This window comes from Pinus tabuliformis, chromosome 5_1 (assembly GCF_031772625.1).
Source record: "Pinus tabuliformis cultivar Carrire ecotype Pingquan chromosome 5_1, CPIR1, whole genome shotgun sequence".
Taxonomy (NCBI): Eukaryota; Viridiplantae; Streptophyta; class Pinopsida; order Pinales; family Pinaceae; genus Pinus; species Pinus tabuliformis.
Window position 1 is genome coordinate 388,013,506 of NC_142305.1, and position 72,089 is coordinate 388,085,594.

The 72,089-nt window shown below is 37.0% G+C and overlaps 2 protein-coding genes and 1 long non-coding RNA gene across 7 annotated transcripts; 2 read left to right on the forward strand and 1 right to left on the reverse strand.

The window, feature by feature from the left end:
• The first annotated feature begins 45,210 nt into the window (after positions 1 to 45,210).
• LOC149165076 (uncharacterized) lies at positions 45,211 to 49,048 on the forward strand. Of its 4 annotated transcripts, none has more exons than XM_089432236.1 (3): positions 45,211 to 45,753; positions 47,961 to 48,241; positions 48,433 to 49,048. In XM_089432236.1, exon 3 carries the CDS (start codon positions 48,542 to 48,544, stop codon positions 49,013 to 49,015), a length of 474 nt encoding a protein of 157 aa, XP_089288362.1. In that variant the 5' UTR covers positions 45,211 to 45,753; positions 47,961 to 48,241; positions 48,433 to 48,541; the 3' UTR covers positions 49,016 to 49,048. The 4 variants fall into 4 exon arrangements, with proteins under 4 accessions (XP_089288362.1, XP_089288363.1, XP_089288364.1 ...); XM_089432237.1 differs by having other exon boundaries at positions 48,045 to 48,241; XM_089432238.1 differs by having other exon boundaries at positions 48,187 to 48,241.
• A 427-nt stretch (positions 49,049 to 49,475) lies between these two features.
• On the forward strand, positions 49,476 to 54,745 carry LOC149165077 (uncharacterized). Of its 2 annotated transcripts, XR_016260299.1 has the most exons (3): positions 49,476 to 49,501; positions 53,506 to 53,584; positions 53,739 to 54,745. It is a non-coding gene; the product is annotated as an uncharacterized LOC149165077 (long non-coding RNA). The 2 variants fall into 2 exon arrangements; XR_016260298.1 differs by lacking the exon at positions 49,476 to 49,501 and having other exon boundaries at positions 53,161 to 53,584.
• Positions 54,746 to 65,531: 10,786 nt separating this feature from the next.
• Positions 65,532 to 67,090, reverse strand: LOC149165078 (uncharacterized). The gene is made up of 2 exons (XM_089429698.1): positions 66,400 to 67,090; positions 65,532 to 65,914 (listed from the first exon to the last, which is right to left on the reverse strand). Exons 1-2 carry the CDS (start codon positions 67,088 to 67,090, stop codon positions 65,532 to 65,534), a joined length of 1,074 nt encoding a protein of 357 aa, XP_089285824.1.
• Positions 67,091 to 72,089: the final 4,999 nt, after the last annotated feature.

Here is a 72,089-nt window from a genome sequence, read left to right on the forward strand (position 1 = left end):
TCTATGAGAATCCTTTGAGCCCTTACTTCCCCTTTCATAAACCTTGCAATTTCTTGAGCATGTTCTTTTGGTGGTTTGGTGATTAAGCCTTTAACATGTTCCATGACCTCATTCTTAATGAGATTCAGATTTGTACTCTTATTCCATGCAAGAAAGTTTGAAGCCCCAACCAAATTGATGCTTTCCTTGCAATAATAAATTTTGAAAGATTCATATGTAGACATAAATATACTTACTTGTGAAGATGATTCTTCCACTTGGTACTTCCTTGAATTTTATGATGATATAGATAATAGAGAACTTCTCCTTGATGAAGATAGTTCTCTTCAAGAGTGATCCTTGACTCCACAAAGAGGGATATCACTTTAGATCCTTTTGTGGTGATTTCCTTGATGATGACAATTGTTGATTACTTCTTGATGATGTCTTGATGATTCTTGGATGATCTTCTTCAAGGATAAGGATTTTATTTTGATATGAAATCTTTCTTTCAATGAGAGGGATATGGCCTTAGATCTTTTGATGATGATGACAATGTCCTTGATCTTGTTTCTCTTGGATTAGTAGACTTCAAGTTACTTTGATTTTTATATATCTTCAACTTGAGTAGGGATTTTGTGGTATTTATATGATGTATTGAGGATCCCACAACTTCTTCTGGTGTAGACTTCTTCTTTGATCTAGGGTTTTGACACTTCTTTGTAGATATTGACTTCAAGATGATCTTCTATATTTGCTTTGATGCCCTTCCTCAAGATTTTGTCCTTGAATGCTTGAGTATCCCTTGATGATATGCCCTTTCTTTGATTTTGTCACCTTAGCTCTGATACCATGTTGAGGAATCTAAGGCATTAGGATTAGGATATTTCTCTTTTATGATACCTTCTTGTGAATTCTTTTTATTTCTTTAGATTTGGATATTTTCTTTTCTTAGATTATTATAGTGTTCTTCATCAAAAAACTACCAAAGAATGAATAATAAAGAGACAAGACGCAGAATGTAAGCGAGCAGCCAGGGCCAAAACCTCTCTAACTTGAGAGGAAAAATCAAAATGAATTATTTTTCTTATAGAGACTTCAATTGATGAATACCAACACCAAGACCCTTGACACAACATTCTCTCCAAGGTCAAGTCACAAGCCTTCTTTCTTCTTCCTTGAGTCAATGATGGTCAACTTAGTTGATTAACTTTTTACCTCAGTTTCCCTTTAGACTTCGGCTTCTTAGTTCAAACTCGAAACCCTCAAACTCTATAGAATCTCTAGTTGCAGCAAGTGTGAGAAATATATGGTGATTTGATCCCTCGATCTTCTTCGCTTGGACAAAATGGCTTTCTCCTTTAATTTGGCTTAATAAAATACGTGTTCTTCTTCCTTGATTCATTCTTGTGAGACATTTGTACCAACTCAGATTCATTTAGCAATAGAAAATACTTCTCTTCTTCTCACGTCTGGGAGGAATTCACCAAAACAGATCCAAGATATTTCAGCTACTCTTTCTCCTTTCTTCATTGAATTATAGGCTACTTTTTCACACTTCTTGATATATTTCAGATCCTTGATTAATGCGATACAAGTGAGGCTGAGTCTTCTATTTATAGTAGTTTTTCCATGAATAATAGGTTGACTTACCCTTGATGACTAGACCTACATGCTTGACAAAAATGATCTTCATCTCTTTTGAAGGCCAACGTGACGTAGAACTTGTGACAAGGTCTTGGAGGGTTTGTAACACAATTAAATTTATTTTTTATAATGTATAACATGCCCAAATGGGTCTTCAATCTTTGACATTGACTCATTAGAATTTATGACATGATGACCAACCCTAAAGGCTCACACTGGGAGCCTTAACTATAAAATAAAATCACTTGAGCATGAAACCCATGACTCAAGAATTACAAAATAATTTTATTTTCTTCTTTACATCAATTACATAAAATCATAATTACACATGTAATTATGAAGACCGAACCTAGTTACATTTTTCAACACATCCAAGCCCCAAAATAAAAATTTCAAAGGAAAAGGAAAGGAAAAGAAGACAATTATAACAAAGAAAGAGGAAGGAAGCCCTCTTGCGCTCATTGCAAGAAAGATGGGCATGATGTGGAGCATTGCTAGAAGCTACATCCATAATTAAAGCCTAAGAATTTTGGTGGAAAAGGGAAGCAAAAGACAATTGTTATAGCAAAACAAGACCTAGGTCTTGATTACTGCAATGAGATGCAGATCACAACTATTGGGGTACAAGGTAAAAGTTCCTTTCATGCTAGTTCAAGTGCTGAAATTAAAGCTCATGATGATGAAATAAAAAGAAGTGAATTGTTTTATATAAGACTTATATCTAAGCACACAGAAATAGATACATTTTTTATTTGGGTTCTCAAGTTAATTTGATCTCAAAATCAATTGTTAAGAAGTTAGGTTTGGAAATGGGACCTCATCTGAAACCCTATCCTCTTAGTTGGGTTTGCAACAATGAAAAACTCAATGTCACTGAGTAGTGTAGGTTAGATTTGTTATTACTTCAAAGTCTATAGATGAGGATGATTTAGATATTCCCGCTTGAAATTTGTGGCATAGTCTTGGGAAGCCCATACTTATATGATAGGAAGGTAGTATTTTTAGACATGAGAATAATTACCATCTCAACGAATATGGGGTGGAATATATTTCAAAAGCTCACAGCATGAAAGTTAATTCAACCCTTGTCAGTGCAGGACAGATGGAGAGACTCATCAACTCCAACAAGAAGTGTATGCTCATGGTTGTGAGGGAAAAATATGTTGAGGCATATGATGCTTTCAAAGGTTGTAGTCCTTCTCATACTAAAAAAAAAATTGACATTATTTCTAATTATGATGAGACTTCTAATTTGGTGGATTGCCTCTCAAGAGGGAAATTCAACATGAGAACCATCTTTAATAAGATGTCATTCTTCCAAATGAGGGCATGTGCAGGATGTTAGTTTTGTAAATGGAGGAAATGAAGATGCAGGTGCACGACTTGTTGGGCCAAGTAGTCATCAAACCTATCTCATCCTCATATGGTTATCCAATTGTGTTGGTGCCAAAGAAAGTTGGAAAATAGAGAATGTGTATGGATTATCGGACTCTCAATAATGAAAAACTGATATCATGTCCCTCGTATAGATGATTTTCTTGATCAACTAAAGAGTGCTATTTATTTCAACAAGTTGTGTTTCCAGTGGTTACCATTAGATTAGGATTGCAAAGTTTTATGTATGGAAAACTGCTTTCAATACCAAGCATGGACTATTTGAGTGGTTGGTAATTCCATTTGGGCTTTGCAATGGCCCAACTACATTCATGCATGCAATGAATGATGTATTTCAACCATTCTTAGATGAGTTTGTGCGTGTATACTTAGACGATATTCTTGTATTTAAAAAAACATGGGATGATCATGTAAAACATGTCAAGCAAGTACTGGATACTTTGCAAAAGGAGAAATTGTATGTAAAGTTTTCCACTTATTAATTTTGAAAAACCTCTTTGGTGTATTTGGGTCATATTGTTATAGGAGGTTAATTGAATATTGATCCTTCTAAATTTGATATAATTGTAGAATGTCCTAAACCTACAAATGTGATAGAAGTGAGAAGCTTCTTAGGACCAGTTCAGTACTGGAGAAGATTCATAGCTAACTTCTTAGTCATTTCATCTCCTTTAGATGCCCTAACCAATGTAAAGTAGGTCTTTCATCGGTGAGGAAAGCAATAGAATTATTTTGACACCTTGAAGGAAAACATTAGCATAATGGCCGTATTAGCCTTGCCAAACCTTCAATAGTCATTCAAGATCGAGACAGATGCCAATGGATATGCCATGGGTGCAATATTGATGCAACATTGTAAGCATGTTTTCTACCACTCTGAGACTTTTTCTCAAGTTGTTGTTAACTATCCTGCGTATCACAAAGATTTGTATGACTTGGTTCAAAGTTTCAAGGAATGGAATAATTACTTGATAGGTAAGGAAACTATAATACATACAGACCAGCAACCTTACAGTACCTATAGTGAAAAACCAAGTTACAACAACCTCATCAGTTTAGGTGGATCAAATTCCTTCAACAGATCCATTTGGTAATCAAATAAAAGAAGGTTACAAGTGGAAAATATGCTCTCTAGATCTCTTATTTCTTCATCTATTGTTTTGAAGAATGCTTATTTATCTCATGATAGATATGTTGAACAATATGCTACTGATGAATATTTTAAAGGTGTTTATAAGAGACTAACCCATGGATCATAGGTGGAGAACGATCATTTGCAAGACAAGTTTCTCTACCATCTTGGAAAGTTATGTATTACTGCAAGTGAAAGAGTCCATGTGATTTGAGAAGCTCACACTTCACTTTTTTCTGGTCAGTTTGGGGTAGGAAAAACCCTGGCTCATTTGGAAAGGTTTTGATATTGGCCTCAGATGAAAGAAATTGTAAATAATTATGTAAATGGGTGTGTGATGTGCTCTATTTGTAAGCTCACTAATAGAAAAGTTGGGGTTGTACACACCACTCCTTGTTCCTTCTCATCCTTAGGAGAGTATCTCCATCGATTTTGTAGGGGTGTTATATTTGTCAAAAAGGGATCGTGATTACTTGTATGTAGTAGTGGATAGGTTTAGCAAGATGTGTATCTTAATGCCATGTAAAAAGAGAAATATTGTTGAACAAACTACTCAACTTTTCTTTCATCATGTATGGGTCCATTTTGGATTGCCCACATCCATTCTCTCGAATGGAGATTCTTGACTCCTTGGAGAGTTTTGGACAATATTTTGGAGAATTATGGATACCAAGCTAAAGAGGAGTACGACTTCCATCCACAGATTGAAGAACAAACAAAGGTCGTCAACATAACATTGGTTTATTTATTCTGAGGGTATTGCAGCAAGCATCCTAAGGTATGGGATGAACAAATACATTATGTTAAACATGCATACAACAGGGCTTTGCACTCTTCTACTCAAAGTTCACCATTTGAGACATGCTTTAGGTACTTGCCAAAGTCACCCTTAGAATTGTTATTTGGGAAAGATGAGGATTCCAATGAATGAAGTGATGAAGAAAGAGCTAGAAATCTCATTCATAGGATCCAAAGGATACATCAAACAGTGCAATAACATTGGAGAAGCGCCACACATAGTATAAGGCCTGACATGAAAAGCACAAGGTTGATCATAAGTTCCAAGTTGGAGATAGAGTATGGATTCACATCAAGAAGGACAAGTTGAAGTGAGAAGGAAAAAAATTGAAACCAATTAGATATGGTCCATTCACCATCTTAGAAAAGATTGGGACAAATGCTTATCACATTTATCTTCTAGCTTATATGCAAATGTATTCTGTAGTCAATGTAGAGAACTTGAAACTTTATGAACCTGCCATGATCATGGATCCAAATGAGAGTGGTCCAGTTCCATCAATTGATGATTTTTCTATAGAATATTGGTAAAAGTTTCCTAAAGGAATCATTCTAGATAGAAGAACCGGGACTTCACGATGGGGAGATGTGGAGTACCTTTGAGTGCGTTTCAAAGGAATGCATCCCTGCAAGGCATGATGGATCAAAAGTGAGAAAGTGAGGCAGCAATTACCTCATGTACCTTTTGATTAATAAGGCTTTTGGAGGCCCAAAATCATCTCAGTGGAGAGGATCGATCTAGGAGGATCCACAAAATGATTAAAATTTAAAGTCCTCAAATCTCACAAAAACTATCACCAATCTGTATATCTCATCAAGACAATTATAATGGCATGAATGACACTTCAATATGAGTCGACATGACAAAGTTATGCTCATCTGATGTTTTTGGCAAACAATAAAATTTTTAGCAGTGACATTCCCACACGACATCACTAGAAGGCACCATGTGGCACCACCCAGAGAGTGCCATATGGCACAACTAAAGGCATTAGAAGAAATTTCAGCCTAAAAGTGGCCTCCTAAGGAAAAATAATAAAATAATAGTTAAAATAATAAAATAAGAGTTATGAATTTTGGAGGGAAAAGAAGAAAACTACTTTTTGTTACTTGTATTTTTGGATTATCTCCTTATCGGTTTACCCAAATTTCAAGTGTAGACACTCATTAGATGCATAATTAAATTCCACATCAATCAAGTACAACTTATGCATACTTTTGAGAAGACCTGCATTGATAAAAAGATTGAAGATACATTACAAAAGCATGTTCACCATGCCTTTTGGATGTATATTCAGTTTTTATCAATGTGGGTCCTCTCAAAAGTATGCATAATGGGTACTCGTTGGATGTGGAATTTAATTTTGCATCCAACAAGGGTCTACACTTGAAATTTGGGTAAACCTATAAGGAGATAAGCTAAAAATACAAGTAAAAAATGTAGTTTTCTTCTTTTCCCTCTAAAATATTTACGTGTACCTCTTTTTAAATTTAAAGGATTTTGATTGGTTTACATATTATGTCATGGAAATTAAGTGAAAATTTTATGGCCACTTTTAGGCTGAAATTTCCTCTAATGGTGCCACGTGTCACCCATAGAATGACCACATTGCATCATATTGGATGAATGACATGGTAGGACCACGTTGACTGGGCATACAAATGGGACAATGGGATGTGGCCAAATGGCCCAATCCAATGGCACCACGTGGCACCTAGATGGAAGAAAAATGGAACCCAAACAACCCACGATGGATATGTCACATGGAAATGGATAGTTTTCGGGATATGGCCAAATTTGGCAAGAGTCAACTAACCATGTTAGACATTGGCATTTGTTATAAACAATATATATATCAAACGAAAGTGGTTGGGGTCCACAGATTTGAACTCGGTACCCCCTCCAATGAACATACCCAAATATCACATGCCAACGACCTATACATTGGTAGATCTACTAGACCAAAGTTATATAGGCCCTTACCCATTAGATCGATGACCAGTCCATGGAGGAGAGAGAAGAAGGGTTGGGTGTATTAAATTTAAACACACAAGCTGAGAGGGGTTTTGTTCCCAAGTGGGCACAAAAATAGAGGAAAAACATTATGTGTTTTTTTGGGTATATTTTAGGGAATATTCATGGAATATTATAAAATGTTGTGGCACCTTGAAGATTCCTTGAGGGGTGCAGAGGTGAAAGTGATAGAACCGTATGAAGTTTATAGTAATTTTTCATGAAATTTGAGACAAATCCATTGGTGTAGTCAGAATTGGGATACAAGAAATGGACTTTTGGGTCATTCATAGATGTGAGGTACTCCCATGTATTTTTCCATGTAATTGGTATTATTTTGTTGAGATAATATATAGGCATCCCCACTTTTAAGTTGGGCTTGGAGACATAGCTCACATATTGTGGGTGAACTTCGTTAACAAATCTTGGTGCCTTGCCTATGTTGCCTTCTTTTTATGTTGTTTCTTCATAGATGTTGCATTTATGGTATTTTCATGCTCTTTAAGGAATTATATTTAACATCACTAAAGGAAATATCTTGGATCATCCCATCTCTCTCTCCCTCTCTCCACCTTTCCCTCCCTCCCTTTATCTCTCTTTGTTGAATTTTGTGCAACTAAGCGAGAAATTTCCCTAGAAAAACACTTTGTGAGTTAACTCCTTTCATCCTTGAAGCAAATTATTTCTCAAGTGAAAAATATTTTTACAAGTGCAAAACTTATTTCAAAATTATTTTATAAAGGTATTTTGACATGTGCAAAATAAAATCACTTGAGTGATCTAATTCGACATGTGCAAAAATGGATCACTCTAGGAGCTTCGAAAAACCTAATTTGAGTTAGGGATTTTGTCTTAAAGATTCCTATATATTGAAGAGAAACCTTCATTGGCAACACATTGAGTTATCCCTCTCTTTCCTGGTGATCTAGCTCTCGCATTGGTGATCAAGCCCTCGCATCAGTAATTTATCTCTCTTATTGCTAGCAGATCTATTGTAGAATTGCATATCTCTAATTATCAGTGGCAGATATCTTATCATCATTGGAATATATCTTATTATAAATGGCATATCTCTGGTTATCAATGGCAAATCTATTATCATCATTGGCAAATATCTTATTATCAGTGGCATATCTCTGATTATCCATGACATATCTCTTATCATTGGCATATCCCTTATTATCAGTGGCAAATCTCTTATCATCATTGGCATGTCTATTATTATCAGTGGCAAACCTTTGATTATCAATGGAATATCTCTTGTCATCACTGGTGATCTCTTTTGCATTGGTGATAAATCCTTTGCATAAGTATTTTATCTCTCTCAATGTTAGCAGATTTATTGGAAGCCTACTATTTCGTTTCATCATTGGCAGATCTAGTGGAGATTTCACTCTCGCATTTCTAGAGATTTCTTTCTTGCATTATTGTTTGGTAGATTTCATATTATTGGAAATATCTCTATCTTGTATTATCATTGGTGGTAGATCTCCCTTGTATCAGTTTTTGCAGATCTCCTATTCACACTTGTAATCTTTGTTGAAGGATTGAAGTCTCTGTTATTCTACATTTGTGATCAGATCTCACACTTTAGAATATTTGTCTTAGTTTGAAAAGGGGTAATGTTGTTGTCATTGGGAAGAGAGTTTTGTACTCTTCTTATGTATATCTGTTGAACATGTGATGAAGATCTAATAGAAGAATATTCTTAAAGGGTTTTCCCCCACAATGGGGTTTTTCCCTGGTCTTGGACCAAATTTGTTGTCTTATTATTCATTGATTGTCTTCTATATGGCTATTGGTCACTATCTACACTTAAAAGTTGAAGATTTAAGATAATTAATTTAAAATTTACAAAATTTAACATGGTATCGGACTTGTGGTGAAGATAAGCTCAAGAACAGTAAGCTGAAGGAAATTATCTTCTGAGTGACCTTATTTGCTGCTCAAAATACAACAGTAGGTCAGTTCATATAGATACACCCTTCTTCAAGGACAACACGGAATTGATAGGGGCTTCAAATTACACTACTTGGAATCTCAGGCTAGACATAAACTTGGATGGAGAATATGTTCTAGAGTATGTTCAAGGAGGCGTACCCCAGCCTCCTGAGAATTCCCCTATTACTGCTAAAGCAAGATACAAGGAAGGTGAGATCAAAGGCCACAAAATTATTATTGATTCTTTGAAAGATTATCTTCTTACATGTATCTCCAAACTACAGACATATAAGGAAATGTATGACAATACTGTTGGCATGTTTGAAGTCCAAAATCTAAATCACGTCCTTGAATTGAAGAAACAACTCAAAGATATCAAATTGAATAAAGGAGAATCTATTCAGTCTTATTTTTAAGTATTAGTAAACTCAAGGACCAAATTTTGTCTGATTGCGAGCCCTTGTCTGATAGGGAATTGGTACACCCAACCCTTGATGGAATTCCTGGAGTTTGGGAAGTATTCATTACTACTATCATCAATAAAAATGTTCTCCCAACTTTTTATGAATTGATCGGAACATGCAAGCAGGAAGAATCAAGGATGATTTCAAGAGGGAAAATTCAAAGACATGAAGAGGGAGAACCATCTGCCTTCAATGCACAAGCAAAGAAGAAGAAAGGAAAGAGAAAATCATCTAAGCCAAAGTCCAAGCCCAACTTTTTCAAGAAGAGCATGAGGAGTGTTGAAAGCTTTAAGTGTCACAAGCATGGGAATTATGCTCAAGATTATGCAAAAATAGGATCCTCTTATTATCAAAGAACTATCAACAACTACAATAATGAGTCTCCTGATTGAAAAAGGAGGTATTACAGAGGAAGAATTTATGAAGGAAGAAGCAATGTTCGCAGTGATTGTGATCAAGAGCCCCGTCCTCAAAAGAGATATAGAAATACAAGGTTTGAAAATAATGTTGTTGCTTATCAATCTGAGTACTTTCTGATTTCAACTTTGTCTAGAGCTTCTCCTCCATGTTCTTTAGATAGTTGGTTAGCGAATAATCATGCCTCTACGCACTTCTCTGGTTATAAAGAAGTCCTCTCTAATTTGGTTGAGAGGGAGACTCGTTTAAACATTATCCTTGGAGATAACACTACATACCTTGTAAGAGGGTTTGGTTTAGTTTCTTTTCATTTTGATATTAGAGAAACTATTCACCTTAAGGATGTTTTATATGTACGTAGTCTAAAGAAAAATCTTGTATGTATATCTACCCTAGAAGATAAAGAAATGAAGGTAGCCTTTATAAAAGGAAAGGTCTTAACCTGGCCAGAGAAAACAAACATGAAAAATTCTTTTACTCTTCGATCGAGAGTCGAAGGGCTTTACAAGATCAATGGGAGACCTATTAAAGTTATGGCTCAAGAATGAAATTTCAATCTGAATGATTTATGGTACCGCTAATTTACTCATCTTTATTATAAGGCACTGCCCAAAGTAAAGAAGATGATTTATGGAATGCCAGAAATCCAATCAAAACCTGTTGGTGTTTTCCCTAATTATGAAAGTGGAAAGAAAACGAGAGGGACTTTCCCCTCCAGCAGTACCAAAACTGATGACATCCTGCATCTAATTCATTCAGAATTGTGTGGAGCTATGCCAATAACATCCATAGGTGGATATTTGTATTATATCACCTTTGTGGATGGTTTCTTTAGAAAAACGTGGATATACTTTCTAAAGAGCAAAGATGAGGTCTTTTATATGTTTAAAAAATTCAAATCATTGATTGAAAACCAAAATGGAAAGAAAATCAAAGTCTTCAGATCAGATAATGGAGGAGAATTCATTGACTTTTGCAGAGAAGTTGGTATCAAGAAAGAGACCATTATACCATATAATCCTAAAGAAAATAGTGTGGCTGAAAGAAAGAATAGAACTATCATGGAGGTTGCTCGTGCCATGCTACATGATCAGAATGTGCCAAGGTTCCTATAGGGAGAATCTTCCAACACTATCGTATATGTACATAACAGTACTCCTCATCGAGAATTATATGACAAGACTCTTGAAGAAGTATTCATGGAAAATAAACCTGATGTCAATCATTTAAGGATCTTTCGTTGTCTTGTTTATTTTCATGTAACAGAAGAAAAGAGGAACAAGCTTGAGGCTTTAGTAAAGAAAGGTATGTTTGTGGACTATTGTGAAATTTTTAAAGCATTTAGAATTTATATACCTAGTCAAAGAACAATAGACTTCAACATAGATGTAACATTTGATGAAGATGTAACTCTTGAAAAAGTAGGAATTAGTCCTCCTTCTATCTATTCTAAAGAAACAAATGATGATGTTGATCCCTCTACTCATGAAACTGATTATGAGGACCTAGATGAACCTGTTGAGCCTATGGATCCATTAGATACTCCTCCATATAGGAAAAGGCCTCTATGGCTTCATGATATTCTAAAGGATGCTAAAAGATATATTGCTCCCAGGGGCACTTTTAGAGAAAGCAAGAAGCCCATTCGATATCAAAACTATGTTGTTGCTATGAGTTATATCATACAAAGTGAACCTCAATCATTTGAAGAAGCAATAAAGTACCAAGTATGGAAGAATGCCATGACAAAGTACTGTGAATCCATTATGAAAAATGATGTATGGGAAGTTGTTCCTAGACCTTAGGGAAAATCAGTTGTGACTTCAAATTGGTTGTTCAAAATAAAACATGGCATGGATGGAAGTATTGAAAAATATAAAGAAAGATTTGTGGCTCGAGGATTCTCTCCAAATGAGGGAATTGATTATGAAGACATATTTATCATGTTTCTCGCTATACCACCATTCACTCTATTATTTCTTTAGTTGCTATTCAAGGGTGGAATCTCCATTAGATGGATGTCAAGACAACCTTTCTCCATGGTGCTCTTCAGGAGGAAGTATACGTTGAACAACCTCAAGGATTTAAGGTACATGACAGAAGAACCCATGTATGCAGATTGAGAAAGCACTCTATGGCTTAAAGAAAGCCCCCAACTCTTGGTATTCTCACATTGACAAATACTTGGTAAAATTGGGATTCATGAGGAGGAGTGTTAATCAAAACCTCTACTTCAAATTTGTACAAGGTATGCCTTTGATTTTGGTATTATATGTTGATGATTTGTTTTTGAAAGGTAATGAACCTCTGATGATTCAGCGTAAGAGGGATATTGCCTCTAAATTTGAAATGAAATGCCTTGGGATGATGTACTTCTTTTTAGGCCTAGAGGTGTAGCAGAGACCTGATGAAATTATTCTCTCCCAAGGGAAGTATGTTGTAAAGTTATTGGAAAGGTTTGGAATGGTAGAGTGCAAATCCATGAGCACTCCCATGGAGATGAACTTCGAGAAACCTTATGGTGATGAAGATGGACTTGATTTATCTGATCCATCTGAGTATTGTTAATTGATTGGAGCATTGATGTTCCTAGTGAATACTCGTCTTGATATTTGTTATGTTGTAAGCACCTTGAGTCAATTCATGACCAAGCCTTTACATAATCAATGGGTTGCTACTAAAAACGTGCTTAGATATATACATGGGACAATTAACTTTGGTCTTTGATATATTGCTAGAATTATAAAGTTGCATGGTTATATGGATGTTGATTTGCTAAGAAATATTATTGATGGAAAAATAACTTTAGGATGTTGTTTCATTTTGGGATCCGTCATGATCTCTTGGATGAGCAGAAAATAGAAATCAATCTCTCTTAGTTTTGTTGAAGCTGAGTATATTGTTTCTAGCTTACCTAATTGTGAAGTTTTATAGTTAAGAAAACTCTTTGAGAGTTATTTGAGCAAGTCCTGGCTACTACAATGATATTTTGTGATATTATGAGTGGGATCTAATTGTCTAAGAATCTCTTATTTCACGACAAATCCAAGCACATTGAAATCAGATATCATTTCATTCGAGATATGGTACAGAGAGGAGCAGTGAGACTCCACCATATTCAGATTGATGATAAAATTGATGATATACTTACCAAAGCATTGTCGAAGAAGAAATTTCTAGTCTTCAGAGATATGCTTGGGTTGAGGGATGTACCCCTTCCAGGTCTAGGACATGGTTGATCAAGAACACTGAGATGTGTGCTCTTCCCCCCTGGTTGAGCTCCCAGGGATGAGAAATTGAGCTAGTGAGCTTCTGGGGATGAGGGACCTCCAATCAATAGTATGCCCCAATCATGCATCTTGTTTCCTACCCATCTAGCCAATGGGTGTTGGCTACTTGAGATCAGATTGTGATCCTTACCAGTCATGGTAAGTATTTTCTCGCTCAAGTTTGAAGATGCTAGTGTTCTTGAATTATTATGGATTCTTAGCCTATGTGCTGACCTATTATGGATTCTTAGCCTCATTGGTTGAGCAATGGTTTCTTAGTCTTAATGATTGAGTGGTATTCATTTTGGGTGGTAGCATGAGTCTCCCCAATGGTATTTGTTCCAGGTTGTAGCATGTTGCTCCCTAATGTCAGGTGGAAGCATCTGGCTCCCTAATGATATTTAGGCCAGGTTGGAGCTTGAGACTCCTCGGTAATGGTTTCTTAGACTTTATTTGGCTAAGCTTAGATTTAGGGTGGTAGCTGAGGCTTCCTTGCCATGAGTATTCTTCTTTAGATTCGATAATGTTCAACATGAGCCATGATGATTTGACAAGTACAACAATTTTGACACTATTGATGGAAATTCCTCCCTAGTTGAGAGGGAATGTTGAATTTTGTCCAACTAAGGGAGAAATTTCCCTAGAAAAACACCCTATGAGTTAACTCCTTTCAGGCTTGAAGCAAATTATTTCTCAAGTGAACATTATTTTTATAAGTGAAAAAATTATTTCAAAATTGTTTTGTAAAGGTATTTTGACATGTGAAAAATAAAATCACTAAAGTGATGTAATTCAACATGTGCAAAAATGGATCACTCTAGGAGCTTCCAAAAACCTAATTCAAGTTAGGGATTTTGTCTTAAACATTCCTATATGTTGAAGAGAAGCCTTCATTTGCAACACATCAAGTTCTCTATCTCTTGCTTTGGTGATGTAGCTCTCGCATTGGTGGTCAAGCCCTCGCATCAGTAATTAATCTCTCTTATTGTTAGCATATCTATTGTAGATTTGCAGATCTGTGATTATCAACGACATATCTTTTATCATCATTGGAAGATCTCTTATTAAAGGTGGTATATCTCTGATTATCAGTGGAAAATATATTATCATCATTGGAAGATATCTTATTATCAGTGGTCGATCTCTAATTATCAGTGGCATATCTCTTATCATTATTGGAAGATCTCTTATTATCAGTGGCAAATATTTGATTATCATTGGCAAATATCTTATCATCATTGGTAGATCTCTTATTATCAGTGGCATACCACTGATTATCAGTGGTAGATCTTTTTTCATCACTGGTGATCTCTTTCACATTGGTGATAAATCCTTGCATCAGTATTTTATCTCTCTCACTGTTAGCAGATTTATTGGAAGCCTGTTATTTTGTTTCATCATTGGCAGATCTAGTGGAGATTTCACTCTCGTATTTCTGGAGATTTATTTCTTGCATTATTGTTTGGAAGATTTCATATTATTGGCAAGATATTTATATTGTATTATCATTAGTGGAAGATCTTTGTTGTATCATTTTTTGCAGATCTCCTATTCGCACTTGTAATATTTGTTGAAGGATTAGAGGATCTATTATTCTACATTTGTGATCAGATCTCACACTTCAAAATATTTGTCCTAGTTTGAAAATGGGTAATGTTGTTGTCATTGAGAAAAGTTGTTTATACTTTGCTTATGTATCTCTGTTGAAAATTTAGTGAATATCTAATAGAAGAATATTCTTAAAGTGTTTTCCCCCATAGTTGGGTTTTTCCCTGGTCTTGGACCATGTCTGTGGTCTTATTGTTCATTAATTGTCTTCTATATGGCTATTGGTTATTTTTTTCACTTAAAGGTTGAAGATATAAGATAATTAATTTAAAAAGTTGCAAAATTTAACATTCTCTTATTCCCTCTCTCTCCTCCGAACATCTATATCTATATCTCCCTCTATCTCTCCTTCTTTGTCTCTCTATCTCAACCCCCAAAACACACACACTCTCTCTATATTTCTCCATATCTACCTATCTCTCCCTCTATTTCTTCTCCCCTCCACCCCCCTCCATCTATATCTCTACCTCCCTTTGTTTCTCCTTATTTTTCTCTCTATCTCACCCCCAAAACATACACACTCTCTCTCTTCATATCTATCTATCGCTCTCTCCCTACCTCTATCTCTCTTCCCCTTTAATCTTTCTCTCTCTCTCTTCCCTCCTTCTCTCCTCTCTCCCTCACTCTCTCTCCATATCTCCCTTGTCACTCCTCTCTCTTTTCATTTTTTCTTGCCTCCCTCTCTATCTCCCCCTCCTCCTCTCCTTCTCTCTCTTGAGTCCTCCGTCTCCCTTTATTTCACACCTCCTTTATCTCTCCCCCCCATCATTATCCTTCTCTTTCTGTCCACCCTCCAACTCTGCCACTATCTCCCCCTCCAACCCCATCTCCATCTCCCTCCCTCTCTCCTTCTCCCACTCTCCCCCATCTCTCTCTGTGTGTATCTCCCTCATGTTCTTTGTCTCTTTCTTCTTCCCTCTCTCTCCCCCTACCATCTATATCTATATCTCCCTCCATATCTCCTTATTTTCTCTCTATATCACCCCCCAAAACACACACACACACACTCTCTTCATATATATCTATCTCTCCCTTCCTCTACCCCTCTCTCTTCTTCCCTCTTTTCCCACTCAATCTATATCTCTATCTCCCTCTGTCTCTCCTTATTTGTCTCTTTATCTCACCCCCCAAAGACACACACTCTATCTCCTTCCTCTTCCTCTCCCCCCCTATCTCTCTCCCTTGTCACTCCCCCTCTCTCTATCTCCACCTTTATCTCTCTATGTTTGTCTTCTTCCATGTCTCTCTCTCTCTCTCTCTCTCTCTCTCTCTCTCCCTTGCATCCATATGGCCGAGAATGGTGACTATGTGTAATAAATTATATATGTAAGATATAATATACTAGTACTTATAATGGATATGCTTATTAATATAATATATTCGAATAAAAATATATAAATAAATAGCCTATCAAAGAAACAATTCTTTGTTAACTTTACATTATAGACAAACAAATTTCTTATGATCAAATTGGTAGATCTATGCCTTACATTTTACATTTTGCATGTTATATTCTACATTTTACATACATTTTACATTTTATGGTCTATCATATTAATATTAATATGTTGAATTAATATTAATATCCTTTACGTATTATAAATTCAACATATTAATATAAATTTAACATATTAAGATGAAATTTAAAAATGTTTACATACTTTCTTACATTACACCTACACATCTCCCCTATACTAGGTTGTAGAGCAACTCTCAGCTCAATCAACCATTTTTACGGTTTTTTAGTGATGACCATAAATGTCGCATATTAGATATCTTTTGATAAAGTGCATAGATTTCATTAAAATCCATGCCATTAGAGCCAACAAAGTTGTGGAATTTCATAATTGTGGTTATAACATCCAATATGAGAAGTATAATTGAAGTTATAATCACTTTACCTTAGCATATTTTATGTTCACGGGTTTATTTTTGGACCTTTTTAGTGGAATATCTCTTATATATTTGACGTTTTACTACAATCAACCTTCTATTTCCACCATGATGTTAGCCCCACCAATTGTAGCATCTCAAACATTGCTCTCTTTAGGGAACACTCTCTGACATTTTCCATCGAAGGAATACTCTTCTGAGTAGTTCGAGCTAAGGAGGAGGACATGTTATCTCTATCTTATGTTATGAGCAAGACTGAGTTAGAAAGGGGTTTCCATAAGTATATTATGCTTAGAAAGGGTGTGTCAAAGCCTATGGCGCAGGTTGAGACCATAGTGTATGATATAGCTGGACAAAAAGGGCCTCAATTCTGTTAGGAGAGGGTTGTAAGGGCCTCAGGATGGCACAACAAGGTTGTAAGGCCTTAGAAATAGGAAAATCTAGTTGTGGAGGGATAAGGCCCCTGACTTGTCTTGAATAGGATGGAATGAAGGATTTGACAGAGATGTATGCGACTCATACTATGCTTTGGGTGGTTGCTAGGGGTATATTCGAGGTCTACTAGGGCCATGGAAGTAATCCAATTCTTGGATCTAAGACAAGAGGGACAACAATGATATCGAGAGCATAGATATCAAAATTTGTTCACAAACGAAGTTGTGAACATTATGAAATGAAGGCTAATATGAAATGGGTTGATGGATAAAGCCATTGTGAGTTAATTGATTGTTGAAGAGTTGATATTACCGTGATTTGGAGGGAAAATCCACTATGAGAAGAAGATCTATTAGGGCTTAGTATACTATGTATTTTGGAGCAGAAGATACACATGTGAGCAACTAATTTAAAGGAGGCAAAAGGACCTACTAGGTGTCAAGGACAGCAAGTGCAGAAAGGGTTGATGTAGATGGTCTATTTCAACAAGTAAGCTATGTGTTTGTTCTCATTTGTTTCTCATTGGCCAGGCTATAGATCTGAGGTTGTAGACTGCAAGCCCTAGTTGTATGCTATGTATACTAGCTGTATTGGTGATCAAGGGGCATGATCCCTAGTGCAGGAGCCCCATGATTATTTTATTAATTGGCTAATAATATTTGCGCTTTGGGTTCAAATCTCTTTGTACTAAATTAATTTCATTATTGAAGATTTTGTTGTGCAAGTGCTAAAAGGTTGAGGGTTTCTAATGTTTTTATGTGCATGATCAACCATATACCAGATATCAGAGCTACTTTGAAGGTAGGTGGTTCAAAGTGTGTGCAAGAAGTTGAGTGTTTCAGTGAAGGTTGTGTATACTTAGAGGGAGTTTAGCTTCATAGGGAGCAGAATGTTCTAATGAAGATTGTGTAAAATAAGAAGGAGTCTAGCTTTAGAGGGAGGCTGCAAAGGGTTGTAAGTTAGCCTATGGTAGTTTGAATCTTCATGTTCTATGAGATAGAGGAGTTTTCAACCCATGACAAGACAATCATGGACCATGCAAGAATATTCATGGTGGTGCAAGGAAAGTTGTAGATCCTATGAGGACATGCATGGATCATGCTGGAAAAGTTATGTTGAACACGAGAACATTCATGCACCATGCAAGTAAAAGATAAGCCTATTACAAATAAGTCATGGATCATACATGGATGTATGTGGCCATGCAAGGAAAGGAATGACTCATGTGAGGAGGTCACGGGCATTCAAGGAAATTCATGGATCTAGAAGAGTGAATGAAATACGTGTTTCTGAGAGAGGACAACCCACCAATAAGTTGTTTGTTAGGAGATTTACCCAAAAATGGGGTTTTGGACCCAAGCAGTGGGGTTAGGACCAAAAGAGAAATAATTAAATATTCTAGGGGTCAAAGAGGCTAAAACCCTAATTCTAAAAGGTTTCCTAAGTGACCCAAGGAAAAGTATAAACGAAACCTATGGTTAGGTTCATATGAAACGTCACGTACAAGAGACATATAGCTCTCTTGTGCTAAGAGTGCCCTCGGAGGGCTAAGTTCTGCTAATGGGTTGAGTTTATGTTTGGAGAAGGCACCAACTCCTAGAGAAGCAAGATGAATGAAGGTTTGAAGAAGCTTAGATCTGGCTGAGTTCATTGAGGGCATATTCTAATCCTAGAAATAGATTTGTCCAATATTGTTGAAGGAGGCTAAGTGATTAGAGGTCTAGAGGAGACGAGGGCAAATCCAATACCAAGAGAAATCAAGCATTTTTTAATAAATTTTGACCGAAAACCATCAAGATGGTCAAGCTGGAATATATGCATTGTAAATTGGAGTAGATAAAGCTAAGGAGGATGATGTGTTATATTTTTCTTATGTCTTGAGAAAGGCTAAGTTAGAAATGGGTTGTCGTGAGTCTATTCTGCCTGGAAAGGTAGGGTCAAAGCATATGGAGGAGACCAATACCACTGTGTAGGATACAATAGAAGAAAAATGGCCTCATGTTGGAACAACAAGGTCGTAAGGCCTCAAAACTAGGTAGATTTGGTTGTGGAGGGTCAAGTCCTATGACTTGTCTTGAAGTGGATGGAATGAAGGATGTGAAAGAGATGTATGTGGCTCGTACTCTACATTGGGTGGTTGATAAGGGAATATTTGAGGTTTTCAAGGGTTGTGGGAATAATCCAAGCCCTGGATATGAGATAAGAAGGACATTGAGGGTATTTTTATTATATATCTCAAAGTATATTCACAAATGAAGTTGTGAATAGTATGAAATGCAAGCTAATATGTAGTGGCTTATGGACAAAGCCACTATGAGTTAACTGATTTTTGAAGAGTTGATCATACAGTGATTTGGAGGGAAAATCCATTGTGAGAAGTAGATCTACTAGGGTTGAGTATACTATGTATTTTGGAGCAACAAATACACATGTGAATAGTTTATCTAAAGGAGGCAAAAGGATCTACCGAGTGTCAAGGAAAACAAGTGCAAAAATGGATGATCTAGATGAGCTACTTCAACAAATAACCTATGTGTTTGTTCTTGTGTATTTATCATTAGGCATATTGCAGATCTAATTTGCAGACTGCAATCCCTAGTTGTATAATATATACTAGCTATACCAATGTTTGAGGTCCATAATCCCTAGTATGGGAGCCTCATGATTCTTCTATTGATTGATTAATCAAATAATCAATATTTGGGCTCAAATATATTTGTACTAAATTGATTTCACTACTAAATATTCTTATTGTGCAAAGTTCTAAAAGCTTGAGGGTTTATATTATGTTTATGTGCATGATCAAACATAGATTAGATCTAGGGTCTAAGGAAAATTCAACATTCTTGTCACATTGGAAACTATGATTTAAATAATGAACTAATTTATGTGATATTTTGAGGTATTTTGTATTGTATATGTAATCCCATAGGCTTTAGATGTGTTATATACCTAGGGGGGATAATATGGGGTACCAAGGGAGGTACCCAAGGTAATAATGTAATAATGGGATGGGCCATAGTAGTAAATAAGGTGGTTAACCCATGTCATGTAAGGGACCACAAGTAGTTAATAATAATGTAATGGGCCCATGGTATTAGTTGATGGTATAAGGGAACCATGGTACTGATGCATGGTATTGTATGTATGAGGCCTATATAGAGGCTAGAGACTCCACATGGAGAGATATGAAGAGAAGGATTATTGTATGAACAGGCATATGGCTTGTGGAGTGATCTCCTTCCTTAAGGAGTGAATGTATGGTGTTGCCCTGCCTTAAGGGTTTTGATCAATAAAGAATCATTTATATCTATTTCTATCTTGTTATTCTTGGGTTATTTCTATTATCATAATATCTTTGGATCAGATCTACAACAATTGGTATCAGAGCACTTTCTTGGGTAAACCGTGGAGAATTTTTTTTTTAATTTTTTGCAGGGTTTCGGGGGCGGCGAATTTGCAGGTCAGATCTGTACATTTTGGTGCAAGATCTGTAAAATATAATTACATATCTGGATTCTTTGTGCAAAAATAGTCGAATTCAAAAAAAAAAATCAGTTGAATCGGAGTCCGGATGAAGGAGATATCACTGATTTAAAAATCAGTGGGGTTGCAGACAATTTTCAGGGCAGCGATTTTGCGGCGCAGATCTAGACGTCCTGGTACAAGATCTACAAAATATAATTGTAGATCTGGATTCTTTGGGAAAAAATACCCAATTTCAAAAAAAAAATCAGTCGAATCGGAGTCCGGATGAGGGAGATATCGCTGATTTAAAATCAGCTCTTTTTGCAGAAATTTTGGGTGACGGCGGGAAAGTAGCAGCGCAGATCTGTAATTCTAGTGTCTGAATCAGGATTTCTATCACATGGGTAGATGCAGAATGGTTGCTCCATTTCCAAAAACAGGTTATAATAGAGATTTTGAGCAATATTGACGAAACTGTGACAATTGCAAATTTTCTCCAAGTAAGTGAATTTTTTCTTCATGGCGACTCTATATTTTACAGGAAAAGATGATGGTCCTACTATTGAAGAATGCATACAAAGATACAAGTCCACATATGGGATATTTTGGAAGTTTCCACTGCTATCTAATATGAGAGGTGAGGCTCAAAAATGGAATTTCTCACTTGATAACAAACAGTTGACCAAATTCTCAGATGCAGAATTTGAAAAAGTCCTTTTAGACAAATGGTCTCGTGCTAGAAAAAAGGAGAATGAGCCACGTAAAGGGTTATTTCCTACTGGTATATCTTTATTGCAGGTTCATGGATTGATTCAGAAAGAGAAAATCATTGTCTCTATCAATCCTAGTTGTAAACATAATTTTATCAGTGTTAATTTGGCAAAAAAATTGCAAGTCCCAGCAAAACAAATTGAACATACACAGGTTGATAATGAGGATGTTCAAGTGTACAAGGATTTGAAGATTTCTATGGACAAATATGTGTTGCATGGTGATTTTTATGCTTTAGAGATGGATAATATGGATGTTGTTTTGGGATATCCTTGGATGGAATCCATGGGTACTATCAATATTAATGTGCAGAAGAAATTCCTAAAGCTATGGTATAAAAAGAAGAAAATTACATTACAGGATATTTCCATCCATAAACAGGTAGAGCACATGGAGGCTGAAGCAAAAGATGTTCAAGGGACTGACATATCAGATGATGAGCCTTTGATGATCGATAATCAAACACAAACAGAGGCTGCAGAAGAAAAGGTTACAGGTGATGATACATCAGAGAAGGGCTCAGTGGTTGAAGTCATATTGACAAAGAAGACACCACAACAGGCACCACAGCAGGGTGAAGTCAAGCAAAAGCCATCGTGGCTTAAAACTTCAACATATCATCACCTACATCACCCAGCGAGACAACCATCAAGATGGAAACCAAGTCGTCACATGACGGATCGCGAGGAGAGAAGATCCACCCACTGCACATCAACACAGAAGAGCTGCCACGGTCAACTTCCATCTCAAGCGAGTGAGGCACCAGCGAGATCGAGGGTTCACCTTTCTCTTGGATGGCTAGATGCACGTGCATGGTATCAGTGGACTACTCTTTTGAGTAGATCTTATTATTTGTGTTCTTCCCATGTTTGGGGGACGAAACTTGCTTAGGGGGGTGGAATGTTATATACCTAGGGGGGATAATATGGGGTACCAAGGGAGGTACCCAAGGTAATAATGTAATAATGGGATGGGCCATAGTAATAAATAAGGTGGTTAACCCATGTCATGTAAGGGACCACAAGTAGTTAATAATAATGTAATGGGCCCATGGTATTAGTTGATGGTATGAGGGAACCATGGTAATGATGCATGGTATTGTATGTATGAGGCCTATATAGAGGCTAGAGACTCCACATGGAGAGATATGAAGAGAAGGATTATTGTATGAACAGGCATATGGCTTGTGGAGTGTTCTCCTTCCTTAAGGAGTGAATATATGGTGTTGCCCTACCTTAAGGGTTTTGATCAATAAAGAATCATTTCTATCTATTTCTATCTTGTTATTCTTGGGTTATTTCTATTATCATAATATCTTTGGATCAGATCTACAACAAGATGCCACTAGAATAACTATTGTTCTAGTTCAAAATGATGTGGAATTGTTGATACAAGTAATGAATTAAACTAGTTCAATCTATCATATGATCAAGAGATTAAGAATTTTAGAGTCCAAGTTATCAAGGTGATTCGGATTATATCATTATACTTTTTTTTCATCCATCTCGATGCTTTCAGAGTGGAAAAAGTGGAGGAATTAGTGCATGGGACCATTTTTATTAGTAGGACCCAGTTTGGAAAAACAGGGTCTGAAACCTTCCAGGAGCATTTTGAAGCATCAAATGGTGTTTTTGGGGGTAAAAATTCACCACTTTAGCACAAACCTTTCTCATGCTATTCTACACACAAATAAATTTCCAACGATGCAAGAGTTGCATCAATCAAAGTCTGTATGTGAAAGTTATGCCACTTAGAAATTGACCTTCTTGTTTTCACCACCATACTCGAGAGGATGCCACGTCACCCCCCAATATTCATGAAAAAGGAGCTATCCATGTGATTATGATGTATAATACTCTGGAAGAGTCTATATTGTAACTCTAGTTAAGAGTTAAGGTAGTAAAACCTAACCACTAGTAGGCTATCAAGCTATGTTATAACCGAGCCACTAGAAGGAAAAGGGATTCCATTATTTCGAGTTCATTTGTTCCATAGTTGAGAAAAAATACCGTAGAGGGATAGGAGGTAGAGCACCAAAAGAGTATTTGTGCATTTTAGCAGCCCATAGGACACAAGACATACTTCATTGTACTTGTAGCCATATTTCCCATTTAGAGAAAGATAGCATAGTGACCTCACCTTCTAGTTTGGTTTTTCTCCTAAAGGGTTTCCCAGAGCATATATTGTGTGAAATGTGTATGAGATTTGATTTTTCCATTCTATATTTCTGCACAATTTTCATTTGCATGCATGCACTATTAACAATAAAATCTATAGATCTAGAAATCAAAGAAAACTATGATAGTGTAGAATTTCAGTTTTTAAATATAATTTTATCATATATGTTGTGACAAACTGTCTAGTGTAATATCCATAATAGTTTACAAATCATATTAGTATCAGAGCAGGTTTCTTTGGGTATATTGTGGTGATTTGCAGGGGATCTAAATCGACGGAGCCAAAAATCATAAAACCCTAAGCATGGTCGATAAATCTATGAATGACCCTCATGATCCTGCAGAGGAGAGGTTTTCACGGTTATAAAAACAAGTCACAAATATTAATCATAATGTAATGTAAATATCCTCATGGAATCCCTAAGAAATAAGCTTGGGATATTTGGAGAAGGTGGGGGTTCAAATTTAAAGGACAAATCACAAGGGAGATCAGGAGATCAGGGTGAAACGAAGAATCAACCACACAAAGAACCCAGAAAAGATCAACCCAATCCGAACGTCATGAATCAATCATATGTAATGGAAGAAAAGGTTGCTATCAAGTTGTACCACAATGAGATCAACGCTCTAAAGCTGAATCATTGGTTGCAACAATTATAAGTGTATTTCAACATCCATCAAATTGAGGAAGGACAAAAGAGCTCATTTGTGTGGCTAAAATTAGAGGTCCATGCCTTGACTTGGGGGGAGAGCCGCCAGAGACCTTGAGGTTGGAGGGAGAGCCTCCAACGACTAAGTGGGAGGAATTCAAAACCCTCATTAAGCCACAATTTTACCCTATTGGTTACGTAGAGGACCAGTGGATTCGGTGGCACTACTTCAAGCGAAAGTTGGGGAAAAGTGTGCAGGAGTACACCATAGAGTTCAAAAAAATGACCATAGTGCTAGATATCTCCCCAAAGAACCCACTTGTATTACTCAAGTATTTGGGGGGTCTACACCGCCATATTCGGGAGCAAGTGATGCTTTTCAAGCCAAGACCAATGGACGAGACTTGTGTACATGCATAGTACATGGAGAACATATGCCCGAAGAGAGCACAATCAAGTGGATCGAAGAAAATGGAGCAACAAGACACTTCTAAGGAGGGGGAGAAGAATCCAAAAGGGGGAAACGATAAAAAGATGGTAGACACAATACACTAATGCAAAGATCCCAACAACCACTTCAACCACTACAACATAGATGACCATATAGAGGAGAAGTGTTGGAAGTTTCATCTAGAGCTAAACCTAAAGAACAAAAAGAAAGATAATAAGATGAATAATCTCATGGCCGCTAACCTCAGCAACCAAGTTGAAAGTAGATTAGACATGGATGAGAAGATAATTTGTATGTCAGTGTAGAATGAGGTGAATCTAACTAGCCTTCAACAACATGAAGGGAAAAAAATTACCAAACTCTTCCATATAAAGATACAGGTCAAGAAGACCAAGATTGATGCTTTGTTTGGCTCAGGATCACAAGCGAATCTCATTATAGCAGAGCTTATCAAGAAGTTGGGGTTTGAAGTTCATGATCATTCAAACCCATATCCACTAGGATGGGTAAATAAGGATGCAGAGGAGAAGGTAACAAAACAATGCAAAATTAGATTTGCTATGAGACTGTTCATTTTATTGATGAAGTAGAACTAGATGTGGTTCCCCTTGATGTACATGGAGTCATGTTTGGGAGCCCCTACATGTAAATGCGAGAAGAAATATCCATGTGAAGATCCAACCAGCATTGATCCGTAAACTTCCGTGGATATTTCACTGGACAGTTCGTCACAACAGATCTAATAATATTATATTAACAATATGAGATTCTACACTATTACAATTTTATTTAATTTCTAGATTTGTAAAATTAATTGTAATTAATGCATGCATGTAAAACTGAATCAAAAATAAAAGTAGAGAATGAAAAAATAAGCCCACACACACATAATACATAAGATATTCTCTCTGGTAAACCCTTTCGGGAGAAAACCCAGATGGAAGGTGAGGTCATTTCGCTCCTTTTCTTTGTCTAGAAATATGGTTGCAGATACAAAGAAGTAATGTATGTGGGCCATGGGTTGATAGAGTGCACAGATCCTCTCTATGTGCTCTATCTCCTATCTCTCCTGGCTATATTTTCTCAACTATGGAACAAAATTATCTCGAAAGAATGGAATGCCTCTTCCTCCTAGTGGTCTGGTTATAACACAGCCCGATGGCCTACTAGTGGTTAAGTTGACTACATCAAATCTTAGCTAGAGTTTAAAAATAGATTCTTCTAGTCTTTTACATCAAAAACACGTGACTAGCCCCTTTTCCATGAATAATGGGGGCTGATGCAGCATCCTCCTAAACTATAGGTGTGAAAACAGGAAGATCAACTTCTGAGTGGCATAAATTTTGCATACGGACTCCGATTGACGCGATTCTTATGCCGTTGGAAATATCTCTGTGTGTAGAATAGCATGAAAAGGTTCTACACCCAAGCGAAAAATTTTTACCCCCAAAAAACGTCGTTTGATGCCTCAAAAGGCTCCTGGAAGGTTTTAGACCCCGTTTTTCCAAACTGGGTCCAACCAGTAAAAATGGTCCCGTGAGCTGATTCCTCCACTTTTTCCACTCCAAATGCATTGAGATGGATGAAAAGAAATATAATGATCCAATTTGGATCACACCTCCCCATTTTGGGAGGATTTTTGTCCCCAAAATATTTTACTGAATGAGGTGAGGAAATTTTTCCTCCACCTCTCTGGTGTACCATTTAGCTTTGCCTGGAAGTTGTCCCTTCAACCCAATCTCCAAAGGTCTTGTTGCCCTTGTCTTGTAGTTATGGACCTCTTCTACAAAACTGTATCTTCTGTCAACTCTGCCTGAGCTTTTGGTGCCAAATCCTCCAAAGATGACAGGACATGTTCCTCTTCCTGATCTAGCATGGAAGGCTCATAGAGTTTCAAAGTCTCTACATTTACAACTGAGAAAATGCGCATATATGGTGGTAAAATAAGTCAATAAGAATTATCACCCACCTTTTCCAGTATCTGAAAGGGACCATATCTTATAGCCTTGATTTTCTTACCAGACCCCTACATCCTCTCTTTGTTCAACTGTAGCCATACTTTGTCTCCCACCTTAAATGATTTCTCTATTTTGTGCTGATCATGCCTAGCCTTATACTTCACCTACGACTTCTGTAGTGTTTCCTATACCTGCAGATGGATCTACTTGATTTTCTCTATAAATTTTTCATCCCTCAAGGCATCTCATGTAAGGTCTTCTTCACCCCCCCTTGCTGCCCATATGAAATATCCAAAGGTGAAGGTGGCAAATATCCAAAACAAGTTTTAAATGGGGACTTTCCTGTAGAAGTGTCGACCGCTCTATTATAAGAATGTTTTATATATACCATATTTTCATTCCAAGGCTTCAGATGTTTTTGGTTGCAACCCCTCAGAAGCTGCACCAAAGTCCCGTTGACTATTTCTTTCTACCCATCTGTCTATGGATGGAATGTTGTCTATCTCTTCAACTTCGTGTCCATCTTCTCCCACAATGTAGTCCAGAATGCATTGAGAAATATTGTATCCCTGTCTAAAATGATGGTCCTTGGTATCCCAAAGTGTACCTAGAACTATCCAAAGAACAAGTTTGTTGCTTCTTGTTTGTTGATGGTCTTTTTACATGGCATCAGAACACACATTTTGCTGAACTTGTCAATTACCACAAACAGGTAATCATGTCACTTTCTGGTTGTTGGTAAACCTCCCACAAAGTCCATGGAAATTATTTCCCAAGGACAAGTAGGTATAGGTAAGGGATGATCCAGACCATGTTTCTTGTTGCTAGGCTTGTTGGTACAACAAAGCATACATCCTCTTATGAACCTAACTACATGTTCTTGCATCTTGGGCCAATACACATACCTCTGTAAGTTAGCCATGGTCTTCCCTACACCAAAGTGCCTTGCAATCTTGGAGGTGTGAGTCTCTCTAATTAGTTGCAAACACTCACCTTTAGGAACACATAGCTTATCTAGCCCGTAGAGTAACCCATCCTGGAGATGGTAGTCAACGATGTTGCCGCCATCATGCATGTGACTCTAACTCTGTAACTGTTGATACACCTCCTTGAAGTCATCATCTTCTAAATATGCTTCTCTGTATGCATCATGGGTGAATGGCTCCATGTGCATAAGATTCCCCAAAGATCTAATCTTTGATGTGTGTGGCCTTGAAAGCATATTGGCCAACTTGTTTGTGTTGCCCATCTTATACTTGATCACCAAGTGAAACTGCTAGAAAAAAATCCCATCCACTTGTAATGCCTAGTCTATTGTAGCTTATTTTGGGCCTACAAGTACCGTAATGGTTGGTGATCTGTGTGGTTTATTGTCTCCTTTCCCATCAGATAATGCTTCCACTTCTTCACAAATTGCATCATGGCATAGAGCTTCTTATCGTAGGTAGGGTAGTTGAGATCTACCCCATGAAATACTTCAGAATGATAGAAAATGGGCCTTCCTCCTTGCATCAAGACAACTCCCATAGCATACCCACTCACATCTGTCTCCACCTCAAAGGGTCATTGAAAGTTTGGTAATGCCAAAACTGGTGCTTCATTAATATTCTTCTTTAACTCATTGAAAGCCTTCTCTTTCCCCTTTCCCCACTGGAAACTCTTGCCACTTGCTGTTATGGCGTGGAGCGGTGCTGCTAGCACTGAAAACGAGGCCATGAATTTCCTCAGGTACTGTGATGCTCCAATAAATCTCTTAGCCTTAGTGACATTAGTAGGCACCGACGATTTCATGATGGCCACCATCTTGGAAGGATATATCTTCAATTCTCCTCCACCAATCACATATCCCAAATACACCAAGGAATGTTGTGCAAACTCACACTTCTTGAGATTTGCTAGCAGTTGGCGCTTCTTCAATGTTTTTAGCACCTACATCAAATGTGAAATATGCTCCTCCTAGGTAGCATGATATAACATTATATCATCCAAATAGACAATAACAAATGAATCTATAAAAGGGCATAGTACATCATTCATTAATATCATAAATCTAGCTGGTGCATTACATAGGCCAAATGGCATAACTAACCACTCATACAAACCTTGCCTAGTTTTGAAGGTAGTATTCCATGTATCTTCTTCTTTGACTCGAACCTAGTGATATCCAGACTTCAAGTCTATATTGATGAAATACTTTGCTTGTTTCCACTGATCGAGCGTGATTTTATTCAATTATCTGTACACATCCGCCAAGTCCCATACTTCTTTGGCACAATGATGATGGGTGACCCACACGGTGATGTACTCAGTCGAATGACACCATGTTCCAACAATTACTGCAACTATTTCTTCACCTCACTTGCTTCTATAACAGATTACCTGTATAACCCAATATTTGGCAATGGGGAGTTTGGCAATAGCTAGATCTCGTGCTCCACTTCTCTCTTAGGGGGTAGCCCTTTAGGCTCTCATAACACATCCTTGTATGCCTGTAATAACTCCTCCATTTGTTTTTTTTGTTTCTTAGTACACCCCTCTAGGGATGCCTTGCCTCTTATTGACTCTTCTATAGACTTATTTTCTCTTAAAAACAATAAAACATATTACTTGCTGGAGCTGATCAATTTCTTGGCTTGGTTGGCACTTATCAGTGAAATTTTCGACTTGCCTTTTTGCATGTTGATGATGAATGATTTTCCATCCTTGATGAGATGGTACTAGTTAGCTCCCCTCATGAATATTTCATCATGAATGTACATGTATGTACATGTATGGATTCCCAAACACGGCTCCACATACATCAAGGGGAACCACATCCAGATCTACTTCATCAATAAAATCAGCACTGATAGCAAATCTAATTTTACATTGTTTTGTTACCTTCAGCTCTGCATCCTTATGTACCCATCCTAGTGGATATGGGTTTGGATGATCATGAACTTCCAACCCCAACTTCTTGACTAGATCTGTTGCAATGAGATTTTCCTATGATCCTGAGTCAAACAGAGCATCAATATTCATCTTCTTGACCTGTATCTTTGCATGGAAGAGTTTGGTAATTTATTTATCTTCCTATTGCTGAAGGCTACTTAGATTAACCTCCTTCTGCACTGATGTACAAATTATCTTTTCATCCACGTCTGAGCTACTTTCAACTTGGTTCTTGAATAAGTGGCCATGAGATTCTTCTTCTTATTATCTTTCTTCTTGTTCTTCAGGTTTAGCTCTGAATGCAACTTCCAACACTTCTCCTCTGTATGGCCATCAATGTTGCAGTGGTTGCTAGAATATTTGCACTTGTGTGTTGTGGTTGTCATTTTTTTATCTTTTCCATCTTTTTTCTTCTTCTTCCCCTCCTTAGAAGCATCTTGTTGCTCATTTTGCTTCGATCCACTTGATTGCGCTCTTTTCAAGCCTATGTTCTCTAGGTACTGTGCCTATACACAAGCCTCGTCCACCATTTTGGGCTTGAACAACATCACTTTCTCACACAGATGGCACTGCAGACCTCCCAAATACTTGAGGAGTACATCTAGGTTCTTTGGAAAGATACCCAAAATTATAGCCATCTTTCTAAATTTTGTGGTGTACTCCTACACACTTTGGCCCATCTTTTGCCTGAAGTAATGCTACAGGATCCACTGGTCTTCCACGTACACAATGAGATAAAACTGTGACTTAATAAGGGTTTTGAAATCCTCCCACTTAGTCATTGGAGGTTCTCCCTCCAACCTCAGGTTTTTCGTGTGGCGCTCCCACCAAGTCAGTGCATGGCCCTCCAATTTCAACAGCGCGAGTGAGATCTTTTGCCCTTCCTCTATCTGATGGACACTGAAATAAAATTCCAGTTGTTACAACCAATGGTTCAACTTCAGAACATCGATCTCACCATGGTATGGCTTGATATCAAATTTTTCTTCCACTTTAAACATGGATTGGTTCACGACACTCAAACTGGGTTGATCTTTTTCAGGTTCTTTCTTCTACTAGTTATCTGCATCTTCCTGATCTCCCCATCCCCCTTCTGATTTTTTCTCTACATTCAAACCCCCTTGTTCTCCAAATATCCCTAGCTTATTTCTCAGGGACGTCGTGAGGAGGTTAACATTGTGGTTTATATCTGCGACTTGTTCTTCGAGCCACGAAAACCTCATGTTTGTGGGATCACGAGGTTCATGAGGTTTGTTTACAAATTCGTCGCCCATGATTAGGGTTTTGCAATTTTTGGCCTCACTGATCTATGTCCCTGCAATCTTCACAAAAATACCCAAACAATCCCGCTTTAATACCAAATGATCCGTAAACTGCTATGGATATTCCACTAGACAATTTTTCACAACAAATCTGATAATATTATATTAAAATTCTGAGATTCTACTCTATTACAATTTTATTTAATTTCTAGATATGTAAAATTAACTGTAATTAGTGCATGCATGTAAAAGTAAATCAAGCAGAAAAGTAGAGAACAAAAAAATAATCCAACACACACATAATACAAAAGATATTCTCTCTAGGAAACCGTTTCGGGAGAAAACCCAGCTAGAAGGTGAGGTCGCTTCGCTCCCTTTCTATGTCTGGAAACATAGCCTCAGATACAAAGAAATAATGTTTGTGGCCGGTGGGATTCTACAGTGCACAGATCCTCTCTATGTTCTCTACCTCCTATCTCTCTTGGCTATATTTTCTGAATTATGGAACAAAATGCTCTCGAAAGAAAGGAATTCCTCTTCATCCTGGTGACCCAGTTATAACACAACCCGATAGCCTACTAGTGGTTAAGTTTGGCTACATCAACTCTTAACTAGAGTTACAAAATAGACTCTTCTATATTCTTTTACATCAAAAACATGTGGCTAGCCCCTTTCCATGAATAATGGGGGTTGACGCGGCATCTCTCAAATTATAGGTGTGAAAATAGGAAGGTCAACTTCTGAGTGGCATAAATTTTGCATACAGACTCTGATTGATTTGATTCTTGCATCGTTGGAAAGCTCTATGTGCGTAGAATAGCATGAAAAAACGCTACATTTGAGTAGCAAAGTTTTACCCCCAAAAAATGTCATTTTATGCCTCAAAATGCTCCTGGAAGGTTTCGGACCCCATTTTTCCAAACTGAGTCCTGCTAGTAAAAACGGTCCCGTGAGATGATTGCTCCACTTTTTCCACTCCAAAGGCATTGAGATGGATGAAAAAATAGAATGATCCAATTCGGATCAAGTACTAGATTGTCAAGGATGGAAAATCGTTCATCATCAACACGCACAAAAGAAAGTAAATTTCACTAGTAAGTGCCAACCAATCGAAGAAATTGATTAGTTCGAGAAAGACGTATGTTTTATTGTTTTTAAGAGAAAATCGGTCTCTAGATGAGTTAGTAAGAAATCAGGCGTTCCAAGAGGGATGTACTAAGAAACATAAACAATAACTGGAAGAGTTGTTACATGCATACAAGGGTGTGTTCTAAGAGCCTAAAGGGTTACCACCTAAGAGGGAAGTTGAGCACTAGATTCAACTATTGTTGGACTCCCCATTGCCAAACATTGGGCCATACAGGAAATATGTTATAGAAGCAAGTGAGGTGAAGAAATAGATGCAGTAGCTACTAGAACAGGGTGTCATTTGATCGAGCACATGACCATGTGGGTTAGTCATCATCATTGTGCCAAAGAAGGATGGGACTTTCATATGTGTATAGATTATAGGGCATTCAAAAAAATCACGCTAAAAAATAGATACCCCCTTCCTTGGATAGATAATTTATTGGATAAGTTGAAACAAGCAAGTAGTTCACCAAGTTGGACTTAAAGTCTGGATATCACTAGGTTTGAGTTAAAGAAGAAGTTACATGGAAGACTGCCTTCAAAACCAGGCAAGGTTTGTATGAGTCGTTAGTCATGCCATTTGTCCTATGTAATGCACTACCTACATTTATGATATTATTGAATGATGTACATCACCCTTTTATATATTCATTTGTTATTGTCTATTTATATGATATACTGGTATACAATTTCACCTAGGAAGAGCACATATCACATTTGGCATCGATGTTGGAGACATTAAAGAAGCACCAAATTCTCGAAAATTTCAACAAGTGTGAGTTTGCACAAAAATATTTGGTGTATCTGGGGTATGTGATAAGTTGAGGAGAGCTGGAGATAGATCCTACTAAGATGGAGGCCATCATTAAATGGTCAGTGCCTACTAATGATTCTGAGGTCAAGCGCTTCATCGGGGAACACAATACCTGATGAAATTCATATTCTCATTTTCAGTAGTTGTAGCATCGCTCCATGCCATAACAATGAGTGGCAAGAGTTTCCAGTTGAGAAAGGGTCTACAAAGAGATTTTGAGGAGATAAAGAAGAAGACTAGTTAAGCACCAGATCTGACATTACCAAACTTGGAGTAGTCCTTTGAAGTGGAGACAAATGTGAGTTTGTATGTTATGGGAGCGATCTTGATGCAGGAGGGAAGACATGTTTACTACCATTTTGAAGTATTTCATGGGGTAGTTCTTAACTACCATACCTACGACAAGGAGCCTTATGCCCTGGTGCAAGATTTGAAGAAGTGGAAGCACTATCTGATGGGAAAGGTGACACTAATCCACATATATCACCAACCACTAGCCTAGAGTAAGCTACGACATACTAGGCATTACAAGTGGATGGGTTTTCTAAACCAGTTTCATTTGGTGATCAAGTACAAGAAGGGAAACACAAAGAAGTTGACTGACATGCTTTCTAGGCCACCCACATCAAAAATCACAACTTTGAGAACTCTTATCCACATGGATTCATTCACCCATGATGCATACAAAGAGGCATATTCAAAGAATGAGGACTTCAAGGAGGTGTTTCAACAGTTTCAGAGTCAAAGTCATGTGCTTGATGGTGACAACACCATTGACTACCATCTCCAAGATGGGTTACTCTACAAGCTGGATAAGCTATGCATTCCTAAAGGTGAGTGATTATAGTTGATTAGAGAGGCTCACTCCTCCAAGGTTGCATGGCACATTAGTGTAGGGAAGACCATTGCCAACTTGTAGAGGTATGTGTATTGGTCCAAGATACAAGAGTAGGTAGTTAGGTTTATAAGAGGATGCATTATTTGTTGTACTGGCAAGCCTAGCAATATGAAACAAGGTCTATATAATCCCTTACCTATACCCACTCGTCCTTGGGAAAGTATTTCCATGGACTTTGTGGGAGGTTTACCTACAGTCGATAGGGGACATGACTACCTATTCATGGTAGTTGATAGCTTCAGCAAAATGTGTGCTTTGATGCCTCGTAAAAAGACCATCACTGGGCAAGAAGCAACAAACTTGTTCTTTGGATAGGTTTGGGTGTACTTTGGGATACTAAGGAGGATCATTTCAGACAGGGATATAATAATTCTCAGTGCATTTTGGACTACCTTGTGGGAGAAGATGGACACGAAGTTGAATAAATCTACAACATTCCATCCACATATAGATGGGAATATAAAAGTAGTCAACAAGACTTTAGTGCAGCTTCTGAGGGGATAAATCTAAAGCATCCAAAGACCTAGGATGAAAATATGGTATATATACAACATTCTTACAATAGAGCATGCCACACTTCCACATGAAATTCCCCTTTTGAAACTTGTTTTAGATATTTGTTTCCTTCACCTTTGGACATTGCATATGTCAAACAAGGAGGAGTGAGGGAAGATATTACAAGAGATGCCTTAAGGGCTGAAAATTTTATAGATAAGATAAGGCATATTTATCTATGGTTACAAGAGACACTGAGAAGTCACTCGAGAAATATAAGGCCAGGCGTAATCAACATAGAACAAAGAAATCGTTCAAGGTGGGAGACATAGTATGGCATAATTGAGCAAGGAGAGGCTACAGGGGCCTAATAAGAAAATCAAGGCTCTAAGGTATGGTCCCTTTGAGATACTATAAAAGGTGGGTGATAAGTCAATCGACTTAGTTTACCACAATATATGCACATTTACTAAGTTGTGAATGTAGCGAATTTGAGCCTTCCATACTAAATCATGAAGAGGAACAAGTCCTACCTTTTGTGGAGGATTAGGTCGTACCTTCTGTTGAGGTTTTGGCACTATATTCTCAGGTAGAGTTGATAGAAGATACAATTTTGTAGAATAGGGCCATAACTATAAGATAGGGGCAACATGACCTTTGAAAGATTGGGTTGAAAGGACAACTTCTAGGAAAATCTACATGGTACACTAAAGAGAAGGTGGAGGAAAAATTTCCTCACCTCATTTAGTAGAAACTTTTGGGGATTGTTACCCACCACTTTGTGGGTGATATCCCTATGAGAAAAAAATTCTCTATGATGGTCCTCAGCCAGCAGCCCCTTGCAGCCACCAACTAACTCGTTATGCCATTTCTCTGCCACTTGAGCCAACCACGTGGTCCTTCACCCATTTGTCACGATCTCATCTTTAAAGGTGGGCCTCCCAAACATAAAGATATGCCTTGTCATTTGGCAATTGAGTGTTTTAGTTCACTTATCATGGAAATACTTGGGCATGGATTAGTGGGGGATTTGCCAAAAAGAGTGGACTAGGTCTATGCTTCTATCCCCTAGGTCTCTTTTGGGTGTTAACCTTGGACCTTAGTCCAGTGGGATCTCTTTTACTGACCTTAGGGCTTTAGGGATAGTACTACACGGTAAACCATGATTTTGGTTGTGTGGTCCCGCTCCTCGATCCACATATATAACTCCCCTTTCGCTCACTATAATCCAATTCAACATTCCCCCATTGGGTCCACAAAGGTTTAGCCTCCCCTTCCCCTTTATCCACACCTTGGGTTGGGTCTGGAACAATTCCCTGTAGGTTGATGCAACTAAAAATAAAAGAAAATTTATAATTTCCCACATTCAATAGGAAATTATACCACAGAATGCAAAATATGGTCTGGACAAACACATTTAGCACGTGGGAAAAATCCAATACATGAGCTCTACCCCTTTCCATGGCCATCGCCCTGGTTCCTATAAGCCCTAGATGAGCCTCCTTTATAATTCAGGAACCCATGATTGTCCCAACCCCTGGTGGGAAATAAACTACCCCACCTTAAAGGGGGTATCCACTGTTGTAATTTACTCATCATGCTCTCATTCCCTTGAGACTCGAGTAGTTAACCAAAGAAAAATCATAAAAGGAAAAAGGCATATGAAGAAGGGTGGAAAAATCAAGGCCGGGGTAACTAATGTACCATGATTTCTCCTTCCTACACATCATTTACCCAAGTGTAGGCTTCCCTTTTATTAGCTACCCTTGTACCATGGCATGTGACCTAGGATTTCCCCTTCTTCCCCCTTTGTTCCATCACTTTATCACATGCCACCACCATTTGAAGGATGTGCCATGGGAATTCCACCCCCTTTAGAAGCAGAAACCACCTAATTCGGTGCTTGGTTAACCCCTTGGAGCTTGGAGACATTAGCACATGACAAATCCCACTATGGAAGGGAATGCCATTATGAAGTGCCCACTTATTTTCCATGGTTTGTAAACTATTTTACTTGATTTATTTAATGACTTGATATACTGGAAGGCAAGGGGACGTATTGGATCTTATGCAAGATTGTAAATGTTCTTCATCTTGGGTTTGGTATCCCTATATGGGGTCCTAACCCTCCTGGGGGCTACATTGGCACATGTATGATATGTGTAGAGAGCCATGGGTCTCGGTAGTAGCAGACAACATTCCATGGATCCCTTGAGTCATTCAGAGATTGCTCGTGGTTCACCTATTGGACAAAGAAGATGCACTTAGTTCACCATGCCCAGTTGGCCCCACAATTACACCATACACTTGGCAGATGGTCCAAGATCTATATGATGATGTGACATCACTTACCATCATCCTATCCCTTTCACATGGTCTACAGGAATATTTGATTGGTTTGGAGACCCATGAGGACACTTGTGTGCCCCCACATCCATTTGCGATCACCACAGGTTTATTTCTTGTAGATAGGGGCCAACCCCTTGTCCACTACCTTTGGGAATCATATTTCACATTATGGCACCTATGGACTTCATTAGGCCTCCTCTAAGGCCCAACGACACATGTTATTGATCATTCGACCGTCTTGAGGGCTTACTCCTTTTTCATTAAGCTAGTTTGGTGGGCTTGTTACCAAAAGATAGTTATTATGCACATTATTTTATTTTAGGGGATAAAATAGGACTAATTAGCTAAATCAAATTCATTAGGAAGTGTATAAATATATGGGAGGTGATTCATTCTCTCATCATCACTTGGATTGATCATATTCTCTTGTGATATTTTCGTTATTCTCTTTGGAGGACAAAATTGGATGGATGGATGAATTTTGACGTTTGTATATCTTCATTTTTGTCTTGGAGCTTCTATATTGGCATATGATGATGATTGTATATACATGTTCTCACATGTAAGTGCTATTTTAATGCTATTTTTTCATTCTTTTCTATTTCACATAAATGATGTTGGGATTTTTGCTATACTAGGTTGAAATTTTGCTGCTTTCTGAGATGGAAGGGTATAAATTTGTCTTTTATTAGTGTTGCATCATGTTATGGGCCATGTTTAAATAAGTGAATGTTACTAGAGATATTTCATTGAAATTTATATTGACAAGTCATCACATATTTCACATTGAAGTATAAAGACCTTGAAGCAATTTTTCTCATGCCTTAAGTGTCATGCGAAATTGTTCTAAAGGCCTCCTTGACTGAATGAAGCCATCCTAATCATTGGAGTATTCTTGAATCCATTTCACCCAAATGAATAAGCACTAGTATTCCATAGGTGATCACCTTAAAGCATATTTTTCTCACCTTCTCCATTTCTTTCTAGGCCTAGCCTACATAGGTCACCTAGGGCATCACTTATCTCCCAATCTAGCCATCCAAATACTTCGATTTTTGGTCCACAACTGCGTTGGATGTTTCTCTAGAGGCCCTGCAAATTTGAAGCAAATATAACTGTGGGATCTCAAGATATTGCAAGCCCTAGCTCGAGGACCATTTCTTGCCCTAGGTTTCCCTTGGTTGGTGACACTGGTATTATTGCATCAAGTTCAAAGAAAATTTCCCCTTTAATCCCTTTCTCCCCTTCAATTAGGTCAAGCACACCCTTGGTTGATCAATTCTATCCCTTTGACCTAATTATGGGTCCACTTGGCCCCATGTGGTCCCATAACATTTTAAAGAACAATCCACAAATACCACTTGGAATCCAAGTTTCCACAAGGATTTTAGGGGCTAGGAATCTCCTTGACAAGTCATATACTCAAACCCTAGCCCTTGGAATTCCCCTAAGTCCTTCTTAGAGAGCCTTTCATCTTGCTTTCCAAGCAAGTAAGCCATACATTTGAGCCTCTCTTGTGATTTGGCTTCTAGGATCACCTTTCACCTTATCATTGATCCATTCATCTTCGTGATCCTCATTATACAGGGTCTCCTCCCATCGGTGAAATTCTGTAAAGAGCAAGGAGCCTTAGTTGGGGTGACAATGGGCTATCACTCCATTGTTTCCCTTGACCTAGTAGTTTCCCTATAAGACCCTACTCCTAGGACCCTTGCTAGTTTGAGCAATAACAGGGAATAAAAGCCTCCCAAAAATGGGAGTTGTGATCCAGATTGGATAATTATATTTTTTATCATCCATATCGATGCTTTCAGAGTGGAAAAAGTGGAGGAATCATCTCACAGGCGCCCTTTTACCAACAGGACCTAGTTTGGAAAAACAAGGTCTGAACCTGTCTGGGAGCGTTTTGAGGCATAAAATGAATTTTTTTGGGGGTAAAAATTTGACACTTCAAAACTTCAACGGAGTACCTTTTTGTGTTATTCTACACATAGAGACCTTTCCAACAGTGCAAGAATCACATCAATCGGAGTCCATATGTGAAAGTTGTGCCACTCAGAATTCGACCTTTCCATTTTCACCACCATAGTTCGAGGGGATGCCATGTAAGCCCCTAATATTCATGAAACATGGATTAGCCATGTGATTATTATATAGAAGAATCTAGAAGATTCTATATTGTAACTCTAGTTGAGAGTTGAGGTAGTCAAACCTAACCACTAGTAGGCTATCAGATTGTGTAACTAGGCCACTAGGAGGAAAAGGGATTTCATTCTTTCGAGTGCATTTGTTCCATAGCTAGAAAAAATAGCCAAGAGGGATAGGAGGTAGATCATATAGAGAGGAATTATGCACTGTAGCATCCCATTGGCCACATTCATACTTCTTAATACTTGCAACCATATTTCCCATTCAAAGAAAGAGAGTGGAATGACCTCACCTTCCAGCTGGGTTTCTCTCTTGAAAGAGTTTGCTAGCGAATATCTTGTGTCAAATGTATGTGTGAGCTTTTATTTTGTCATTCTCTATTTTATACACAAATTTTTAAATATAATTTTATCAGATCAATTGTGACAAACTATCCAGTGGAATATCCACGACAATTTACAAATCACAAGGGAACAATTTTTTTCTTGGATCTCCATGCTTGAATCATTAGAATAAACTTCACACTTGTAGAAATTTAAACCACAATGTGAAAAATAAATCGCATCATTAAAGTAGGAAATTAATACTATATAATATGAGAACTCTATCTAAAGCAAACTTAACAAGAAAATAAAATTTCTGCCAACCATGTGATCATGTTATGTTGGCAAAAAAATCCAACAGAGAGTGCAACTATAGAATAATTTTTGTAGCTAAACATGTATTAATTCCTCAGCCATCCACATAATTGTAGGATGTTAGAGAGGGAATAATATGTGTATGCAAATAAGGAATGCAAATGAAAAACGATGAACACAGACACCCACACAATAAGTATATTCACCTGTGAACTCTTAGAGTGGGCCCTTGCTGGAAGAGGGATAATGAATCCTTGTAACCAATCCTAATTCAATTATGCAATAACAAGTTCCCATTAATGTAAATATCATGAAATTACAATATATTCTTTATCTTGTAGTCTTTATTCTATTTAAGGAGAATTTAAATTACATTGATTTGCAAAAAAATGCATATATATTGGGGAGTCCTTGGATATATTAAAATAGGTAGTATGGAATTCTAAGACTCCTCCCTCCCCCCTCCCTAAACTGATTTTTCACCAAGAATTTACATCTACCTCATGGTGGTTATTAACATGTTGGTGGGTTTCTAGAGAAGTGATTTTTGGGTACATCATCCTTATTTATCTCCTAAACCAACAAATTGTTGAAGAAGTGATTTCTTAGGTCCAGTTGTAGGTGAAAAACAACAACATTATTTTTTGTAAAATAATGAGTCCTCTCCCAAAATTTTCAAAAAAATATTTAGTTTATGGTTTCTTTTGTATTTAATTGAATAATTTTGATTTTGATTTATATAGTTTTGTGTCTTTATTTTTATTCTTCGATTTAAGTTTATTTTCAAAAACCATTTTTTTCTTCATTAAAATTCATTATCAGAGTTTGATCAGTTTGCAATACATTAAAATAAAGGAAGGAAATGTTCCAATTAATAAAACCTTTGATAGAAAAATGAGTTATCTCTAGAAATGGTTTTTACATCTGAGAGTTTCACTATTCAGATTTGTTTTCACATACTAACCTTATATTCAGATTTGGGAAACTATGATGGAGTAATTAGTAACAGATGGTATCCATTGCATCAATTTCCCTCAACAAATGGAGAAACTTCTGTTGAATTTGGATCCTAGTGAGACTCTTGCATTGGTAAAAAAGTTGTTGTGCTTTTACAACCTAGTGATGTTGTATGCACTGCTAGAAGTTATCCTCTATCTTGATGTCCATGATTTGATCAAGTATAGCCTATTAAATGCAGTGAATATTGAGTTCTATGGGGGCTAGATGCTCAACTTCCTTTGAGGTGTCGGACATAGGTGGAAAATATGGTCGAAGCAACTGCACATTAAATAATGGGTGTAAGCCAAGGAAAAGGGGAATACTCAATTCAAAAGAATTTTCCCCCATAACATTTGTGATTGTGTAAGTCCCATATCATAGTGGTATAATTTTTCTGTGGGTGGGGTTATTTTTCTATAAATTATGCAACCACATCTTATCACCAACCTAAAACTTGTGTGGAACCTTATGCTAGTCATGATGTTTCTTATACTTGGCATTGGCTTTCTGTAGGATATAATGAACTTGTTATTGGAGGTGTTTGATGCATTCAACAAATTTTGTTGCTCTATTTTCCTCAACCTCAACATGGGAGGACCCTACAAGGTATAATGGGGATAACTACATTATTTGGGGCCAATGGTTGGAACCGCAAGAACACCTAAAAATTACTATGGCCAATGGAGTTGTGGATGGATTTTTTATAGCTATGTTGAACATGTGGAAGGCTTTCATCCAATGTAGAAATTCTTGGAGTAATACATGTCCAATATATGCACAATCATCATGTTGACCACTTATGTTTTTCCATATATTTGGGGATGAAACACATTCATTTTGGTCAACCTGCTATCCATCAATGACCATAGGTTGAACCAGAAGTTATTGAGGAACCTCATGTCCCTATTTGAAATAATGGTCTGAGGTAGCCCAAAATGAACCTAAACACACTCAAAGAAGGGTTTAGCAGTGGCTTCAACTATTATACCCTTCTTGCATGCTGCCAAAATGGTCATCTTAGAGAACTGATCAACAAGTTACCATAAACATACAATCATTACCATGCTTGGTGGAGGGAAAATCCAACATGTAATACATGGAGACTGACTCCCAGGGCTTGTCTAGGGTAGGTATAGGAGTGTTCAAGGCCTACTTCTTGATGGTTGGCTTGGAAATAACATAGGTAGTGCACAATTTGATATACTGGTGGATCCCTTGTTGAGGCTTTGGACAATAGAAATACTTCTAAAATAATAATACTATATTCTCCACACCAAAGTGCTCTGCCACCCAACTGTAATGTGCCTCCTAGATTAGTTTAGCACGATCGCTTGAAGGAACACAAAGGCGACCTGGTTGCATAAGAGTGCATTATGGAGGTGGAAATTTAGAACTTATTTTCCTATGATCAATGTCTAATATGCGACAATGAAGTTAGAGTCGTTATTGTATAATTATGGCCACCCAAATGTCTCATTCCTACAAGAGTTAAGAACTATGGTTAGCGCAAACAATGAGGGTCAGCTGAGGCAATCTGCAACATGATTGGTGCTTCCCTTCTTGTATTTGATGTTCATGTGGAATTGCTGCAAGTATGTTAACAATTTCTGATGGAAGTTATTTTGTAACTTTCCTTGTGTTTGCATGAATTGTAGAGGCCTGTGATCAATGTGGATGATCATCTCCATCCCATAATATAATGCTTACAATAAAATCATGCCTACAAGATGGAATACATATCCTTGTCATATGTGGGGTATTATCTTTGGACAATATTGGAGAGTCTTTCTCTATGATCACTAAATGTCCTTATTGAATGAGGACTACATTAACAACATACTAGAAGGCATCTATCTCAATCTCAAATAGTTGTTGCTGATGTCATAGGGTGAGGACTAGTGTGGTGTAGAGGTAGTATTTTATATCCTTGAATGTGCCCTGTTGTGACATAGACCAAGAAAAAATTTCCTTAGCTCCAACCTTGGTCACTTGACTTAAGGGTTAAGCGATATGATAGAACCCAACATGAAACTTTGGTAGAAGTTAGCAAGGCCCATGAAGCCACAAAGCTCTGTTAGAGTCATCACAACTAGTCAAATTTGAACGACATAGCTCTTGGTTGGTTCCACATGCACCCCATGTTCATCCATGATGGATCCCAACTATTGGACTCTCTACCTTCCGAATAAGCATTTTTCGAGATTGGCATGCAAGTTAGTTTTTCATAGGGTACTCTTGACCTGTTGAATGTATTGCAAATGTTATGCCTAAGTTCCATTTACGATGAGGGTTTCATACAAATATACAACCACAAAATAGTTCATGAATAGTTGTGGGATATCATCTATCATCCTCATGAATAGTGTTGGAGCATTAGTCAAGCCAAAGGGCATGATCAACCACTCAAAACATCTTCTTTGGATTTAGAGGTTGTCTTCCATACATATCTTTGTTCAATTGGAACTTGATAGTAGGTTGACTTCAAATCAATATTATTAAAGAACTTGGCACCTGTAATTTGATCAAGAAGATTGTCAATAGGGGGATGAACTCTCTATTTGTGGAAATGATTTTGCTTAAGGGTCTATAATCAATACATAGTCTCCATGTCCCATCCTTCTTCTGCACCAACACAATTAGTCTCTTGCAAGATAACAAGCTCAGGTGAAAGTGGCCCTTTTGGATGAGCTCATGAATTTGATGTTTTATTTCCTCATTCTCTAAGAGGGAGCATCTATATACTTGACCATTAGGTAAAGTAGCGGAAAGCATCGAGTCAATTGAATGTTTGACCTAGCAGTGCAGAGGCACCCCAACAGGTGGAGCAAAGATATATTTGTATGTCTCTGCAATCTTGTCCACACACTTTTGTTGAATAGAGAGGCCCCATCCTGAGGCTATGGTGGTTGCAGTGACCTTCCTTTCACCTTTTGACCAAACCATGAAGAGGACAAACTTTAAAGTATGAGAAATGACCTTTTGACATTGTTTTGCTAAGATTATTGAAATTAAAATAGTCGAAACTACCTATAGTACCTTGTAGAGCTAACCTCCTAGAATAAAAATGACACTATAGGCATGAGATTCTTAAACAAAATGGCATTTACACATACAAGGTTTTCCTAAAATAAAATCACAAACTTCTAGTGGAGCCACATTGCATAATATCTCATCTTTGAAGGGATTGATCTCCTAGTACATGTAACATTTATGGTTGGCACAAATGTGTTGCCCATGGCTCAACTAAGTAATTGTGTATGGTTGAGGGGGTTGGTGGGAATTGGCACTATCAATAGCTTCAATATCTTGATGACCTTGAGTAACATCATGTTATGCCCACTCTCACTGTCAATGATGAAATGTAGTGGGGTGCGTTTCACCTACATTTGTGAGTGTTATATATATTAACGTAAATATAAATAATAATAACAATACTAATTATTAATATTAATTAGTGATTAGTATATGAGAGGCATATCTTTAAGGACGATATATAAAATTTAATGTAAATATAAATAATAATAACAATACTAATAATTATTATTAATTAGTGGCCTGCCTCGAGTAGCTCAAGTGGCGATGGCCGTGGAATGAAGTCTCATCAAATCGAAGATCTTGGATTCGAATCTTGTGCTACCCTCCCCGTAACGGGGTGAATAATGGACATGTAAAACCGGAAAATCGGAGAGTCCTATCAAGCTTACATTTTTTATTTATTATTAATTAGTGATTAGTATATGAGAAGCATATCTTTGAAGACAAGACCATTCATGAAGGGGCACCTACCTAAGCATATAAGTGGAACCTCATTTGCCACAACCTCATCATCATATTCTCATTCATATATATATATCTATATATCTCTATATATATATATATATATATTATTCAATATATACGTTTATATACTTAATGGAGGTTTTCATATTCCGAGTATTTCAAAGATTATTGTGAAGTACAAACTTTGTTCATTACAGGGATCAAAGTTATATGACCTTTGGTCATCAATTCTTGAATTTCATTGTTGTTTAATTGAGACATTCAACCACAAATATTTGGAGGTTCTCCATTTTATCATCAATCCTTTGACCACAAAAATAATTAAAATAAAATAAAATAATATATATATATATATATAATAACAAAAATCAAAATAAAAAATCATATGCAATGGCTACCACTCAAGTCACCATCGAACAGGTCCCCACCTTCCATCTCCAACCACCCTAATCACCTTCTCCACCACAATGGCCTTCTGAGACACTCTCTTCGCGTTGTCGCACATGGTGCCATGGACGCCTCACATACCATATACTCACATGCACACCTTTTACTAGTTCACTACTCGGCCACCATTCGTTCCAGTCATATGATGTTGTAGTCATCGTTGTCGCAACGTTGTACAAATCTTCACCTTCTCTGGTTGCTCGTCCATACACATTGCTTGTTGTCGTCATTATTATTGTACGAAATTGTATTGTTCACCATAAACATTGCTTGTTGTCGTCATTATTATTGTACGATATTGTATTATTCACTGCAACATCCAAAGAATGTGCAGGCGTCATGGTGGAGACGTAGTTGGATTAATTGCTGGCCACATACAACATTCACATTAATACAAAGCTGAATATAAAAGGCAGGCACTTCCATCATAAAAAGAAGGCACTCAATGTGGACTACGATAATCATTGTTACATGCAAACAATAAAACCCTTTGATCATATAGTGGAAATTATACACCTTCAAAATATTCTATTGGGTATCAACATAGGTTAATTGGAATAAATTCATGCCAAGTCTGTTGTTGTGCAAGATACCACACTTGGTGCATAATTCATCCAAAATTAACTCCTTAGCGCAGAATTTAATTACATTGCAAAACAACGTCTCCGTTGCTATAAGCCTTTTAGGAATATTTTTAGGTCGATAAGCCTTCCTTTGGAACAGGCTTTCGTCCTCCCTTTGTCTCCCGTGCTGACACGTGGAGAGTTATGTGATTGGCGTTAAGCTGCGGAGAGTTAGCGATTGGCGTTAAGCTGCGGACGACAAGGAAACAGCATACCCTTTCCCGTCGCATCCCGTTCCGTTCCGTCGAGAGACCCACCGCTGGCCCCATTCATGCCGAGCCCTAGGGTAGTAATGGCGCATTCTGTTGCGGTCCCTGTTTTGCGGTTCTGCGGTTTCCGTGCTTCCATGAGCGGGAGCCTTCTTGGATCAAACTACCGGCCGTCTGTCAGGGTATCTTGACCTTGCAAAAACTACGGGCGTAGACCAAGTGTTCCTTCCTGTAAGTGACCAACAAAACATTGATGATTTGAATAGAAAGTTGAATAGGGCAGCAAATGATCTGGAGTCCAGAACCAAAGACAATTCTCGGACAATAAGGGATGTACTGGAGAATGTGTACAGCGATCGGTTCCTGCAATCTTGTGGTGAGATGGACAGGGGATGTCGTCTTCGCGGGTTCGAGACGGTCATCCAGCGTTTGGATATTTTTCCTGTGAATTGTGGGGCACAAGGAGCACATGCTTTTGCTTGATTCGGGACGGGACTCCTTCCAGCAGGCGTCGTTTGAATTTCTAAATGTCCTGGGATTGATCGAGGTTTTTCTCTCACTGGTAATTGGAGTTTTCTTTCAACTATTTTGGGCCCGAGATCAAATGGATTTCCAAATGAAGCTTCCAGAAATTTTATTTTGCTTTCAGGGCTCTCAAATTCGTGTTCTTTTAATCTGAAGCAACAAAATACTTTCTCTTTTCCTTTCATGGTTCTGAAATTTGTGTTTTTTTTTTCTTTTCCTTTCAAAAACAGAGAATTTCAAAATGTTGAAATTTAGTTCAATTCTCGTGATGATTATTAATTTCATGCATTTAATCTTGAAGTCGGTGGATGCGCTCTGCTTTTCCGTGAGTTCAATTCTTGTTTTTTGCCAAAATATGTTTTTTGTGGATTAGTTTTTTCTTCTTTTGCGTTTGATATCGGATGGCACTGATATTTGTTGGTGGTTATTATTTTGTGCAATTGATATTTGACTATCTCTGATTTTTCTCTGGTTGAATTTTCTTGCTTTTATGAATTCCAGTTTTAGGTTTTTAATACTTAATGAAATTTAAGTTTCGTGAAAAAGCTTTTGGCCTTTTCTTTTGTGCACGCAAAGCTCCATTTCATGTAAGTTGTGTAATTGCTTTCATATTTTGCTCAAATTTAGTTTTTTGTTGATACATATAAGTCGCGACTAGTCTCTCTGTGCATTCGATTACTTCATTTTTTTTTCCCATTTTTGTTCGCATGTGGTGTTTAGTTCAAGCCACGAGTGGCATGTGTTAGGGTATGGCCTCTTGCTGGTTGAAATGAGAGGCATATGATTTTTCATATTTACGGAAAGCAGGCGAAAATGCATCGATTAAAGATTCTGATAGAAATTCCAATACGATGTTAACCGTTGGCATAATTGGTTGGATATGGCTGAGTGCATTGGTTAAATATATTTGTGTTTTTTAAATTCCATTGACGGGCTTGACAATACTGGTGCTTAGTATTTGTTTTGAAAGTGCTTCCTTTAAACACCCGAAGCATTCCAATTAGCCCGAATAAATCAGGCACAACCAGTGGCCCGTTCTCACTAGCAAGCAGCCCTCAAGGGGAGGTACATTTCTATCAAAGTTACCCAGTTGTTTCACCTGGTCCCAATTACTTATCTCTGTCTCCAGTGGATTTGAACCTGGGTGGGTAGCTTGACATATCACTGCCTTTGCCCACTGAACCAGGACCCCATTGGCAAGGGAGGGGCTATAGTTTTCGATTGTATGTGAAGGCGTTTACAGTAGAGCCATTTATTTCTGTTTTCATTTAGTTTTACTTCAGATACAACTGAGGCGTAAAAGATCTGTTAGATGGGGTAATAGTTGTCGTCATTTCTGTTGTAACTTGGCACACATCTTTGATTTAAGACCTTTTTCTTTTTAAAATTTTGTTGATGAAATGCACAACTCAGGATACCCACTACACACTTCCCCTCGATCTGTGAGGATCATACTAAGGGCTACACACTTCCCCTCGATCTGTGAGGATCATACTAAGGGCAAACCTGCCAGTTGCAGTTTGGGCAACCTTGTATGGCGGGGACCTCGAGTGAAGTGAGGTCAATATTCGTGGAGGCAGCCAGCCCAGGGACTTGACCCTGTGACCTCCACTGTGACCTCTTTTTTATAATTCACGATACTCAACTACTCAAACTATCCCAATGGGCTATCTTTGAGGTAAGACCTAATTTACAAACTTTGCACATTTGTTATCTGCTGGAGTTTGCCAATACCCATTTTCTTATACTTACTGCCTATCCCATGTTCAAAAATCTTAAGTATTTAATTGATTCATAAAAGCAAAGGTTTTATACATATATACAATCGATTCCATCAATTGGTTGGGATGTGAAAGTTTTACTTATAATGTTTGGTTTCATTTAGAGGCTTGGAACTTTTTACAGTCCTTTATTAACATGCTTGGATTTTGTAAACTCACTTCTTGTTTATTGGATATGATTGAATACTGACTTGTGTTTTTCTAATTGCATTGATATGCATGGCAACTGGAAATTGTTGTTTTCATATTTGATTGTATTGCAAAATTGGCAGTTTTTATCCTACGATATATTAGTGTTTTGGAATTTGGAAGTTGTGTTATTGCTGTATTTGATACTATGATAGGCTTGAGAATTTTTAATTGTATTTTGTGACTTTATCAACAGGTTTGAAATTTTATAATTTATAGATTCTATTGGTTGTCTTGGATGAATTAAATGACAAATTACCATGCTGTTTATCAGGAGATTGACTTTCCCTTGTTTTAACTTTTAACAAAGGGGCCATTTTCTTTGGATAAATAAGTTAAGACTCGAATTTAGCTGCAGCCTGCAGATGATTTGATCTTTTATGTGGGGTCTTTTGCTGGAAATGGCTGTAAGCATAACAAGTGTGTCAGAAGTAGCCTTCAATGACTTGCTATCATGCACTGGCCAAACTGATAGTAAATTGAAATGTATTTGGGACAAGGAATGGATGTGGAAAGGAAAGGGAGATTGTGATTCAGCTTTGGCATTTTCTAGGAGTTACGTTTGCACTCCCACATTGTACTTGTACTGGTTGTATCCTTCAGTCCCATTGACCTATTTATGGTCATTCGTTGGACATTAATAAAATTTTCTTATCTTATCTTATCTAATGTAGTAGCTAAGTGCATCCAAGTGGAGGAAGAGCTGATTATTTTGTTCTGACTGGTTTGAATGAACTTTGATGCAGATATCCAGATTGAGACAACCACGTTTTATGGAACTGTGAAAGTCACCTTTCAATGTCATTTGAGTTGTCCTTCATCATCTAACAAGTTTGTTTCCAGAACTGAGTTCATATGGCGTCGGGTTCAATTGAGGGAGATGAAAGATTCGCTAACATGATTCATCGTCAACAATGGCAACAAAAGCAGGAGATGAATGAATTAGTGGAGGCCCAGTCAGTTTCCACTGCTCATGCTGAATTTAGACGAGGTTTAGAGGAGCTTGTTCGGGATCATTTCCATACCTGTATGACTCTTGCTTCCTGCAGTTCTGGTCATGAAAGTGGAATCAATGGGCGTAGAGATTGCATTGATGTTCATCACTTTGATGAGGACCATGATGATGGTGAAGAAGAGGAAGGTGATCAGCTTATACGTAGAAGACGCAGATCTAACATTGAAGAAGATTTAGCCGAGTCTTCTGCAGCAAGAAGACGCCAATCTAGGATCTTGACTAGATGGGCTGCACGACAGGCTCAGGAGATGATCAGAAGTTGTGCTGCTGGATTAATTAATCCAGTTTTGTCTTTGTTTTATTACTTGCATTAAGCTAATAAGCTGTGATTTTCCTGAGCCAGGCGATTTACCTTAATTGTGGTGGCTGCAGCAATGTTGGTTCTGGCATTTCTTGGACTTTGTATGATTTACTACCTGTTTCTAATACCCAAATGCACCATAAGATTGGGACTTCAATTTTATGTCTGAGCATTTGCGCTTATTGAACTTTAAATCTGTTTTCCTTATTATTATTTTTTACTTAATTTTTTGAACTAATCTGATCCCTCTGATTGTTGGTTTGCAGTATTTTCTATTCTTGGACTCAAGACTCTGGTTTACTTGTAAGTTCTATATGTAGAAAAACTTGTTTTTCCCACGAGGATAAAAAATGCATGAAGATATGGTTTGATAAATTAAACCATTAAACATTGTCCTGTTGATTATCTGTTTCTGCTTTGTTTCTCAGTTTGGTACTTGGTGCATGGTTTCTTGTGGCGGGAATTTTATTCTGTGTGGAGTGTTCGTTTTATTAAACAGGTAAGTTGGTTTTATCTTTAAACCCCCGCGGTATTCGTGTCCAAAATATAAGATGGTCAGCACTTCCAGTAACACATTTGGATTGTCATTGTCAAATACTTGGTTGATATTTTTCCCTTCAAAATAAAAGCCTGCAATGATGTTTTTTCTTGCAGAAAGAAAAACAAAAATTAAATTAAAAAGGTTACATTTGATGGATTATTTTTTTGTTCTGCAAAGTTTACCACTATTAAATCTTTGCCTCTTGATATTTTGTTGACATCCAAATAGGCCTTCAGGGTGAAAAAAACCTCCCTTGAAATGTCAATTCTGCTGCTACAATGAATGGTCATTAATATTTTTAATCAATTAAGAATGCCATGAGTGAGATATTTACATTCATTAAGAACTAAATATATGAAAGGGTTCTACATTCATTCATTAGCAGCACTTGCTAATGAAACCTTATCAATTAGTATTACCTGAAAGAAATTAGTTATAGACACCAATGCAATTTGATCAGCCCTTATAATTGGGTTGGATCTCGTTCAAAATGATGAAAGACTTATCCAAAAGGTAGGAAAGGCATATACAAAATACGCATGAATTCTCCCATGAATCTTCCCTTATGTGCCAAAAGGGGAAATATGGAAGAAATTTCCTTTTTGTTCTCTTAGATAACAGTGTGAGATTCTTAGTCTAGGTTCCTCTCTATAGGTTCATTGAGCATGATTTTGATCTAGCTTCCCAGTATTGCTCTTGATCCTTCTTAGATGTAACCTGTAACCATGGGATATTGGCGAGGTAACGTAAGTCTAATGTACGATTAGAATTAGAAAGCACCGATTTGATGAAAGAAATAAATATTTTGAAATTTTATAACCTGAATACCTCTTGTAGGAAGTCTACGGTGCCTGCCTTTCTTTCAGGACGTTTGAAACCACAGCTTTCAAAAAATTCCAGCACATTCTCCCTAGGTCCATGGTAGACAATCTGCCCCTCTGATAAGAGTATTATGTCATCAAAGAAATCAAATGTTTCTGGTGCTGGCTGCAACAGAGACATGAGAATTGTTGCATCCATGAGACGGGTAAAATGCTGTAGGCATTTAACTATCTGATACGTGGTCGAGCTGTCAAGTCCTGTCGAGATCTCGTCCATGAAGAGAGTCTTGGTAGGTCCAACAATCATCTCCCCTGATACGTTCTCTAATAACATAATGATATCTAGACTATGTGATTAGTTATATTTTTCTTGTTCTGGCACTGTTTTGGTAGCCTGAGGTATTTATCTATATATTTTTCCAAGCAAAACCTAATATGAACCTGAGGAAAGCTTTGTCACATTTTGGATGGCATTCTTGATAAACCCATCAACATAAACTAGTACACCTGATCAAAAAGCCTTTAATCCAGCACCTGCTATCACAAAAAAGCTTTAATTGACAATGTCCATGGAATTAGATGAATTGAATGGAAAATGTGGACAAATTGTTGAAAAAACATCTGGATGTTGTCACATGATTTGCAGGTCAGGAAACTGGTAAAATGCATTTTGTTGAATATTATTTTTGATAATACCACATTCATTTTTGATAAAGATAACTGGTTCCTAGTCTGAAAATTAGATTGTCTAATGATAGCTGTAGGTTATGATATCTATACTGTGTGCATATGGATGCCTAAGTATTTTCAGTTGAAAATCAAAGCTACATACTAATTGTCCATGGCTTAACAAAGATGTTTCTTCAAATGTATCTAGCTTACGGCCATGACAGATCAAAATTAAAGAGAATTTCTGTTGCTCTGCATGATCATCATCTGTAAATACTTCTTCGTGCTCCCAATCATCTCGTGCAAGTTAATTGACCATTCTCAGAGAAAACCAACCACTATTTAATATTGGGTAGTTAGGTATAGTCTAGAGTTGGGCCCCAAAAATTTTTAGGAGATTGGAAATGCATCACAATGTGATGTTGAATTCGTGTCTGTGAAAGGAATATGTATACATAGTTTTTAGAATAAACTTACTCGACAACTATACCCTACTTTTATGTTGAACCATTTTAGTTTATATTTGTATTAATCATAATACCTCTGGCATAGCTTGTGTCAAACCGTTACTCTTGTTTCCAATGATTCATAAAAAATTACAGATCATAAACAAAGATATTCAATTGGTACAAATGATGTGCAGGCATTGCAAAGTTCCATCTTCCAAATGGCTGTTTGATTATTTTTCCAAACAAAAGTATCTTATTCACTGCAGTGTCCACCTTCAAAAGAGCAGATAAATAATTCCAATTTGCAATCACAAAGGATGATCCGATTTTATGTTGCCTTCCCATGTCAACACTGGCTGCTTCATCATCCCCAAGAATTTTTAGCAGATGCAAGGCATTCCAAAGGGCCTGTCAAGGGGATTCTCTGGACGGGCAGAGTCGGAGCAGAGAAAGATGGTGAAAGAAATAAGAGTGAGGAAATATGACAAGTTGCTGGTAATCAGTATAGAGTATCTCCTGGCACATTTTGTTCACAAAAGTAAGGGTACTTTTGCCCATGGTAATTTGGTTGTGGACCCCTATATTGTGTTTGTGCACCCTCACGCTTGTAGATTTCTGTGGGCTTGTTTTTCTGCATTCAAGGTGGTTCTGTGGTCAGGAAACCTAGAGAGGTCCATGATTTTGTGCTGCAGAACATTTTAGGAGGTAGTAGTTCTGGTAGGATTCTTTCTTATTCCATTGAGGACTGTATCATAACGAGAATCAACCGACAGGGCAACGCAGTTCATGGATGTTATAAGAATTTGACTAGAGTGTGGGAAGATCTGGGAGACATGGTAGTGCAAATACGCTTTTAATTGATACTTCAAATGTGGCCAGGGTTAGAAATCAAGATGGAAATGTCATTTGCCCCATTCCCTACCAATATCATGTGCAGGCTTCTCATGGGCAACTAGAGACCTATCTCTTGCCTTATTTGGAATGTTTGGAATCGGTGCCACGTATTCCTGAATTTATAAATAATTTTCCTGTTTCGCCTGGAAACGGAACTCAGTTGGCAACGGTCTCAATTCGAAGAGGGCAAGGTTATTCCACCACAGAGTCATGGAATTTTAAACAACTGGAATATGTTTCCGAGCAGTGTAACTGAAACTTCTAATTCTCAGTTGCATTAATTTAATACTCAATGCCTTGGGATTAGTAATACTGCCCAACATTTTCCCATTACAAGAACAAACATCTCATTCTCGCAGTCAGTTCCACCTGCTGCTAACTTCGGTATTTTTGAAATGTATCACGGACTCTCGTCAAGCGTATTCTTGGGTTTCAATGATCATATACAGACTTATAGCAACATTAATTATACGAGGGAACTTATTAAGCTGAGTGATGACAATATGAAATATGCGAGGTAACTAAATCGAGGGAACGTTGATTTGCATAACGTGGCCTGTGAGAAGGAAAAATTGGAAAAGACGCTGCAAGAAAGGGAGGACTGTCTACAAAAAGCGGTAGATGCCTTAAAGAAAGTAACTGAAGAAAAGAAAAAGGCAGAAGAGAAAAATGCTGACATGTCAAAAACATTTGTAGAAAGGGGTAGGGCTTTGAAACAGGTGAAACTGGAGAAGAACTTAGCAATAAAACAGAGAGAAAACATTATTTGTCCTTTGCGAGGAACTGTCTAAGTTCTGCAAGAAAAGTTAGGAAGCTTTGAGAAGAAAGAGAGAGAAAAATATTTGTCAAGATGGAAGCTGAGAAAGAAACGGCTCAAGTTCAATCTACTTTGACAACTATCACTGAACTGAAACGAGAAGAAAACTGTATTCTCTCTTTCCTCAGTTGTTTCTTCAAGAGTGAAGCGACCAGCGTCCGTCAACACTAGTAGTCTTTTGTTAGTTTGATGTTTATGTCTTGTTATCAGAAATCATATAAATTATCTTTTTTCCTTGCATCAAAATGTTTTATTCATTTTATAAGAGCTTTCAAATGTCCAAAGATTGACAATTGAAAACTGAAAATGCAGCTCTCTTGCTTGTGGACACATGTTTGGCATGTCTTGTATTAGAAAGTGGCTTCAGCGACATGTGAATAACATTGGCAAGGTAAGATTATTCAACCTCGCAATTGTTGATTTCCATGGTCTTGATGTTAAGTGAGCTGGTAAGGCTATGAACTTTTTCAAAAAGATTAAGTTTCTATGTTTTTGTTGCAACCAAATATTGGGAATTGTAATTTTCTATTTCTGTAAATGTGTAGTGTCCGCAATGCAATAACAAAGCTGAGCTGGATGACATCAGAATTCTTTATGCCCCAGTTATAGCTGTCACTGCTCAACAATAGTGGCAGATCAGTCGTCTTTGTTGCAATACCCACAGTTTCTAGTAGTGTCCACAATGCAATAACAAGGCTGAGCTGGATGACATCAGAATTCTTTATGCCCCAGTTATAGCTGTCACTGCTCAACAATAGTGGCAGATCAGTCGTCTTTGTTGCAATACCCACAGTTTCTATCATCAAGAGACAACTGAAGATAATTTTTTAAAGGCATTAGAAGGCTACTCCCTCCCCAATTCCCATAAATATTTGTTTGGTGAAGGGTAAAGGCTCTGACAGAAAGGAAACCTTGTGAAATTCTAAGGCTCTTTTAATTTTTGTAATGCACCTAAACATCATTTGCTTTCTAATTTTGTATCAGTAACACGATGCTTATCAAAGAAGCACAAAGCATTAGACTAAAAGAACAAAAAGTTAAACAGACAAAAGCTAATTACAAATCTGGATCATTTCCGCCTTACCTGGGGAAATTGTTACCAAATTTTGTTGATTTTAAAAAGATCTACCCTTTTTCAATGAAGGATGTAATAGTCTTAGGTTCTTGGTATGGATCTGCATGCTCTGTACTATTAAGCATCGACAAACATCTTCTAATGTGAAATGCTGTAATAGTCTTAGGTTCTTTGTGTGGACCCGCATTTTTTGTATTAATAATCATAAACAAACATCTTCAATGTGAATATTAATAATGGACAAACATTTTCTAATGTGAAATGCTTGAACTAGGGAAATAACACTTTATCTTGTTAAAGATATATTTGAAGCAGAAGCAGTAGTGCAAATGATATCATGAGAAACAAGCATGTGGAGGTTAAAGAGATTTGAAGCAGAAGCACTACTGCAAATGATATCATGAGAAACATGCATGTGCAGGTGAGTAAAGTTCTTCATCAAAGCAACATGAGCATTTGAAAGTAGGAGTTGTTAAATGTTCTATGTTTTTGTCTTCTCTTTTTTTGATATATTTTTTGAATGGGATGCATCCAAGCATTGAAATTTCAGAAGTTGGGCTTATTGTGCATATGAAATGGCATGTGTTCATGCTTTTGAAATTTTACTCAGAGAAAAGAAAAGATGGATTTGGTATTGCATATGAATGAGATGTATTCTTCATATATGCTTGGCCATCTATAGAGGTTTCTTGATTTTGGGTAATTAACTTAACCTCTTGATTTTGGGTAATTAACTTACTCTAAAATGAAATAAGACATTCAATGTGTTCCTGAAAATTAATTGCACAATGATCCAGTCCAAGAAAACAAGGTTTTCCACAAACCAATTAACTCTTCTAAAAAAATTTAACAATTTCAATTTAATATTATTATTTATTGCCTTAGTATTTAGTGACTAGTTAACTAATGTTAACCAACTATTGACCATTAACTAATGTTAACCAACTATTGACCAAAGAGTGTACGTAGTGGTGATACAAATAAATAGTTATAAAGGGTAAGAATTTAATAATGTGGAATTAGAGATTTACGAAAAGTACACAAAAAGAGGAGAAATTAAAAAAATGGGGTTTTATTTTATAAAAGGTGCTTTTAAGGTTTAGCGAAACCAAAAGAAAGTGTTCCAAAGAGTCCTACTCAAATAGTAAGTTTTAGAAATAATTTTCAAAAATAAATAAAAATTTATAGGTGTGTACGATATTATATTAAAGATAATAAAGGGGAAACATATATATATTAAAGATTAGAAAGTTTTATTTTTAAGTTTAAAGTTGATTTAAAAAAAAAAATGAATAATTTAGAAATTTAGAAATTAATGTGTCGATTCAATATTGCTCATGAAATTTTTAAATCACAAGATTTGACGCTATTCTATTAATCTGCACAAGTTAATTCACTATCTGGAACAAGAATCATAGACATGCAAAAGGAAACATCACATACTCATAGAGATTTATCTAGAGGAAAACAACTCCTCAAAACCCCTTCTTATATGTATTGTATTAATCAAAGAATAGAGAGGAATACATATGCTTGATCAAGGTTCAACACAACCTGCAAGTGTATAGTCTATTTCTCTGCCTGTCTGACTAACTCTAGCTAGCACTTAGCCAATTTTCAAGCCCTCTAAGCTCTCATTTCTTTGTGTTGTTCCTCTGGGAATTATGCTCTTATTAATTAGGAAATTCCCTTATCTGGATTGTGCAATTCTTCTAGGTCCTTCCTCTAACTCTATGCACCATATGTACACATTGAAATATGCTACAACTCATGGTACACAGCCTTGAAATCTCCATCGGGTAACTCAAATTCTCTGCACGAATGAAACATAGTTATCGATCAAACGGGAAAATTACCTAATACCCGTTTTTTGAGGTTGCAAAATCACCCAATTTTGAAAATTGGCCATTCATAATACACTTCTTTTTTTTAGCATATTTTTGGCACTTTAAATTTTCTTATGTATCAAGTATGAACTTTTTTTAAAAATGTTAGCGATTTTCATATTGATTTTAAAAAAGTGTGGATGCAAAATCAACACATTTTTTTAAAGCGTTTTTTTTTGCACTTTATTTTTTTATTTTTTTTTTGTGTTTCAAGTATGAACATTTTTTAAAAATGTTAGTAATTTTCATCTTCATTTTGAAAAGTGTTGATGCAATATCAACCCTTTTTGTTTAGAGGACTTATATTTTACACTTTAAATTTTCTAATATATTAAGTGTGGATATTTTCTTTAAATGTTTGTGATTTTCATGTTGGCAAAAAAAAAAAACCATAAAAATGTAAAAAAAAAAAAAAAATAAATTGTAATATATATATATATATATATATATATATATATATATATATATATATATATATAATTTAAAGAAAAAAAATTGAAAAAAAACCACATAAGAAGGAAAAAAAAAAAGTTAAATTCAATTTTTTTTTTTTTTTTTATAAAAATAAAAATAAAAGCATAAATGAAGAATAAAACAATTAAGAATTAAAATTACAAAAAAATAAAATAATTAAAAAAAATAAAATAAATAATTAAAAAAAATCTTCGCGGGGCAGGCAAGGAGGCAGCTGCGTGGAATTAGCGCTAGGCTGGGTTGGCTGCGGGCGCGGGCAAGGAGCCAGCTATGTCTAATCAGCCCTGCTAGCCCATTGGGCAGGGACTTATTTATTTATTTTTAATTTTAATTTTTACTTGTTTTTTTTAATTTGTAATTTGTTTTTGTTAATTTTAAATAAATAAATTAGTTATATACCTTTTTTTTTTTAATTATATATATAGTTTTTATTTGTTAATTAATTTTTTTCTTAAATTACGTCTATTTTTTATTTTGTTCGAATTTTTTTGCCATGTTTTAAATTTTTTTTTAATTCTTTTTTTTAATTATTTCTTTTAATTTTTTGTGTTTTTAAAATTGTTTTTATATTTGAATTTTTGTTTTCTTTTGTATTTTTTTGTTTTTTTAATGTTTTTAATTTTTTACAATATTAAAATTTTTGGCTTTTTTGTATTAAATTTTGTGTTTTTTTTTAAATATTTCAAAATGTTTTTTTTAATCAATATTTCAATTTTTGTTTTCTTTTGAATTTTTCATTTTTATCTCTTTATATATTTATTTATTATTTTATTTTTCTACAGGGTTTGTGTCGATGCTCGTCTAGCAACCTGATCCCATTATGTACAATTTAATAGTTGATTTTAAGATTTTTGTTATAATGAATCAAGTCCGCCCTCACAATGTGTAAATTTCATGGTTGGTCTTTAAGTTTTCATTACAATTGGTCAAGTTGACCTATGATGGTTGATTTTTAATTTTTTGTTGCAATGTATCAAGTTGTCTTAAGCTAAGATTTTAAAAACTCGCTATATATTTACCATTTAAAAATTAAATTACTCTCGGTGTAATAACTCTTTCATTCAAGTGTTCATTTTTAAAGTTTTTTTAGTCATAAAATTTCTCCATAATGTCATGTTTGAAATATTTTGAAAACTTAAGATTTTTTTGTAGTCATAATCTTTGGTTTTAATTGCATGGTTGAAAAATTCTCAAGATTTTAATGTTTTTCTAAGTCATGATTTTTAATCTTTAATGCTATAGTTGAAAACAATTACAATTTGAGGGTTTTTTAGAGTCAAGATATTTTATCTTTTACGGGATGGACGGAAATTGTTGGAATTATCAGGATTTGAGACATCATATTGTATCTTTAATATCATGTCCGAGAATTGTTGGAATTATCATGATTTGAGACATGATATTATCTTTAACATCATGTCCGAGAATTGTTAGAATTTTACAGTTTTTCAAAGTTCGGATAATTTATCTTTAATTCCATTGCTAAAAAGTGTCAAAATTGTAACCCGGTTTTTTTTATTCCATAATCAAAAATTATTTTTTTGATGGTGTTTTTTCATATATTTTGCAAAAAAAAAATGGCTTTTACTTCCATTTAAAAAAAATGTTGGAAATTTATCCTTAAAAAAAACATCGTTCTCGCATACACAATTTATGTTTTTGAGTTGTTTTTTTCCTGTTTTTTTGGGGCTTTTGGGCTAGACTACCCATTTTGAGGATGATTACTGAGTGTGGTTGAAGTTCCACTTCCACTACTTGACCTTCCACTAGTTCCTCCAACAATTACAACTAGTTTAACTGACCATAACTCAATTTAACTGAATTAAATTGCTACAACTGAAATGAACTCAACCTAGGCTCTTAAAATTTAGGAACCCACTACACACAACTAAACTTCATGCCCCTAACCCGAATTAACTAAGCTAGACTCCTATTTTTTAGGAATAAACACAAGTAAATTGATCTTAAACTCATTAGCTTGAATTGACTATTCTTAATTGAGTGACAAGTGCTATGTCACCTCACTTAACTCCTCCAAGTTGTCTGTTGATGTGGAAATTCGAATTTTCTCAATTTTAAGGCAGAAAATCAAAATTGAGACCTTCTTGCTACATTTTCAACCTCCCTCTCAGCAAGAAAGGGATTATCAACCACTCTTATCTTGGTCCCATGGAATGTACTGCACACAACAACTCTCACTGTTGTTGCTGCAATTGCAACATCTACAACTGAGAAGCATAAGAAAAAACAAATTGAATGAACTGTGTGTGCAACTGTCTACTGGGAAAATTGTGTTGGTGTTGATTCTTCTACTGAGCCTCATGCTTTGCTGTCAAAACTCCTCAGTATCTAACTGATACTAATCCTCGTGCTACTGAATACTATGGACCCCCATAGCAAGGTAATGATCCATGAGGAGAACGCCTCAATGGACCCTGCCCACATTTCTGCACCTCTTGGGATAAGGATCTACATCACTCCATCTCACTCCTTGAGGTATAGCTGCATGTGCTCCCTTTGACCACTTGGCTCAAACTCTCCCCTTATTGGAGGTCTCTACTTTAGTGGATGTCTCTACTCTGCCTCCTCTTTGCTTCTCCATTTTTGGCTGCTCCACAACTTCATGAAGCTTCTTTTGAGGCTGCATGTTGAGAGGTTTAACATGCTACGTCTCAACCACCACATTTCTAGTCTTTGTCTTACTCCTCAAGGTTTTGCATGCATATTCTACCTCAAGTGCATACATGTTTTTGACTCGAACCTCGATCTGCTTCACTTGTCTCGTAGCTATGTGTCTCAAGAATTCATTTCCTTTGTTGAAGATCACATCGTAACCATGGTCTTCAAAACCTGCAACAGAGACAAGATTCTTCTTTAGACCCAGAACAAACATCACATCCTTGAGTTTGAGAGGGGAACCCGACTCCCTCTGAAAGGTGAATGTACCAGACTGATTCCATTGTACCTTCTGTCGTCTCCAAACTCAATGTTCATCTGAAGATATTTCTCCTCCAAGTCCATGAAAAATTCTCTATTCCCTGTCATGTGGAACGAGGTATCACTGTCCAAGTACCACATGCTCCCCATCACTGTGCTCGCATTGCATGCGATGAGAGTGAAGTCAAGCTCGAAGTGTGAAGTTAAAGCTTCACTTGTTGTTGCTACTACATGCTCCTTCTTGCTTTCGTTACTGTGTGGACATTTCGTGGCATAGTGCCCTAATTCACGACAGTGAAATAACTTGATTTTGGACAAGTCTTTGTTCTTTCCCTCTTGGCTAGAATTAGCCTCACCTTGGGACTTCTTCCCCTTGTCCTTCCTTCCTTTACTGACTAATGCAAAGTCCACTTCCTCTTCTTTGGATGAGGTCATATCTATCACATTCCGCCTTATTTCCTCTTGCACCAAGTCGGACCATAGCCGCTCCCAATTCGGTAGTTTCTCCCTCCCATTCATCGAATCTTGGTAATTGTGCCAGCTGTTAGGAAGGCCTAGAAGGGATAGGCTCACTTATCATCCTCTACGATAGTAACACCAACTTGACACTTGACTAAGTTCATCACAAAAATGTGTGAGCCTGCTAAGGTACTGCTAAATAGTCTCGTTCTTCTACACCTTGATATTTCGAAGCTTATCCTTGAGTGTCAACTTCGTGTGGTCACTACTATCCTGGAACAAATATGTCAGTGCTTGCCACATTGCATACAGAGTCTCTTTCCCATGGATATTTGAGACAATATGGCCTCGTACTCTCTCCAATATGATTCTCCTCGTCCTAGAAACACACTCCTTCCATTTTGCTAGATCCTTAGCATGAGATGGTGTGGGTTTCACAATATCGTTATCAATGAATTCCTTCAACCAATTATCCTCCAATATTGTCTCCATGTGGTCCTTTCATGCAACATAGTTTGATATTCCCTCAAGTGCATACTCGAGCCTTAGTCCATTGAAAGCCATTTTCACAATCTCGAAGAAAACCACACCCTTGATGTGCAAATTCGAACCTCCTAGAATGACAACATCAAAATCTCTGCTCTAGAGTAATTCCAGCTCTGATACCATGTGGAAATTAATGTGTATATTTAATACTGCTCATGAAATTTACTAAATCACAAGAATTGAAGCTACTCTACTCATCCGTGAATTTTAATTCACCATCTAGAACAAGAATCTTAGACATGCAAAAGGAAACATCACATATGTACAAAGAATTATTTAGGGGAAAACAACTGCTCAAAACCCCTTCCTATCTGTGTTGCATTAAGCAAAGAATAAAGATGAATACATATGCTTGCCCAAGCCTGAGCACAACCTGCAAGTGTATAGTGTATCTCTCTTCTCGGTCAACACCTAGCCAATTTTCAAGTCTTCCAAGATCCTATTTCCTTGAGCTGTTACAATTTAATTTAATTTAATTGTAATTTTAGAATTAAATTATTACTATTATAATTATTTTATTATAATATTTAATATAATAAATATTCATGAAATAATTTGATTTAACATTAGGTTTAAGATAATTATAAATTTTAAAATTATACTATTAAAATTATTTTATTACAATATTTAATACAATAAATATTTATGAGATAATTTGATTTAAGGTTAAGTTAAGATAATTATAAATTTAAAAGTTTTTTTTATATGTATTATAAAAATATCATTTTTATTAATTTATTATCTATATTTATAAGTATATATTATCTTTATTTTTTTAAATTTTAAATAGTTTATTTATTTTTTATAATATTATTTGATATTCAAAAATTGAAAAAAATAAAAATTATTAAAAATTATATTATTTTTTTACTATAATAATAAAAAATGTAAAAGTAATTTAAATAGATGTAAATTAAAATGTCTATGTGGGTTTTGAATCTCAAACTTACAATGCAACAACTATATATATATATATATATATATATATATATATATATATATATATATATATATATAGTTTTTGTAAATCAGTAGTTTTATATTAATTCATAAAATACATAGGATACAAAAGGGTCTGCACACACAGACAGAGCCACAACCTTATCACATGCTCAAAATGACTAAAAGCAACTGAAACTTCAACTACTGAAACCAAGGCTAACCACGCAGGGCTGCTGGACAGTAGTGCCAAAAGGAACGACAGAGGCCAAGAGGACCTCTACTGCTACGCGATACCAGGAGCATAGAAGCTAGGAACATAACATATCAAAACCAAAACGAGATAATAGGAACAAAGAAGCCATTACAGCTTTAAGATAACATAGTCTTTACTGGGAACACTTGGGCCGGCCGTTGCAGTTGTTTCCTCAGTCTGCGGAATCCTCTGAGGAGTGGGTCTCTTCACCTAACTGGTGTCGGTTGCCTCCTCCTCGACTTCCTTCGCTGCAGTGGAATCCTGTCGCATGGAGAGCTTGAGGAGACTGATGAGTACACTAAATTTCTGCGAGAGGACTCTGACTTCCTGAGTCAGGGCGCTGAAATTGAATTCCAAGGCATCAAGCTTAGCCAGATTCTCAGTTGAAATGAGAGAGATGGCTTGGTTAGCTTTTTTGATGTCGTCAACCTACATGCTGAGCACCTTAGCTAGCATGGTTTTCATCCTCCATATTTCTCCCTGGGTTTGAACAAATTGAGTTTCTCTTGTAGTTGTTGTGCCTAGATCAGAAATCCATTCCACTTCCTTCTCCAAATCTTGCTCGTTCAGACGTTCTTCCTCCTCTGTTACTGCAGCTTCGAGCTCTGCAATTTTGCGTTTTTCCTTCTGGGTGGTTCGGGTTTCATAAGCCTCTCGGGCCTTCCGTAGGTCCCGGTTAGCGGAAACACTCCGACTTCCCTCACACACCATTATGTTATTGCAGGTAGCGGAATCACTGGATAATCTAGCAGCACTGCAAATGCTAGGAGGCGAGCCGGGAGAGATCAATGTGCTAATCTTCTGGTTGGATGCTTTAGATATAGTTGAGGGTGGAAAGTATGGCTAGAGATCTTCCACTTTGCCGTCGGATAGGCATTGTTCCCTCCATAATAACTGCCTTTATGAATTCCCAATTCCTGTTCATGATGCGTATCCATCGCCTTAACTCTGCCACGCTTGTGGCTATCAGTTGAACGCCATGTGTCCTCCCCTGTGTTTTGCCATCGATTCCTATCATATTTTTTGTAGCTCGATCTCCTCGTTCGCTGCACTTTGTCCTTGTTTATGATTTCCCATTCTTCTTCATGTACTTCGTGGGCCTGACGCCCGTTGTTCCTTCGGTAAGCGATCTTCATTTATTGTTAAGGCATGATCCATCGTACCTCTGCCACCCTCCTCCCTTTAACGAATGTCTTGTCTCCCGAAGCTCTGTGCATGTGACATCATGCCAGCAGGTGTCCGGGTAAGTGAAGCGGTGATCGATCCCTTAGTTGGCCAGACAGTCAGCCATTGTGTTTGCCTTTCTTCTCATTGCTTGTAGGATGATTCCGTCGAGGCTTGAGAGATGCTCAACTATGAGCTCTGTGACCTTGGCCAACCTCCAATGCTTCGTAACCTTACTCAGTTTCGCCCCCATTTGCATTTTCCTTGCTGCATTGATAGCCAAAAGGGAGTCTCCTTCCACCACTGTAGCTCCTGTTTCCAGGCGTATTAGAATTCGTAATCCTTGCTCTAAGGCCGCAAATTCCATTTCATTGTTGGTTCCTTCACCCAACGATTGGCTGAAAATATGTTGTATTTCTCCTTTGTGGTTCCGAAGGACCCCTCCTATGCCTGCCGGACCAGGATTCCCATGAGAAGCCCCGTCAAAGTTGAGTTTGTGGAAGCCTGTTGGTGGTGGCGACCAGACATTCATGTAGGGTCCTTGTTGTTGACGTGGTTCAGAGGAGACCATGATGGAACCTATCTCAATACCAAATGCCTTCAGAATTTGCAAGTCAGTGACTGAGAAATCCTTGTTCTGTTTTGCTTTCCCTCTGGTAAGAACCGTTTCCCTCATGTTTTGCAAAATGGTGACTTTAATGGTTTCTGTGGTTTTAACTTCATTTTGAAACACCCTTATGTTTCGTTCTTTCCATACCGTCCACACTATAAACCTTGAGATTAATTTCTATAATGTATTGACCATTTGGGTTTTGGAAAAATTGCTTCGCCAATTCCCTATGCTTTCCTGTATTTAGTTTCTATCCATGTCTGTTGTTTTAAATATGGCTTCCATCCAGTTCCATAAGCTTTCTGTCCATTCAGAAGTATTGAGGAAGTGATTCATGGATTCCTCCTCAATTTCACACAGTGGGCATCGTGAGGGTCCTATAAACCCTTTTTTCCGAAGGTTCTCCTAGGTAAGAGTTCTTCAGTGCATCAAAAGCCAAAGGAAAGTTTTAATCTTCGGCCAAAGATCAGCATCCCAAACTTTGCTATACCAATTGAATTTTTCCCTTTGTTCGTTTTCTTCGATATAGACCCTTGCTTCTTTGAGGGAGAAATTACCTCCCTCGAGCTTGCCCCAATGTAGTTGATCTGCATCACGAGCAAACCTTATTCTCCTTTTGGCCAGCTCTGTCTGCAGTGTTCTTACAATGTTATCTTCCTCTTCCGGCTGCTCTGTATCGTTGAATATCCACTGATTCCAAGCTTGATTATTATCATTAGGTTTCCAGTAATGTCTCACTGTTGTCCTCCATAGCTCCTGGTGTCTTCTCTGAATGGTTAGGTAATCAGGACGTTCAAGCTTCGGTAATTGTTGCCAAGCATCTTCCCAAAATAGGGCACTCTATCCATCCCGGACTTCCCAGAAACTCTATTGCTGAATCGTGCTCCGATTAGTTCTTGCAAGGTTCCAGAATGGATATCCGTCTGGGATTTCTTGCATCCTGATCAAATTCTATAAGCTATAGTGATTAGCATACTTTGCATTCCAATGTTTGGCCCAGGGTAAATTCAGTTCCTTTACCCATCTCCACCAAAACTTGGCTCCACATGCTCGGTTAACGGTATATGGGTCCTGATGAATGAACCTACCCAGGTTTTTGGGTTTGCAGATTTTATCCCATGCCATTAAGGACCACTTCTGTTTCACAGAGTTTCCCGACCAAAGAAAAGCTTTCTGAATGAGTTGGAGTTTTTGAAGCACACCTTTAGGAGCCGGGAGGATGGAAAGCATGAAATGAGGAATAGCGTGGAGGATAGATTTGGTGAGGACTAGGTAGCCTGCAAAGTTGAGGGTCCTATGAGTCCAATGTTGACACCGTTTCTCTAGATTGGCAATCATCTTTTCCCAATGATTTTTTTGCTAGGGTTTATTAGTTAGAGGAATGCTTAGCTACCTTGAAGAGAGGTTACTCCTTTTGAAACCGAGGATTGTGGATAGATTTTTTTGGACTGCTAGGTGCGTATTAAAGAAGAAAATGGAAGATTTAGCTAAATTCAGATCCATACCTGAGGCTAGGCTGAAGCGAATGAGAATGTTTTTGAAACCAAGAGCTTCTTTGACAGAGGGCGTACCATGCAGCATTGTGTCATCGACAAACTGCTGATGAGTTGTAGCAGGGCTAGAGGGCAAGGGTTGGAGTCCCTGAATTATGCCATCTTCTTTTGCTCTTCTGATAAGCCTGCTGAGACCTTCCATTAGAATCACAAACAGAAAGGGGGACAAGGGATCCCCTTGTCGCAAACCTCGAGAGGGTGTAAACTGGGCTGTGGGAGCTCCATTAACCAGAATGGAAAATCTAGTAGATTTAATTAAGGCCAGGATCCAAATTATCCATTGCTTCGCAAAGCCAAAGGCATCCAAAATAGCCTCCAAATATTGCCAGCTGACTTTATCATAAGCTTTTGATAGGTCCAACTGCATCATCATGCCCGCTTTTTTCTGAGTTTGGAGGGTGTGAATCATCTCTTGAGCTAGCAGTATGTTGTCCATAATCTATCTCCCTTCTACATAACCAGATTGTTCTTCCAAAATGATACCTGGAAGAATGGGGTTTATTCTGTTAGCAATGAATTTAGATATGATCTTGTATAGGACATTGCACAAAGTGATTGGTCGAAACTTCGACGGAGTATTTGCTTCCTCCTCCTTTGGAATAAGGGTTATGAACGTGGAGTTGAGGGATTTTAGGATGGAAGAGGAGTGCCTGGAATCCTCCACCACTTCCCATACCTCTATTTTGATTATTTCCCAACAGGCTTTGTAAAAGTCGATGGTGAAGCCATCTGGTCCTGGCACCTTACCATTTGGCATAGCTTTTACTGCTTCTTCCACTTCTTCCATGGTAATTTCTTGATTTAGAGCCTTGTTTTGATCCTCTGAGATGAGCTTGGGAATAGAAGTCACTAGGTCCCTAATAGCTTCCTCTTTGTTAATATTAGGTTCCCTTGCAATTTGGCTGAAATGATTTATGAGAAGGCTCGAGATTTCTTGATGAGTTTGCACCGAGGTTCCCTGATCATCCTTTATTCTTAATATTTTATTAGAATCTCTATGATCAATGGCAGATCTGTGAAAAAAATTAGTGTTCTTTTCTCCTTCCTTCAACCATTGAATTGTAGACTTTTGCTTCCATAGAGTTTCCTCCTGTTGGCATCTAGTCTGCCAGTCCTGCATGAGTTTTTGTTCTGTATTCATAGTTTCTTGATTGATATTTCCCTAGATCCATTCCTTGTGAATTTGTTCCAATTGCTCCTCCAGCTTCTTTTTTTCCTTGAAAATGTTTTGAAGACTTCTTGATTCTAGGATTTTAACCTGGTTTTGATATGTTTAAGCTTAGCTTGGATAATGAACATTTTAGTACCTCTTATACCTATCGGTTCACTCCACCATTGTTTTATTTTCGTTGTGAATTCAGGATGACTAAGCCAAAACTTTTCAAATCTGAATGGCTTATTCCTTGGTGTGCCTAGAATGGCCGCATTCATTATTATCGGCCAGTGGTTCGAACCGCCACTTGGAAGTATGTCTAAATCCACAGTAATCCCTTCTAGAAGAATGGTTTCTGTCACTAGGAACCTGTCCAGTCTAGAGGCAATTTGCCTATCACCCCCTCTTTTGTTGTTCCATGTGAAAGCCCCACTCTTGGGGAAGATGTCTACTAGCCTGGCTGATTTAATAAAGTCTTTGAACGCTTCAGAATCCCTGTTGAGTGATCTGATGCCTCCTTTTTTTTCCATGAGCAAAGTGATCATATTAAAATCACCTCCGAAAATGGCTTTTGCTTGGGGATATCTCTGCTGCAAGTTAGATAGAGCTTTGATCCATAGCAATTTGGCCTCTAGTTTTTGAGGGCCATAGACATTTGTGCAGAGGTAGGTGGCTGGATTTCCTACCATTTGGACTTCTATAGATATATGAGATCTGGCAGCTTCAGAGGATATAAGCTGGAGAACTTGTGGGTTCCAAAGAATGGCCAGGCCCCCTTCCCATCCAGCGCTTGCTATTTCTATGTATTCCATTCGTTTCCCCAATTTTTTACTGATGTTTTCCATTGTTTTGCTGGTGCATTTAGTTTCTTGCAAAAAAATTATATCTGGTTGTTCCTTTTTGACTTTTTTCTTTAGTAACCGCTGCTTCTTTAGGCTATTTAGCCCTCTAGCATTCCATGAAAGTACTATCATAATTAACAAATTTTAGGAGGTGAGTGTGAACACCTCAAGGGCTTTCATCTTACCTGAGTTTAGGAGCATCTGACCAAGTTCTTGTAATGCTTCATTGTTTGTCCTTCTTCCTCGTTTTTTCCGGTGCTTTGAGTTGGTGGTGGTTTGATGCAGTCCTTGAGCTCTTACCCCTAGCCCTTTTGCTGTTCCCAAGCTCCTTCTTTGCAAATCCAGTTCTGCTTGTTGTCTGGCTATGAATAAGTTGTTGATTCTGTTCACCTCCTCTTCCGATATGTGTTCCATACCTTTCTTCTTCCAATTTTCTACCATGTTTGGTAGATCCATACCTTCTTGTTCAAGAATGTCACTTAGTTCCATATCCTCTAGCCCTATTTCACTAGTCATCATCTCAGAGTCTTCTTCTAGGCCTTCTATTTGTCCCTGAGCCTGTGGGATATTGATGGATGGATTGGAAATGGGTTCTTTTGTTCCTGGTGTGGTTGTGGTCTGGCTTTCCCTCAGTGTCTCGCGCTCTGGATTGTTATCCTCTGAATCTGTCTCTGACTCCAACACCTCAAAAGCATTGCTTGTGTTTCTAAAGGAGGTGTTTGCTTTAGTTTGTCTTCTTTTGTTTGCTCTCTGTCTAGCATTTGGTCGGACAAAGGCCTCCTTATTCTTATCTCCTCTATTATCCTTGGGTTTCTCCGTCATTCTGTTCAATGGGAATTCTCTGATCAAATGTCCATGTTCATGACATTTTCTGCAGCGGAAAGGGATCTGCTCATAGTCTACAACTTGAAAATACACTTCATCTCTGTATTCCAGCCATAGGCCTTCATGAAGAGCTCCCGAAACATCCATCTCGACACAAATCCTTGCACAGGAGGTGTATCTTTTCTGTAATGTTGCCTCTGAGGCTTTGATGAAGGTGCCTAACTTGTTGCCTATTTGTTCAAGTGTTGCATGTCCCCAGTAGTCAATCGGTAGCGAGAATAAGTGTATCCAGACCGGTACTTGTTTGAAGGTTTCCTGTTTTGGTGCGAAGTTGGGTTTCCATGGTCTCATGTAAAGACCTGCTGAGGCAAAGAAATACGGACCTCCATCAAAGATTCAATCCTTGTCATTCAGATTGGTAAAAACCACTGTGAAAAAACCTTTGGCTCCTAAGTGGAGTCTTACATCCCCTCTAGGTTTCCATTGCTGCTTTATCCACATGCACAGGGCTCGTTCTGTTGGCCAGAAACCCATGAACTTGCAGATCACTGCATGTTCTGCCATGTGGTCGCGGTATGCCTGTAGTTCTGGGTCAGAGATTATTACCCATAGGGTTTCAGTCGCTTTGAGCTTGCATTGTCCCTGGGTTTCTTTCTGTTTGACCTCCGTCGCTGTTCCTTTTTGTCCTACCATGGCTTGGTTTAGATCCTCCTTGTCTCTTGATCTTTCATCCTCTGGGCGTTTTCATGTGCTCGTTCATCCTCAGGGGAAGGGTTTTCCCTATCTCTGTTCTCAGTACTGTTGCTGCCAATGATTTCTTTTTGTTTTGGGGTATTTTTACCCTCACTTTTTAGCTTTCCTTTGTTGGTCGGTTCCTCCTTTCCTGACTTCTCAGACCCTGATATCTGCACCCCGTCCAGTGCAGTTTTCTCCTTGTGCATCATTACTTGTTTATAGGATGGGGTCCCGCTGGACCCCGTATTTCTCATCTGTTGGGTCAGAATCTGCCCTCTTCTGCGAAGCTCTGCTGCTCTGGCACTGCCCTCCTCCAGAGTTGGTACTAAAGCTGTAGCTTGTGCAAGTTTTCTTCAAACCCTAGCCGCCATCCTCCATGCAATACCACATTATATATATATAATTTAAATTAATTTAAAATATTTTTTTAAAATATTGCTATTTTCCCATACATTTTTTACATCAACAAAATAACATTATAACTCATAAGAAAAATAGTTAAGTTAAAATTTAAAATAATTAAGCTTCACATAAAAAATAATTAAAGCCCATAAAAAAATCACAAACATAAAATTACAATGTTTAAATTTTGATGCCTCAAATAAAAAAATAATTAAAATCCATAAAAAAAAATCACAAACATAAAATTACCATGTTTAAATTTTGATGCGTGGGCATCCACATTTGACAGCCATTGGTGGCTACACTAGTTTTTAACTCACAGCGAACTAGTTATCACTGGAGGTCGCTAGTTTTTAACCACACCGAACTAGTTAACACGGGACGTAGTCGTGGGGGGGAAGTTAGACGTCTCTATCAATGTAAACGTTCACATTCTATTTAAAAAACAAAGGCATTCGGAGAATGGAATCGATGTGGGTCTAAACCCTAATCCAACCAGGCTAATTGTATTTTGTACGTTAAGAATATTTTGTTTTATATAGCCTTTAGATTTGCCACTCACGGAAAATTCTGCTCGAGTGCGAGGGTGATATTCACAACTGGAATTAGAACGGCAGTGAGCGAGATGGAAGGGGATTTTATATAGGAAGTTTTCACAATTGGCATTAAGTGGGAGAGAGGGAAAGGTTTTATCTTGGTGTGAATTAATAAGTTAAAAGGTATATTGTATTTATTTAGCTTTTAGTTTTTTTTAATAATTTAGTTTTTAATTAATAGTAAAAATATTTATTATTTATAAATACAGATTTATTGATCATAGCCTTGTAAAAAGGTATTTGATTTAACATAAATTTTCACTTTAACCTATGGATTTTGCGTTCTTTAAAAAGCCAAAGTAATTTTTTCATTTTTTATCTAAATAATATTTAAAAAATTGATAAAATTATTTTTGATAATATTTAAATTTAATACGACTCATACAATTAGCTTATCTTTTATTACAAATTATAATTTTATATTTTAATTATTTTTCTATAAATCAAAATATTAAATTTATGATAAAAAATAAAATATCATATTTTATAAATTTATTTTTAATGTAAATTAAAAAATGAAAATAACTATTTATTTATTTATTTATTTTTTATATTTGAAAGTTGAACATGATTTGATGATGCTTCCAAAAGTTATGCTTTTTTGGTTTTGTAATGAAATTGAAAATCAAGAAAGCAAAATCACACACAAAAAGTGTAGAATATTTTAGACACTATTATATTCTGTCATTAATTATGGATTATCTGTTATATAAGAGTGCAAAAGAGGATTGAAGCATCTAAATGGATCTTTGTTGCATCCATGGTGAAAAATCTATCAGTTTTTCCTTTCTTTCAATGTCTATAATCGCATCAAAAATTGTTTCATAAAAACTTATTACACAACATACCCTCTCAATTCCGGTTTGCAGCATGAGAAATAAATAAAAAATGAAGAATGCACTTTTTTCTGAGTCAAGGATGTAGCGTGTCATGTAAGGGGTTCGTTGTTGTCAATGGTGGGGCACTACCATAGTTTTTTGGATAGGTACACATTTTAGCCTTGTCTTTTTCTCTTGCTTGCTTTAGAAAACATTATAAGCTCTAGTTTAGCTTTTACCGAAAATATCTAGTTTCATTGTTCCATGAAATAGCAAAAGTGGATAAATATTATGTACATACAAAGTAGACAATTGTTATTTTAGTTGGAAAACAATTTTCACATAGATAATTTGTCCTCGTGGATCTATTTTTATTTATGTAAGATTGTTTGTAAGCCAAATCTTAAAATTACATGATTCTATTCATAGAAAAGAATAAATAGTACTTTAACGCCAAGAATTTTATGTTGGTTTTAGATTACAAATTCTAAGCATTTTCTGTAAAATAGTGAACACAAGTAGCCATACACTATAGAGTGAGATAATCCATTTGCTTAGATGTTTCATAATTTTAAACTTAGATGATGAATCTAATGATGACACATATGTGTCACATGTCTAAATTCAAGGTGGTAAATGCCTAACTCTAGCTAAGGGTTGTAGATCCTCTTATCACACAAACCAGCTACTATCACCACACCAACCCTTCTACACTTTAGGCTGGGTCTCCTTCGACTTATGGGGATCTCCCCTATAATAGGATTGGTAGAACTTGTACAAGAAAGTCCAAGGTGAAACGAAGAGATGGTTTTAGCAAAACATTTTTATGGATTGAGTAAATAAAGTGAATGGATAGAGTGGAGGCTAGTGTCTTTCCAATGAGAAATGGGGTCAAACAAAGGTTCATGGGAGGTTATCTTATTGAGAAAAAGATAGCAATTGAGGCCATGTTTCAAAATTACGAAAATGTAATAAGAGAGATCGTTAAAGTAGGTAAATTCTAACACTTACTAAAATTATGATTACTTGGAACAAAATGTATTTGTATTTAACCAATTCTAGAGAAATAATGTATGTATAAACAACATCCCAAGAATAACATAAAGGAAAATGGAAAGAATATACCAAATTCTTAGTCTATAAGCATGTGTCAAAATAACTCCAACATTAAGAGAAAGCATTAAGATCTAGAAGGCTTCCTTATTCACAAAACATTTCCTTGATCCTCTAAAAGCATCCACTAGATATTCAACTAAGCTCCAAGGGATTTGTCCCCCAATCCAGCCATGAAAAATAATAGAGACAACTAAGCCTTGTACTGGTACTTAGCTCCATTTTGTCTTACAAAAGATGATTGTTTTCCTAGATCCACTAACCTTTCTGTGAACAAATGACAGAATAACATTGGAATATTTTAAATCATTTTTTCTCAAAAGAAAATAATAAAATAAATTATTCTTCAACTTTTTCAACAAATTCAACAAAGTTACCGACTTAATGAGAATTGTGATCTCAAAACAAAAACTCTAACCAAAAATTCTTAAAAATAATATTAAATAATTTTAAATCCATTAATTATTAAAAAAAAATAATATAAGATTGAAACAACCCAACAAATCTTTGTAA

Bases quoted from the DNA above. Each gene is read 5' to 3' on its own strand.
- LOC149165078 (XM_089429698.1), bottom strand. From the start codon at position 67,090: ATGGAAAACATCAGTAAAAAATTGGGGAAACGAATGGAATACATAGAA. The intron at 65,915-66,399 runs GTACTAAAATGT...AGCTCATCTCAG, and splicing joins TGAACCGATAGGTATAAGAG to AGGATCAAAACAAGGCTCTA.
- LOC149165076 (XM_089432236.1), top strand. From the start codon at position 48,542: ATGGCGTCGGGTTCAATTGAGGGAGATGAAAGATTCGCTAACATGATT.